This window comes from Lactuca virosa, chromosome 2, assembly GCF_052849685.1.
Source record: "Lactuca virosa cultivar CGN04683 chromosome 2, Lactuca_virosa_CGN04683_v6, whole genome shotgun sequence".
NCBI lineage: Eukaryota > Viridiplantae > Streptophyta > Magnoliopsida > Asterales > Asteraceae > Lactuca > Lactuca virosa.
Genome location: NC_136427.1, coordinates 227,445,980 through 227,518,068, shown reverse-complemented (window position 1 = coordinate 227,518,068; position 72,089 = coordinate 227,445,980). Strand labels below are relative to the sequence as shown.

Sequence of the window (72,089 nt, the reverse complement as noted above, 5' to 3'; positions counted from 1 at the left end):
TAAGAATTTATGTCTAGATTAGAAACTTTTATGCAAGAAGGATGTTCAAAGGAATGTACTTTGAATGTGAGACTTCACATCTATGGAATTGTCTTGTAACAGTCTCCAATAGAGCATTTTGTAATTTCATTGGCCGAGTCTTGGTGACTTTTGTGCCGTGACATTACGAAAGGACCGTTGCATAAAGTGTAAGAATCTAACATATTCTAGTAGTGGCGAGAATTTTGTAATCTTACACTAATTGATAAGGATTGGGAATTCTGAAATGAGTGTGATTGAAAATGTTATTCAATTATACTATTTCACAAAGTAAGGACCATAAGTAAACATAGTGTGCATGCTAAGAGCATGGGACAATTGTCGTTATAATTCAAGTAAGAAGTTGATTACCCGAAACAACAAATAATGAGTAATCAATATGGTGATTAAATAAAAGTGTTTTATTTATACTCAAAAGTTTGGGGCCATATAAGATTAGTATTATTCTTATGTTTCAATTTGTATGTTTTGACTTCCTAAATAATAAGATTATTCGAACGTTCCACAGCCGCTCATACTTTGGGAGTAGGTATGAAAGAAGCTTGTCATGAATTGGTGTGTAGATTGTCTAAAGTGTATTAGACATAGCAAAAGTTTGCTACAACGTTCATGAGTGCTTATGAATATGATTTGTGCATTGGATTAAACCCACGCTCACTTGGATCGCTTCATGGATTTTATCACGAGTGATTGGTGAGACGATAATATCTTATATTCTTGAAACCGAGATGTGTAAGTTGTATCTTGCGAGTCGGTTGCACATTGATAATATGTAAACGCACCAGTAACTTCGTGTCATAAAACATATTGTTGTGCGTGATTCAGTGAGTAAGTACAAGCGAGCATTGAGTCGAAGTTTATCCGTTCCTTTTACCCAATGTAGGATAAAAGCGATATCTGTGGGCCCCTCGATGATTTAGTGATGACAAAGGAAAGTGCTCGGCCGGGCCAGGACTGATTTGATTTGTTCAATTGGTCAGTCGTCATAAATCGAAAATCGGGAAACAACACATAGACTGAGAGAATGATTTAAATCCATGTCTCATGTCTATACGATACCTAGAATGGAGGAATATATGATCCCTTATCTAAAGGACGCGTATCTGATAAGATCAGAGTTGAAAGCGGCTTTTGAAAGCTACGATTGCTGATCAGGATCTGAAGTCATACGCAGAATAGTTATTAGACTTATCCAAGTGGGAGACTGTTGGATTAGTGTCTAAGCCCATAACTATTTTGGTATGTACTTGACCCGATTGCGAGCATGGTCCTTTTGGGTTGCCTTCACCAAAGCAACTTGATAGGATGATTTGTGGAGAAAGAGATTAATTATGATTTATAAATATATTATATGAATAATATATTAAGAGAGAAATCATATTATTTAATTAATAATAGTCAAGAATTAATCAGAATTAATTTTGTGGCTAAAAGACATTAAATAAACTTAGGGGACTGGAATTGTAATTATAAGATAATTGCATTTGGGCTATGGATCACCTTGGAACATAGGTTGGACGAATTATATGGGTAGTCCATAAGGAATTCGTCCAAGGGGTGTTCTAAAGGGAGTCCATGGGCTGCTTAGGGCCTAAGCAGTCATATTAGGGTTTCCTAGTTCAAAACCCTAATAGCCTCACATATATAATGACCCCTAGAGCACCAAAAACGTGTGGAACTGATTCCTTAGGGTTCCTAGATGTTTTTGGTGTCTTCTCTCTCCTCCTTCTTCATCCTTATTGCTTATGGTGTTTGTGACTCCATTAGAGGTGTGACATTTGTGACACTAAGCTTTCAGAATCCAATTACAAGAAGGAATTGAGATTGTTATTGCTACATAACAATCAAAGTAAGATCCAAACCCTAATTCATATGTTATTTGATTATCACATGCTAGATCTAGGGTTTATGGCTTTGGATGATTATTGCATGTTCATTAGACAAACTAGATCCAAAGCTTTAGGGTTTGCATGTACACCATAGGAATGTTGTAGTGCTCAAAACCCATCAATGGTATCAGAGCCTAGGCTGTTTGTTTGATGTATTTGATGCTTAATTGTTCATTGCTTGCTTGAAAATCGTTTTTTTTTTGGGTTCTGACTGGCAGACTCGCCGAGTCCATGAATGGACTCAACGAGTAGGTCCTACTCGACGAGTTCCATTGTGGACTTGACGAGTCTAGGGCTCTGGTGCGGGGATTTTCGAATTTTCTGCCAGATTTTGTTGAGGATAATTGTCAAATCTCGTTTTTCTTGCCAAAATCCGAATTTTTAAGTTTGGAATGATTATCCTCATCAAAATTGATGGATTTGGTTAAATATGGATAATATAGGATTATTAATAGTCAAATATTTGACCTAGTAAGTTTGAAAAGTTTCAATTTACACCCCTTAGGTTTTATAGTTTAAATTTGAACTTTAAAAGTTTTAGTTTTGAAATTAAAATAGTTAAACCCTAACATTGGAATTTAAAATTTTTCATTAAAAGTTTAATTTTGAAATATTTAAATTCTAAACCCAAATGTTTTGAAATGTTTCAAAACTTGCTCTCAAGTTTTGGAATTTAAATTTTGATTAAAAGTTTAATTTTTGAAATTTTAAATTCTAAAACCCTAGTTTTGAAAAAGTTCAAATTACATCCTTATGGTTTTATTAATTTAATTAAAAGTATAATTAAAAGAGAGTTAATGAATCCATAATGACATGGTTTATGTTTAATTAAAAGGTATAATTTATTAAATTAACCCACATAGTATTTTAAAAGTATAAAATACACCCTTATACTATATATAACATTAAAAGTCTAATATTATATATATGTATAACTTAAACTACTAGTCTTACCGTTAGTGTAACGCCCCGATTCTCAGGTATTGTTTAAATAAGATTTATTGAGTTAAGCTCTACTCGACGAGTTGGTTGACCTACTCGTCGAGTAGCAGCGGGGTGGGATCGCGTGTCAAGTGACCTACTCGACGAGTCCATAATGGGACTCGGCGAGTAGGAGCTGGCAGATGAAAACCTAATTCCCGAGGTTTTCACCTCTATTTAAAGGAACCTCAGCCTCCTTTGGCCTCTTTGCAGTCTTTGAGAGCCCCTTAAAACCCTAATACGTGTGTGTGTGCCCATTGTGTGTGTGAAGCTTGAAGAGAGGATCCTTGGAGGGGGAAAGCCTCATTCACGAAGCCGATCTATAAGGGGGTATAAGGTTATGGCCTATAAAATGGCCGTTTAATGGGTGTCCACTCTCACCCACCGCTTCCTTGATTGGTGAAGGATCGTTAGCCGAACGGGTAGGATAGGGCAAACCCTCTCCTCATTAAAAGTATAATGAATGTTAAAGTAACTAAATGTTTTACTAAATTCCCAAATCTTAGTTACTTTAGGAAAAAGTGAAATCGATGCAATTCCATGGAATTACACTTTGTACCCTTGTCGAGACAATTAGTGGAGCGTGTGTGGTTAACCAGCACACTAAGTTGGGTTTGGCATTGGTAGCGAAGGGTGACTCGATGTTTGTCATAGATCGATGGAGCGTGTGTGGTTAACCGGCACGTCGATTAGGTGACTGTAACATTGAGGGCACCACGTACATTCGCATGGTTATTCACACCTTATTTGTGATCCTCGGCATCCCAGTCACAAATGAAGGGCATAATGGAGATTAAACATGACATTGAAAAGTTCAATGAATCTCAAAAGATCTAGGAGTTTCAATTCATTTAGAACTTAAACCTTAAATTTTCGTTTTTCATGGTGGAAATTGGTAAATCGTCATTTACCTACCTTCAAATGTTCTGCGAGTTGGATTACGACATCCCTCTTCCAATTTGTAGGATATTGTGTTAGGTCCTAGCCTTAATATCTCATTTGGGTGTTTTATTAAGGATTCAATCAACTAAACTTGAATTTTCTCCCGTTTCATAGATGTCAAAGTTTGACAACTATGGTCTTCCTAAATCCGTTGGAAAAAGTTTTCCACGTGAAGATGATGTTCCACGATTGTATTGTGGAAATGGAAATCATGTTTCATTTCCTCTACCTCCTCCAATAATTCTCCCTAACCCACGTGTTCAAAGATTTGAAAAGTTCAAAGTCACTCAAGCCCTATTGGCAAAAAGACATAAAGATGGAAAGTCTGTGTGTGCACACATCTTAAAGATGATTTCACACATTGACAGGTTAAGGATGTTGGGTGTCGATGTCTCAAGGAAGTTGGTTGTTGACTTGGTTTTTCAATCATTCCCCAAATCATATGGTATGTTCAGTACTATATGATGGACCACGACATGACCCTTATTGATTTGACTTATTTGCTTATTGCTGCTGAATCAGAAATGATTTTGCGCACTGGTCAACAAATTTGTCTGGTTAATCAATATCCCAACCCACTATGGGCAATAGTAACATTGGAAGTCCATAAAAGTTTTCTCTACGCAAGAGAAAGGCCGAGTCTGAGATAGTCCCGTGTACTATTCCATAAGAATCCATGTGTTTCTGTTGCCAAAAGAAGGGGCATTGGTTACGAAGTTGCCCTGACTACCTGAGAGATCTAAGAGATGGGAGAGTCAAGATGTATGACTCTGCTTCAGGAAATATCCACTATCTAACTCTATTAAGTTCCTATTTGGAGATTCTTAATACATGATGTGATAAGATTACATTTCGATGTTTTGAAGGATCAAAGAAAGGAAAGGAAGCTTAAAGGAAGGAGCAAGCTGAGTCTGATCGCGAAGTATCAACTATCTTCAACTGTGATCACTTCTAAAGGCCTAAAAAACGTAAGTATCTCATCCATCTTTGTGTTGTCCCTTTGAAACACTTGATTCCACCTTTGATACAACACTTCCTTGCAAGATCTTCAAGAGTTCACGACCGTGAACCCTTCATAGGGCCGTGAACCCTTCTTAGATGCAAGCTTGGGCCGTGAACACATCATGCGTTCTTTGGCCGTGAACCCTCCAAAGGCCGTGAACACCCCTTATTAGTTATTATAGGCCCTAATTCCATACATATATGTGTTGTTATATGCTAAATATGATCCATTTGTGCTCGTGACTTCACTTGGCATACTTAGCATCCTATATCGATCTTTCATTCGAATCAGTCACAACAGGTGAGTTCATACCCCTACAACTACTCTTTTAAATTCTTTTTAAATGCTTTTAGGGGGGAATACAAGTAGAACACAATGAAATTGTGTTAACCATTTACATGTGAAAACAACATCCAAAGGGATTTCTTATACTCAAAACTTGTTAAAACTCTTTTAAATCTTTTATAAACTTCTTTTATATCAAATCATATTCGTCTATCTATTTACGTATAAGTATGCTTTAACAGACTTAGGACTATTGCTAGATACCTTGACTCCTGTTCCTTGTTTGGTTGTGGGCTTGGGGTAGGATCACTAGTCCGAATGTCGGTGAAATCATAATTATACTTATTAAATACATATATGAATATTAAACCCATTTTTAAGGATTATAATTAACTTAGTTACTTATGTGAGTAATTGAGTCTTTTCTACAATCAGTAACAGTTCAAACAATCATTTTAGTAAACTATAATAGGTATAGTTTAGAGGATTTCTACTTACTACTTCTAGATCAGTGAAACTTACATGAGTCAGTTCATACATACTATAACAAGAACAGGAAGGAACTGATGGGTTTTGAGCACTACATCATTCCTATGGTGTACATGCAAACCCTAAAGCTTTGGATCTAGTTTGTCTAATGAACATGCAATAATCATCCAAAGCCATAAACCCTAGATCTAGCATAGAATAATCAAATTAACATATAAATTAGGGTTTAGATCTCACCTTGATTGTTATGTAGCAATAACAATATCAATTCCTCCTTGTAATTGACTTCTGAAAGCTTAGTGTCACAAGTGTCACACCTCTAATGGCTTACAAACACCAAGAGCAAGAGGATGACTTAGGAGAAGAGAAGGAGGCACCAAAAAAACGTCCAAGAACCCTTAGGGATCCATTCATCATGTTTTTGGGGCCTTAGGGGTTCCTTATATAGTGAGGCTATTAGGGTTTTGAACTAGGAAACCCTAATCTGACTGCTTAGGCTCTAAGCAGCCCATGGAATCCCTCCTTAGAGGCCTTGGACGAATTCTCATGGGTTTCCCCATAGATTTCGTCCACTCCAACCTCTATGGAGTCCATTAGCCCAATATCCAACTATCACACAATTGACAGTTCTAGTCCCCTTTATTTAATTAATGTCTTTTAGCCACAAAATTAATTCTTATTTATTCTTGACTAATATTAATTTAACAATATGATTTCTCTTTTAATATATTATTCATATAATATATTAATAAATCATAATTAATCTCCTTCTCCAAAAATCATCCTATCAAGTTGCTTTGGTGAAGGCAACCCAAAATGACCATGCTCACAATCGGGTCAAGTACATACCAAAATAGTTATGGACTTAGACACTAATCCAACAGTCTCCCACTTGGATAAGTCTAATAACTATTTTGCGTATAACTTCAAACCTGATAAGCAATCGTAGCTTTCAAAAGCCGCTGTCAACTCTGATCTTATCAGATACGCATCCTTTAGATAAGGGATCATATATTCCTCCATTGTAGATATCGTATGAACTGAGACATGGATTTCAATCATACTCTCTGTTCATGTGTTGTTTCCCGATTTCTGATTTACGACGACTGACAACAGACTACAATTGAACACATCAACTTAGTCCCGGCTTGGCCAAGCGCTTAGGGTGTCATCACTAAATCATCGAGGGGCCCACATATATCACTTTTATCCCATTTTGGGTAAAAGGAACGGATAAACTTCGACTCAATGCTCGCTTGTACTCACTCACCGAATCACACACAACAATATATTTTATAACACCAAGTTACTAGTGTGTTTACATATTATCAATGTGTAACCGACTCGCAAGATACAATTCAGACATTTCGGTTTCAAGAATATAAGATATTATCGTATCACCAATCACTCGTGATAAAATCCATGAAGCGATCCAAGTGAGCGTGGGTTTAATCCAATACTGTAATCTTATAGGAGCACTCATGAACCCTGCATCAAACTTTTGCTATGTCTAAAACACTTCAAACAATCTACAGTCAGATTCATGACAGTCTTCTTTCATACCTACTTCCAAAGTATGATCGACTGTGGATGGTTTGAATAATCTTATTATTCGGGAAGTCAAAACATGCAAAGCGAAACACAAGAATAATACTAATACTATATGGCCTCAAACCTTTGAGTATAAATAAAAAAACTCTTATTTAATCACCATATTGATTGATCATTATTTGTTGTTTCGGGTAATCAACTTCGTACTTGAATTATAACAACAGTTGTCCCATGCTCTAAGCATGCACACTATGTTTACCTATGGTCCTTACTTTGTGAAATAGATCAATTGAACACATTTCCAATGATGCTCATTTCACAATTCCTAATCATTAGTGTAAGAATACAAAATTCTCGCCACTACTAGAACATGTTAGATTCTAACATTTTATGTAACGGTCCTTTCGTAATGTCACGACACAAAAGTCACCAAGACTCGGCCAATGAAATTACAAAATGCTCTATTGGAGATTGTTACAAGACAATTCCATAGATGTGAAGTCTCACATTCAAAGTACATTCTTTTGAACATCCTTCTTGCATAAAAGTTTCTAATCTAGACATAAATATTTAACGTCCAACTCCCAATATGGAAACATTTCCATATTTTCCATATGACAACTCATTCTAAATAGAGTCTTATCTATTCATAATAAAGTCAATATGGTCCATCCATTAGTATACTTTCAACTGTCCACAAGCGACCAATCTTTGGCGAACCTTAGATTGTCCTTGACAATTGTTTAATTATTTTAGTCAAATCCAGTTCTAGTCCTTTTTCCTTCTTAATGCCCTATGCATTTGGAAAATTTTAGAACGGTCAAATATTACAAAATATGCAATCGATCCTATACCAGAAGCGTATAGGACACGATTCATAATGTCTTACATAAAAGCATGATACTTTATCATCCATTTGCCATAACATTACTATTTGCCACGTTCTTACAATTCGAACTATGAAGAGGGATGTCGTAATCATAATCGGATTTTAAGAACGCAATTTATATATCCTTGACTAAATTTGATTAAAATTTCTCGATCTAAGCTTTTAGATTTCGAAACAAAGTATAACATTCTCTCCCTTAATTATAGCAAAACAACTTTTCAACCCCTACAACTTTGCGAAGTGAAACCTTTTGTTTTCTATAATTAATATTGTTAACTTGCAACACTTAAAATAATAATCTTGCTCCCACTAACATGATGATTATATCTATTCCAGCATAACATTTATGCTCCCACTAGCTTTGACACGTATTCAGAAATCAGCTAAACTTCTTAGAAACAACACTTATTGACTTTATTTACAAAAGTTCAGATTTCTGAAACCGAGACGCTTCGATAAACCTTTATCTAAGCTTCTTGAACTCATACACCTTTCCTTAGATAACCTATATGTGTGTTTAAATAATTTTAGAACTTATAACAATAAGTCTAAAATGTTTAGACCTATTTGCCATTTCCCACAATTCGAACTATGAAGAGGGATGCCATAATCATAATCGAATTTGAGAAATGCAAATTACATAATGCTATCTTTAAAATCTCTCTTAGCGAAAGCGTTTCCTCACAATCATTTTCATGAAGGAGAGAAACCTTATGACACTCAGATTTTGTGGTGTATGTGTTCCTATCCATGTGAATTTGTCATAACCATAATCATATGTCAATAATTGCGACAAATTCAAACTCTTATGGATCGAACTTGTCCATTCTTAATTTCTTGCCATCAAGAGTCCCACCATTGCTTCCAAGTTATTGAGCAGCTCACCCCTACCTTTCAATATACTTTCCATTGATTAAGGTGCCTTGCCCCTATGCAACCTATTGAGAACTCATAGAACTCACATGCGTAGTTGACCAAACTGGAATGGCACAGAAACAAGAATATGTCAACACAATAGGTTAGAAACCTCAAGTCGTGTGCTAGTAATTAATAGCATGTTTACTCTCGATCGGTTCTTGAAACTTTTCAAGATCTTTAGATTCTCACTGACCTCTTGACATATTAGATTCTCTTATCAAGAAACATTTCTTGACAAAACAAATATTCAAGAGTTAGTGTGTGTCTATATCAAGACAAAACCTACACGTAATTTGGTACTAGTTGGTCTTTGTCTTATTCAAGACATCACAACTTACCAAAATGTGCAAGTGTAAGAACATTCCTACTTAAGATTATGTCACTCAAGTCACAATCTTGGAGTATGACTCTAAGACTTGATTTTGGAACGAAGTACGATACATCTTATTGACTTAACCACTAAAACAATTCTCGATTCCTCTTCTTAGCCAAACTAGTGCACTAAGGTGTCCTTAGAGGATGAATTGTAATATGGTTCCTACAATTACCAAGACGATCATAAAACACGATACAAAAGTACTCTCCCTTCTTCTTAGATTGGAGAAACTTTTTATCTTTCTGCCTTCATTTATTCTACTTATTTGTTCTGCCATTCATTGAAACTTTTCAATGATTCAGAATTACACTTAATCTTTTAAGTATAACCACATTTACTAGACTTTTAGTAAATCATGACGAATAATGTTATTGTTATTTATGGTGGACTTGACCAGTGCACAACATTGTGAACTCGATCTCCTAGTCCTTCACTTGACTCTTTGTCAAGGAATTAGCCTAAAAATTTCTAAGTACCAAGATTTCCATACATCACATGATTCAAATCATATAATTCCAAGCTTCTGTCCAATTGAAATTTGGGCGATGAGAATCTTTCCTTACTTAGAAAATTACAACATTACCATAAATAACATAACTAAGAATCACATCCATTTAATATTGCTTATAATAGAAACACAGACATCAATTTTTCACAATTGCCATTGCAAGGAAATATAAATAAGACAAAATCAAAATTTATTTTATTGCGGAAAAATATATCCTTACAATGCAAATGAAAACTATGCTATTACGTATTCCTATGTAATTTATCATAACTCTAAGCAACAGCTCAAAAATCCGATCATCGAATCCATGTGATCGTAACCCATTTCTTCACGATCAGACTCAACTCGCTCCTTCCTTTAAGCTTCCTTTCTTTTCTTCAAAATGTAATCTTATCACATCATGTATTAAGAATCTCTAAATAGGAACTTAATGGAGTTAGATAGTGGATTTTACCTGAAGTAGAGTCATACATCTTGACTCTCCCATCTCTTAGATCTCTCAGGTAGTCAGGGCAGCTTCGTAACCAATGCCCCTTCTTTTGGCAGTAAACATATGGACTCTTCTGGAATGGTACACGAGACTATCTCAGACTCAGCCTTTCTCTTACGTAGCGAAAACTTTTCTGGACTTCCAATGTTGCCATTTCCCGTAGAAGGTTGGGATATTGATTTATCAGACCAATTTGCTCGACTAGTGCGCCAAATCATTTCTGATTCAGCAGCAATAAGCAAATAAGTCAAATCAATAAGGGTCATGTTGTGGTCCATCATATAGTACTCTCTAACGAACTTACCATATGATTCGGGAAGTGATTGAAGAACCAAGTCAACAACCAACTTCCTTGAGACATCGACACCCAACATCCTTAACCTGTCAATGTGTGACTTCATCTTTAAGACGTGTGCACACACAGACTTTCCATCTTTGTGTCTTATTGCCAATAGGTCTTGAGAGACCTTGAACTTTTCAAGTCTTCGAACACGTGGGTCAGAGAGAATTATTACTTATTGGAGGAGGTGGAGAAAGTGAAGCATGATTTCGATTTCCACAATCCAATTGTGGAACATCATCTTCACGTGGAAAACTTTTTCCAACAGATTCAAGAAGACCATAGTTGTCAGACTTTGACATCTATAAAACGGGAGAAGATTCAAGTTAGTTGATTGAGTCCTTAATAAAACACCCAAATGAGATATTAAGGCTAGGACCCAACACAATATTCTACAAACTTGAAGAGGGATGTCGTAATCCAATTTGCAGAATATTTGAAGGTAGGTAAATGACGATTTACCAATTTCCACAATGAAAAACAAAAAAGATGGTTAAGTTTTAAATGTATTGGAAACTCCTAGATCTTTTGAGATTCATTGAACTTTTCAATGGCATGTTTAAATCTCGATATGCCCCTCGATTTGTGACTGAGATGCCGAGGATCACAAAACAGGGTATGAATAACCATGCAAATATACATGGTGCCCCCAATGTTACAGTCACCTATTCAATGTGCCGGTTAACCACACACGCTCCACCGAACTATGACAAACATCGAGTCACCCTTTGCCACCTTTGCTTAGAACCCAATTAGTGTGCCGGTTAACCACACACGCTCCACTAACGTCTTAGCAAGGGTACAAAGTGTAATTTCACGGAATTGCATCAATTCACTTTTGCCTAAAATAACTAAGATTGGGAATTTTGTAAAGCATTTAGTTACTTTAACATTCATTATAGTTTTAATGAGGAGAGGGCTTGCCCTATCCTACCCGTTCGGTTAACGACCCTCCACCAATCAAGGAAGCGGTGGGTGAGAGTGGACACCCATTAAACAGCCATTTTATAGGCCATAGCCTTATACCCCCCCCCCCCTTATAGATTGGCTTCGTGAATAAGGCCTACTAACGGTAAGACTAGCAGTTTAAGTTATACATATTAGACTTTTAATGTTATATATAGTATAAGGGTGTATTTTACACTTTTAAAATACTAGGTGGTTTAATTTTATAAATTACACTTTTAATTTAATTAAATATAAACCATATCATTATGGATTAATTAACTCTCTTTTAATTTTACTTTTAATTAACTTAATAAAACCATAAGGGTGTAATTTGAACTTTTCAAAACTAGGGTTTTAGAATTTAAAATTTCAAAAAAAAATAATAAACTTTTAATAAAAAATTTAAATTCCAAAACTTGAGGACAAGTTTTGAAATTTTTCAAAACTATCTAGATCAAATTACAAATAATTAAAATTAATCAAATAATTGGTAATTATCTAAATTTGACCTAATTCAATTTCTTACTAGATAATTCAAAACAAAATTACAAATAATTAATATTTATCTTATATAACAAGTAATTATCTAAAATTTGACAATTATCTTCTATTTTGGTAAGGATAATCACCACATATTGATAAAATTCGGATTTTATTAATGAAAAACGTTTTTGGTAATTATCCCACAGCAAAATAGGTCAAAATCCTGAAATATCCTCTGTCTGACCCCGAGACTCGCCAAGTCAGGGACTGCACTCGCCGAGTCAGCCTGACTCGCCGAGTTCATTAACTGACTCGCCGGGTCAGTCAGGAAGAGGACCAAAAACTTCGATTTTCAGGCAATGAATGATTAAACAAGCATCAAATACATCAAACAAACAACCTAGGCTCTGATACCACTGATGGGTTTTGAGTACTACATCATTCCTATGGTGTACATGGAAACCCTAAAACTTTGGATCTAGTTTGTCTAATGAACATGCAATAATCATCCAAAGCCATAAACCCTAGATCTAGCATAGAATAATCAAATTAACATATAAATTAGGGTTTAGATCTCACCTTGATTGTTATGTAGCAATAACAATATCAATTCCTCCTTGTAATTGACTTCTAAAAGCTTAGTGTCACAAGTGTCACACCTCTAATGGCTCACAAACACCAAGAGCAAGAGGATGACTTAGGAGAAGAGAAGGAGGCACCAAAAAAACGTCCAAGAACCCTTAGGGATTCATTCATCACGTTTTTGGGGCCTTAGGGGTTCCTTATATAGTGAGGCTATTAGGGTTTTGAACTAGGAAACCCTAATCCGACTGCTTAGGCTCTAACCAGCCCATGTACTCCCTCCTTAGAGGCCTTGGACGAATTCTCATGGGGGTCCCCATAGATTTCGTCAACTCCAACCTCTATGGAGTCCATTAGCCCAATATCCAACTATCACACAATTGACAGTTCTAGTCCCCTTTATTTAATTAATGTCTTTTAGCTACAAAATTAATTCTTATTTATTCTTGACTAATATTAATTTAACAATATGATTTCTCTTTTAATATATTATTCATATAATATATTAATAAATCATAATTAATCTCCTTCTCCACAAATCATCCTATCAAATTGCTTTGGTGAAGGCAACCCAAAAGGACCATGCTCACAATCGGGTCAAGTACATACCAAAATAGTTATGGACTTAGACACTAATCCAACAGGAACATACATACTATAACTAGAACAGGAAGGAGCATACATGCTATAACTAGAACATGAAGGAACATATATAGTTATATACTATAAGAAGAACAAGATAACAATAATGTGAGCCACTACTTCATGGCATATCAATATACTTGTTGTTTCATGTTTTGTAACCAGAGTCTCCTGGAGGGAGAGCGTGAGTTTGTGTATAGATCTATACGGGATTGACCATCCTACACCTTGCTGCTAGCTACAGTGGGACCTGCAGGTCTACGGGTGACAAATGTCATACCATTTCGACGTCTTTTGATCGTCATGTTTTATACTAGTCAATCAAGCATGGTTATAACCTCATCACATTTTACCTTAATTTAACTTATTGGTTTTAAGGCAGTTAGTACTTCAGTATTTATTTTATTCAATACTACTGTACATCTTCATTTTTCCCATTACATTCATATAGTGATATTCTCACATCGAGTAATGCAAACTATTTTCTAGTAAAGATAGTCATAAACTTGGGAAAACATACATTCTTACGAAAGAACAAACATGCAAAACAGTCTAGTCTTGGTAGAAGACTACTTTTCATTTTAGTAGAAAATATAGGATTTTCTGGAAAGATACAAACCTTTTTACTACATATACAAACATATTCATCAAAACTAATACAAACAATTGACATAAAAATACTTATGAACTCACCAGCTTTAATGCTGATATACTCTTTCAAAATAACTTGTATTCTCAGGTCACTAGTAGACAGGTACCGATGGCCAGCTTTTGAGAAGACGAAGCATATTCAAGACTCGTCTTTATTTTGATTACATATTTTTGGTGTCTTACAAACTTTATACAGAACACACTTGTATTAACTATATTATTAATGCAATGGATGATGTTGTTGCTTGTTTTACTATTGTGCATTGTTATGATACTGTACATGACGTTCTCCGCCCGCCGAACGTTTCCGTTGTTCCGGTTTGGGGGTGTGACATGTACAACTATGATGCATACACCAAGCCACTACAATAATGATGTCAATTTCATATAAGAAAGAACCCTAGGCTATCAAGCATCATATAATCAGACAATTATATCATGGAATTCCTGAAGATCCGTAACCTATCACTAGCATGCTATTCTAACATCTCATAATATCAAATAACAATGTGTTAATTTGGGGTCTACTTACTGGCTCCGACTGATCGTACACATCACATCCTTTCTTGATTTTTTTTGGAAACAATTGTGAAAATCATTTTTAAAACCTTTTCATTTCCTTAGTTTGAGACTGGATTCACATGAGTGTTCCTCCAATTCACTCAAACCAAGGCTCTGATACCAACTTATAACATCCCAAAAATTTCAACAAATTTAAACCTTTCAAAACAACCCATTTACTAATAAAAGTGTTTATATAATTATTGTTTCCAAAACATTATTTAAAATCAGAGTCTCCCAAGATCCAATCAGTAGTAAAACCAAGGATGTGTACAGTCATACCTTCGCCTCAACACTTTCCTCTGAAGAACCTGAAACCATAAACTAAATCTATATGCCCGAAGCTTAGTGAGTTCCCCCAAAGTCCCAACACACAAACAGATAACATATATAAATAATAGCACGTCGGGTCCAATCAACCATCGAGTTGGAATACCCCCAGGCCCAATCAACCATCTGGTTGGAATGCCAATATACTATGGGTCCAGTCAACCATCGGGTTGGAATACCCTAGGCCTAATCAACCATCGGGTTGGAATGCCAATATACTATGCGTCTAGTCAACCATTAGGTTGGCATACCCCACACCCAATCTACCATTGGGTTGGAATGCCAATATACAACGGGTCCTGTCATCCTCAGGATGGAATACCCTCGGGCCCATTCTACCATCGGGTTAGAATGCCCCCGACCTGTTGGCTCACGCACAAAGCAGTAAAGCCTCAACCACCATCCAGATATGTGCACATATACATAACATATAACATATAATCAACCAACAGACGAACATGCAGATCTACAGATCGCTAAGCATAGCAACATCCTATATACCAGAATACCGATCAAACAGATCACTACAACATGATAACATACTATCACATAACAGAATATCATATCCAAAGGGCCGGTCTTGGTGCCTTCGACCCACAAGTACAGTGAGGAAAACTTACCTCAAACCGCTGATAATCAAATAACTTCTCTGACCGCTGAATTGAATAACCTCGTGCCAACTAACAATAAATATAATCTTAATCAATAATTAACCCGATAACCCAAAATCCGATGCCCACTCCATAAACCAACATCCTAAAGGGTAAAAGACCATTTTACCCTTTTCTTACTTGTTACATATGTTGGATTAGTGTCTAAGTCCATAACTATAATTGGTATGTACTTGACCCGACTCGGCATGGTCCATTTGGGTTGCATGGCATCGGAACATTTGGATAGACCGTTTATGAGGAAAAGACATTTTGTGACATATTAATATATTATAAGTTCTAATATATTAATATGAAATCATGTTATTTAATTAGTACTGATCAAGAATTAATTTGGACATAATTTAGTGATAAAAAAGAGACTAATTAAATATATGGGGATTGATTGTGTAAATCATTCATTCTTATATATGTGGGCTTATGATCCAAGATTCCTTTATGTTGGGTTTAACCCATGTGGTGATCCATGGATACTCCATGGAGGTTAAAACCCATGGAGCATAAGGAATGGGTAAAGTCATGAGTTACATGGTGTAACCCTAATAGCCACACTATATAAGAACCCCTTTAGTTCAAGAAATTGGCACTAGTGATACATATTTTGAGGGCTAGCCGATTTGAACATGTATGTCTTCTTCTCATGGTTATTCCAAGAGTTCATGATGTTGTGTGAACCATTTGAGGTGTCACACTTGGGGCACTAGGCTCTCAAGCTTCATGGAGTCAAGCAACAACAACAAGGTATGTATTCTATCTATTTTATTATCCTAGTATCAATGTTTTGGTATGCTAGTTAGGATAATACCTTGGATAATCATATTTGCATGTATTATAGAGAAAACATAGATCCAAGGTATTTAGGGTTGCATGTACACTTAGGAGTGTTAGAATGCTCAAAACCCATCAGTGGTATCAGAGCCTAGGCTTGTTTTCAATTATACTTGATGCAAATTGCTGAAAAATGCTGAAAAAGTCGAATTTCGGGCATTCTGGGCATTAGACTCGCCGAGTCCACTGATGAACTCGCCGAGTCCATGAAGAAAATCATCCTACTCGGCGAGTAGGTTGATACACTCGACGAGTAGGAGCCCCTGACAGCATATCTTCGAGTTTTTTGGCTAGAAATGGACTAGGAACATTACCATAAGATGTTTTTGAACTTATAAACTTGTTTTTGATGTGGTAATGTTCATACTAATCCAATTTCAAAGATAATTGTCAATAGATTCATGTTTTGTATTAGTTTAATGATTAGGCTAATTACATGAAAAAGTTTGATTTGAATTATCTTGTTCTTATGAGTTGCTTAGATTAATAGAAAAGTTAATTGATTATGTGTTTTCAATCCATTTTAATCTAAGATTTGATTCTAAAATGTGTTTTTGTAACTTGTCCTCAAATTATATGAAAAGTCACATTTAAGTTTCATAAAACTCATAAAAGTTGGCAATGGTTACAAAAATGAAGAGTCTTGTCCTCAAGTTATGGAGGTTCAAGAGTCACTTCATTAAGTAATAAAATGTGTAACCTTAATTAATTGCATAAGTTACAAAATAAAGAAAAGTTACATTCTTTTATTAGTTTAAAGTCTTCCATAACTTGTCCTCAAGTTATGGAACTTGAAGAGTTTTTTAATTAAAACTAATTTAAACACATAAGTTATGGAATTAATTAGTTTTGAATAGTTTCAAAACTTGCCCTCAAGTTTTGGAATTTGAAAAGTTTCACTTATGAATACTTTAATTCCAAGTTAGCCCTTAGAATTTTAAAAGTTAAAATTCAAACCCTTATACTATTATTATAATTTTAATTATATAGATATGTATAAGATAAAGTCAATCTTACCGTTAGTAGACCTCATTCACGAAGCCGGTCTATAAGGGGGGTATAAGGTTACTGCCTATAAAATGGCAGTTTAATGGGTGTCCACTCTCACCCACCGTTTCCTTGACTGGTGGAGGGTCGTTAGCCGAACGGGTAGGAAAGGACTATAATTCTCCCTTCATTAAAAGTATTAATGATAAATACTAAGTAACTAAACACTTATACATTCCCAATCTTAGTTACTTAGGAAAATGTGAAAAGGTGCTAACCCATGAAATTACACTTTGTACCTTACCAAGTCATTAGTGGAGCGTGTGTGGTTAACCGGCACACTAATAAGGACTAGTAAGAGTGGCAAAGGGTAACTTGACTCTATTATAGATCGGTGGAGCGTGTGTGGTTAACCGGCACATCGATTAGGTGATAAAGTTAAGGGTACCAAGTCAATTTGCATGGTTATTCACACCTTGTTTGTGATCCTCGGCATCCCAGTCACAAACTTGAGAGGGCACAATCGAGATTCAAACATGCCATTGAAAGTTCAATGTATCTCAAAAGATCTAGGAGTTTCAAATCCAATTAAAACTTAATTATATTTCGTTTTTCATGGTGGAAATTGGTAAATCGTCATTTACCTACCTTCAACTATTTTATAACTTGGATTACGGCATCCCTCTTCCAGTTATAAATAGGTTGTTGGGTCCTAGCCTTAATATTTCATATTGGGTGTTATATTAAGGACTTTAAATCAACTCTCTTGAATATCTCCCAAAAGATGATCTTCCCAAATCTCTTGAAACAAGCTTTCCTAAATGAAGATGATGTCCCATGGAAATCATACTTCTTTCACCTCCTCCAATTATTCTCCCTAACCCACAAGTTCCTGAAAAGTTTAAGGTCACTCAAGCCCTATTGGCAAGCAAAGGTCTATGTGTGATCACATCTTGGAGATGTAGTCACATATTGACAAGCCGGGAGAGTTGGGTGTCATAGTCTAGAGGAAGCTGATGATCAATCACTTTCTAAGTCACATAGTGAGTTCCTTTGGGACTCCTATGAAACAGACTATGACAAGACCCTTAATGATCTTATCTATTTGCTAAGATCAACTTCCTAAAACTTTATGGACATTGACAATGATGACATTGTATATCCAGTAAAGCTCTCTCTTCCCAATGGAAAGGGATCGGCCATAGTCAACTCGGTTGACCAAATGGTAAAGAGAACGGCTAAGTCTAAGATAGTCCCATTATCAACGGTCTATTGCCAAAGAAAGGGGCATTGGTTGCGAAGCTGCCAAATTTACCTAAGGATATTAAAGTCAATAAGTTTGACTCTACTTCGGGTAAAGTCCATTATCTAACTCTGCTAAGTTTCTATTCTGAGATTCTTGATACATGATGTGACTGGGTCACATGTTGATGTTTTAAGAATCAAAGAAAAAGTGAAGAAACTTAAAGAAAGAATATGATGAATCTGATGGCATAGATGGATTTCTATCGCATAGTTTGAAGATCGGATTCTTGAGCTACTTCTTAAGAGTTATGATATATTGCTTAGGAATAAATAACAACAAAGTTTTCATGTGCTTTTGCATATAGTTTTTCCGCAAAGTTTTAAAATAAAAGAAATTTTTTTTTTGATTTTATTTATTTTAAAATATCCTTACAATGGCATTTGTGAAAACTTTTGTTGCTTATAAGATTCTATTAAGAGCAAGAGTGGACATATGAATTTGATTCTTTCATTTGTGGTAGTGTCTAAATTTACCAAATAAGGAAAGATTCTCATCACCTAAGTTTCAGTTGGATAGAAACTTGGAATCATGCAAGTTGTATAGCATGATGAATAAGAACTTTCAAGCATTGGAAAAATTAAGACTAACTACTTGTTCACATGGATGTGTGAGTCAAGTAAAGGATCGAGTACACTTTCTTGTGCACTGATCAAGCCCACCACAAATAATCGTTAAAACTATTCATCATTATTTACTAAAATTCAGTAAATATGGTTATACTTACAAGCTTAAGTGTAATTCTGAGACATTGGAAAAGGTTTCAATGTATGGCAGAGCGAATAAGAAGAATCAACTTAGGCAGAAAGATAAAAGTTTCTCAAATCTGAAAAGATGGGAGAGTACTTTAGTATCATGTTAGATAATCATCTTAATGATTAAGAGACCTTATCACAATTCATCCTCTAAGTGCATTCTGGTAGCTAAGAAGAGGAGCTATGAATTGTTGAAGTGGTTAAATCAAGAAGATGATTTATACTTCGTTCCAAAAACAATTCTTAGAGTTATACTCTAAGATTGTAACTTGAGTGACATGTCTTAAAGAAGGTTTAAAACACTTGTCAAATGTAAGAGTAAAAGTTTTATACTCTTGTACATTTGAAATTGGTAAGTTGTGATGTTTTGGATAAAACAAAGACCAACTAAGGCCAATTGTGTGAAGTGTTTGTCTTGATTAGAATCCACACTATCTCTTGAATATCTGACAAGAAAGTCTTATATGTCAAGAGGACAGTGGGAGTCTTAAAAGGTCTTGAAAGTCTCAAGAACTAATCAAGAGTAAAACCTAAAGTTCTTCACTAGCACACGACTTGAGGTTTATAACCTATCGTGTTGACTTTTTCTGTGTCCATTCCAATTATAGTTGGCTTTGCATATGAGTTCTTAGAGTTCTCAATTGGTTGCACAGCAACTTGGAAGCAATGTCAGACCCTTGAGCTGCCACATGGGAAGAAATTAAGATTGAGTTCAGTCCATATGAGTTTGAATTTGTCATTATCCTTGTCTTGTGACTATGGTTTTGACAATTCACATGGATAAGAACACATACACCATTAAATCTAAGTGTCATAAGGTTTCTCTCCAATTCATGAAAATGATGGTGAGGAAACACTTTCACTAAGTAGATTTTAGCTAGATAGCAATTATGATATTTGCATTCTCAAAGTCGTTAGTGGAGCGTGTATGGTTAACCAGCACACTAACATGGACTTGTGAGAAGAGGTAAAGGTCTAAACAATCGAGACTATGATTACGGCATCCCTTTTCATAGTTCTTAAAATTGTTTAGACACACCTGTGAGCTATCTAAGATAAGGTGTATGATATTGATAAAGTTTTATCAAAGCAATCTAGTATCAGAAATCTGAACTTTGGTAAGAAAGTCAATAAAGTATTGATTTCTAGAAGTCCAGCTGATTTCTGATTACATGTCAAAGCTAGTGGGAGCATGAGTGTTATGCTAATAATCATCATGTTAGTGGGAGCATGATAATTATGATAAAGATTGCAAGTTAGCAATGTTAATTATAGAAAACAAAAGTTTCAATTCGTAAGGCTGCAGGGGTTGAAAAAGTTGTTTTGCTATAATTAAGGGAGAGGAAATTATACTTCATTTCAATTCTAAAAGCTTAGATTGAGGTTTTAAGTCGTATTTAGTCAAGGATATATATATATATATATATATATATATATATATATATATATGAATTTCATGTTGGAATGACTCAACATAAGGAAATTCTATATATGGGTCCATTATTTGCGTTCTAAAATTCGATTATGATTACGGCATCCCTTTTCATAATCTGAATTATGAGAACTTGGCAAATAGAAATGGAAATGTTATAGCAAAAGACTGGTTTAGTCTTTATGTGAGACATCATGACTCGAGTCCCATATGCTTCAGATATAGGATCGATTACATGTGCTATATTTATCCTTTCTAAAATTTTCCAAATGCCTGGGGCATTAAGAAGGGAAAAGGTCTAGAACTGGATATGACTAAAAGGATTAAGCAATTGTCGAGGACAATCTAAGGTTTACCAAAGATTGGTTGCTCAAGGACAGTTGGAAGTATAGTGATAATTCTGGAAGGACCATATTGACATAATCTGTAAGGAGGCAACTCTTGTGCAGAAGTGATAGTCAAAATGGAATATGGAAATGTTTCAAAGTTGGAAATTATTCAATCTGTGTAAGATTAGGAAACTTAATGCAAGAAGGATATTTCCAAGGAGCTGATCTCCTTTGGAATGCTCTGTAATGGTTGTTGTCAAGTCTTTCTGACTCTCTGCATAATCATTACAGGAGGATCAATGCATATAAGTTTAGAATCTAACAGATTTCAGTAAATGGCATGAATTTGGAATTCTTGCATTTGCAGTAAGGATTTGGGACTGTGAAAGAGGATCATTGGAGTTATGTTCAATTGATCTAATTCACAAAGTGAAGATCATAGACAAACATAGTATGCATACTTGGTGTATGGCATGACTAGTGTTTAGAAAACATAGTGTACATGCTTGGAGCATGGGACAACTATTGTTTTAAATTCAAGAATAAAGTTGATAGCTGAAACAGTATACAATGAATAATGTGTAATCATATGGTGATAAATAAAAGGTGTTTTATTTATGTTCATAGGTTTTGATACCATATTAGATTCTATTATTATTGTGTTTCATTTTGCATGTTTTGACTTCCAGAATAACTAGGTCGTTCTTCCTGATTGACTAAGTTATTCAAACTATCCACAGTCGGTCATATGTTGGAAGTAGATATGAATCAAGACTGTCATGGGTTGGCTTGTAGAGGTCTAAGATGTTGGACAAGGGGCTACAACATTCATGAGTGCTCATAAGTTCTGAGTATTGGATTCAACCTGCGCTCATTGGAATCACTTCATGGATTTTATCACGAGTGATCATGAGACGATAATATCTTATATTCTTCAAACTTAGAGATATGAGTTGTTACTATGAGTTGTTACTATGAGTTGGTTGTACATTGATTGCACGAAAACGCATTCGGTAACTCGGTGTTATAAACGTGCCTTTGTGTATGATTCAACAAGTAGTAGAACAAGCCATATGAGTCGAAGTTTATCCATTCCTTTTACCTTCGGGATAAAAGTGATATCTGTGGGCCCCTCGATGATTTGATGATGACAAATGGAAGTGCTCGGCCGAGCCAGGACTGATTTGATTTGTTCAATTAGTCAGTCGTCATAAATCGGAAATCGGGAAACAACAAATGGACAGAGAGAATGATTATAATCCATGTCTCAGTCCATATGATATCTAGAATGGAGGAATATATGATCCCTTATCTAATGGACAAGTCATTGACAAAGGTCAGAGTTCATCTACAAGGTCAGAGTTCGACAACGGCTTTTGAGAGCTACGATTGCCAGTTGGTTCCTGAAGTCATACACAATAATAGTTTTAGACTTATCCAAGTGGGAGACTGTTGGATTAGTGTCTAAGTCCATAACTATAATTGGTATGTACTTGACCCGACTCGGCATGGTCCATTTGGGTTGCATGGCATCAGAACATTTGGATAGACCGTTTATGAGGAAAAGACATTTTGTGACATATTAATATATTATAAGTTCTAATATATTAATATGAAATCATGTTATTTAATTAGTACTGATCAAGAATTAATTTGGACTTAATTTAGTGATCAAAAAGAGACTAATTAAATATATAGGGATTGATTGTGTAAATCATTCATTCTTATATATGTGGGCTTATGGTCCAAGATTCCTTTATGTTGGGTTTAACCCATGTGCTGATCCATGGATACTCCATGGAGGTTAAAACCCATGGAGCATAAGGAATGGGTAAAGTCATGAGTTACATGGTGTAACCCTAATAGCCACACTATATAAGAACCCCTTTAGTTCAAGAAATTGGCACTAGTGATACATATTTTGAGGGCTAGCCGATTTGAACATGTATGTCTTCTTCTCATGGTTATTCCAAGAGTTCATGATGTTGTGTGAACCATTTGAGGTGTCACACTTGGGGCACTAGGCTCTCAAGCTTCATGGAGTCAAGCAACAACAACAAGGTATGTATTCTATCTATTTTATTATCCTAGTATCAATGTTTTGGTATGCTAGTTAGGATAATACCTTGGATAATCATATTTGCATGTATTATAGAGAAAACATAGATCCAAGGTATTTAGGGTTGCATGTACACTTAGGAGTGTTAGAATGCTCAAAACCCATCAACATAACCAAAGCCCATCCCAAAATGCATAAAAATCCCAAAACCCAAAATGGCAATCCAAAACCCATATCAAAAGCAACAAAAGCCCATTTTGCCCCAATAACCCAATTGGGGCCCAAAACCATCATGGACCTACTTCCAAGAAAACCCTAAGTCCATCCATGGCCCAAAGTCAGAAGTCCAATGGCCCAACAAGACTCAAATCTCAAAAAGCCCAAAATGGCAAACTGGGGAGTACGATCCGCACACCAGAATGGTACGCCCAACGTACTCACCCTCGAAGCACATAGTACAAACGACTGATCCATAAAACCTTCATTACGCTGAGCGTACTTCCTGTGTACGCCCAACGTACTCACTAGGGACGAAAATATATATTAAGCTCTTAATGGTTAAGCGAATGACTTCCAAACTCAGATATGACCCTAATGAGATGTCTTAACATGTAAAATTGGCAACTTTACTCCTTTGCATGGCTTAATGGGACCGAAATCCTTAATAACATCCATAATAAACATCCAACTCATGCATGGTCCAAGATAAATCACCAAGATGACATTTTTAATGAATAAGGGACCTCCCAAAAGCCAAGATCCATCATTCTAAGCTCTTGGTGTAACATCCCATTTAAAATATAATAATTTAATAATAAACCCGGAACCCCGAGAAGCGATTTTTTTTATTATTATTATATGTAATTATAGTCCAAAATCAGATAATAATTAGTGGAGGGTTGGTTTCGGGGTGCCAAATAATATACTTCTGATTTCCGAGGGTTAAAATGTGAGTTTGAGACTAGTTTCGTAAATGATTGTGAAGGCAGGGTCTATGGGGTAATTATTAGGACTTCATTTGAAGAGATTATGGAAGATAGGGGCTGTTTGGTAATTTCCATACCTAAGTGTAATGGATTTTAATATTCAGGGTTTAAATTGTAAATATTGGATTAAATTTGATAAGATCTCTTATGGAGAGGGACTGAATGTGTGGTTGAAGAAGGATACGGGTGAACCCGTCACCCATGTTAACCTTCATATATATTCATCATAACCCACTAAACCCTAACCCTAAGGATACTACAGCCGTCACCTTCACTAAGTGGCCTCCCTCCGGCCGCCACCACCCCCCTCCTTTGACTCCCGTTCCGATCAACAGGCGACAACAGCGACCACCGGACATTCGCCATCCTCTTTCTTCTCCACCATTGTCCAGCCAACGTTTGAGTCGCTGCCATGGGCCTTTGGCCATCGCTGTCCAGCCGCCGACGAGAGCCATCAACATACATCTTCTTCTTTTTCCTTTCTGTCGCCGTCGCTTCCAACAACCGGTCGAACCGCATCATTCCTCCCTGTCTTCTTCTACTGCTTCTCAGTCGCCAATGTCGCCATTCCACCGGCTGTTGCGGCTGGTGTTCTTTCCCGACTACCTTGCGCCACCACGAGTGTGGCTAAGATCGGAGTGCATATCAGTGTCATGCTCGCGACATTGGGTGCTCGTGTGGATGTGTGTTGCTTGGCAGGGAAGAAAACTCGCCACCACCGTGGCTGTCATCGCAAATAACCGATACATTGCCGACCGACCGCCGATGTTGTTGCCTCAAGATGTCCGTTTAGGTATGTGTTTTAGTAGAGAGATGTCGTATGCGTGTGATGCTAGCCGGAGATCGAGGAAAGTAACCACCATGGAAGCCAGCCATGGTGGCCGCCGCTTGTTGCCATCGTTCTGTCACCACCAGCTACCGTGGAAGGTGGCTGTGTGTGTTTTTGCTATGTATTTAGGTATGTGTACTGCTATTGGATTGCATTAAGTGTGTGTTGTGTATTATGGGATAAAAGTGAGCCATCACCACCACCGTGAGGTGGTGGCTGCCACCATCTACCACCACCTGCCGCCAAAATGCGGTTGTGTGTGTGTTTTTTATTAGATTAGTGTGTGAGTGTGTTTTAGATTGGGTTGTAAATTGTAATCGGTATAAGAATAATAATAGAAAAATCCATAACCACCACCGTGAGGTGGTGGCTGCCGCCTCCTGCCGCCACCGACCGTCGTGTCGGGTGGCGGTGTGCTTCGCCTTGGTGTGTTTGATTCGTCTGGGATGCATGAAACCCTAGTGGGCCCAATGAAGCCCTAATGGGCCCAATGAGGCCCAAAGTGACCTAAAAACCCAACCAATTGACTAATGGGCTAGTATTGGGTAGGAAACCCTAATTAGGGTTTGGAAAACCCTAATTGCATAAAACCCTAATTCTTGAGAACTAATCGGCACACACACGAAATTATTTAATAACTTGAAATATTAAATAATAATTATTGGCAAATTAACCTAAGACAATATTGGACTTAATGAATTAAGTCCTTAGGGGATTAAGTCCTTAATGGGTTAAGTAGGACACTTAACCCTAGCTGTCATTTCATGTGAAAACTCTAATTTCACTTGGGCTTTGGGTTGGGCCTTTCTAGTGGGCTTTGGTTATTGGACTATTGATGGGTTGTCCAAGAACAAGTTAATGGACCAAAATAAGTAGATGGGCTTTAGGATAAGGCCCATATGAGGACTTGGGTCCAATTTGGAAAATTGGGCCATAATTGAGCCTTTATGACTAAGTGATAATGGGGCATGGGAATTGGATTGGAATAATCGAATGCGCCTTAAGGAAAGACCGTGTAGAGGTCTGGGCCCAATTTGGAAAATTGGGCCATATGTTGGGCCGTGGCCATTATTTTACTTTTGGGCTTTTGTGGTGTGAGTTGGACCTTGGGCTTGGAACCGAATTATTAATTGGGTATTGTTTGATGTTGACAGTTCGGGAATCTGTCAATCAGCAGCTGGAGTGTACCTGCGGGACTTCAGCAGTGCCAGGTGAGTTATCCTCACTATATCAACAGGGTCTACGGCACCAAGGCCGACCCTTTATGATTTACATCCTGGGTTAGGATGGTCGTTATGTTACTACTATGTTAGATTTCATCCTGGTTTAGGATGGTTGCTATGTTAGATTACATCCTGGTTTAGGATGGTTCCTATGTTATTGCTATGCTAGATTACATCCTGGTTTAGGATGGTTGCTATGTTATTGCTATGCTAGATTTCATCCTGGTTTAGGATGGTTGCTATGTTAGATTTCATCCTGGTTTAGGATGGTTGCTATGCTAGAGATCGGTATCCTGGTTATAGGATGGTTGCCATGTTAATGATCTGTTAGATCTGCATGTTTACTTGTTTATATGTATGTGCACATGTTTGTTGGTTTGGGGAAAGGGTTGAGGCAGGTTCTGCTGTGTGCAGTAGGCCAAGACACCCTGGACGGACCGGACAAATCTAGTCAGGCCGAAGGCCCAACGAGCGGTCCGGATATGCTGAAGGCCCCGAGGTGGGCGGTCCAGACGTGCCGAAGGCTCGAAGAGCGGTCCAGATAGACTGAGGATCGGGATTCGGTCCATTCAGACTGATGGCTCATTATGCATGTTGTTGCTGTTTGCTTATATGTTTATATGATATGGTTATATCTGTATGGCGTTGGTATTTTGGGGGTAACTCACTAAGCCTTCGAGCTTACATTTATCGATTATTGTTTCAGGTATTCTGATGATCGCGGGAAGGCGAAGGCGTGATCGTGCATCTCCTTACATTTTCATGATTGATTATGGGGATACTCTGATGTTTAAATTATTTCGAAAGTAAACTGTAATAACTTTATGGTTTTAAATGTTTTAAAAAGTTTTAAATTGACTTAAATTTTATGCTAGATTCATCAAGATAAAACTTTATACCTCAAAAGGGTAGATCAAGATGCAACAAGCGTGGATCTAAAAGCTTCAAGCAATCCCACACTTCTCCAAAAAGTTCCTTTTTCTTCTATGAACACCAAAAAGCGTGAAGTACCACCAAAAGCTTAAAAACCACTCAAATGGGGGCTAGTGTTTCGTTTTTAGGGTTTAGAGGGATGGAGGCTAAAGCTAATAGGGTTTGGTAGTGAGTTAAAGAGCTTAAATAGGGTCCAAGATCCTAAATTAGGGTTTGGATCTGACTGGAGTACGCCTAACGTACTTCTGGTACGCCCAACGTACTCCATAAGGCATGCACGATCAAATTGCTTAGTACGCCCATCATACACCAATGTACGCCCCGCGTACTGGCCTCAATACTAGTATGCCATGCGTACACATATGTATGCCCCACAGACTTCATGCATTTTCGTTTCGAAAAAAGATTCGACACTATAGATGATCTTGTAACCACTATTTAAATACTGTAAGAACATAAATGATAAAGCAGAAAAACTAAGTGATATACATGAGTTTTTATTTTTATTTTCGGCAGCACTAAGCAATATTCATAATAGAGGGGTACATTTGGTCCGATTGAATTGACATTTAGTGGTATGTTCCTAACTGATGGATCAATAACCTAGACGGTGGTGAATATTGGACTTTGGTGCACTTCTTTCGTTCTCATAAACAGACAACAACTCTGTCCAAAATAAAAAAAGTAACCCAAAAGTGATAATTAGATGGGCCGAAGTAACAGCCCATGTAATTTAATAAAAAATTTAAAGCCCCAAAATCTGATTTTTTTTTTCTTAAGTCTACGTATACGCACACAACATGAATTAAAAATAAGCATAGGCCCACAATCAAATGAGTTTTTAAACAACAATAAAGGGACATGTATCAATTTATTTGGAGGGTTACACACTTTTTTTTTATAGGGAGGACCGGAGGGATGAGAAAAGAAGGATATGAGAAGGATTTGAAAAGGAGGATATACAAAGATACAAGTATAAAAAAAGTATGTACCCCTCCACATGTCTATATTGGTTTATTTATGAATTAAAAAAAGTCTAAAGATCGATTCTTTCGCTGATATTACTTTTTAATCATACAAGTGCAAATATGATTTAAAATTTTATTGATTCTAACACCTATCTTAGTATCATTGTGGTTCTAACTTGTAAACTAATTTTTGATTATTGTATTGGATTTTTTTTTTCTAAAATTTGGGGAAAAAAATCTAGATTTTATTTTATTTTTCTTTTGTTTTTGAACTGCATTTATTAAAGGAAAAACAACTAAAAACCGTCACTAAATGATTTTGTTGGAAACATTCGAAAGTGACATACATTGGTAAAAATATGTCGGTAATTTGTTGGAAACAGTTAGGCTGATGGGTGTGGGCAACATGTTAAGACATGTTATCATACCCAAATTTTGCCAACTCATATGCCATGTCATATTTAACACCATTTGATTTATGTAGGAAATGGTGTGCAAATGTTATAACATGTTAAGAGATACAAAGAGAGTTAGAGAGAGAGTGAGATAATGACTTTTGATTGGTTGATTCTCACGTTACTTCCCGTGGCCATGGTAACATTTCTTAACATAACACCAAATAACATGAGAGGGGGGCGGTGTTCCGGTGTTATGGCGCCGTTATGGGAGCTGCCAAATCAGCATAACGCCTTATGGCGTTGCCCATACCGAGTAGACTTAAGATTGAAATCCATCGGTCTCCGTTGAAAATGTCCCATAAATGTTTATGTCGAAATTGCGTTGATAATTACTTACTGATGGAATTTTCTATTGGTAATTAAGTTGTTAAAGGACCTGTCAGATATATTTATGTATGTTAGAATTCTACCAGTAATAAACGTTTTCAACACATTATTTGGCCATCGAAATTCCACCATTTTCTTAGTAGTGTATAGTTTGTTCTAAAAATCTAAATATTTGAAGCAAATAACTAAATCCCATCTATTCCGTTAAACAATTCAGATTAATATGACGATTGACAATCCCTAAGTATAATTAACTGAAATACAAACAAAAACAATTTCAACCCACTTCAATCATTGTTTGAGTTAAGATGGTCAAACTTTGAGTTTGGCTTGCTTTTGTCAATTAAGGGAAATAATAGGGAACTATTTCCCTTAAAAATGAAATAAAAAAAGGTGGATAGTAGTTCAAAATAATCTGAATCAAAATTAAAAAAACATGACCACTAAAGTCTTTTATATAAGAAAAAGGTCTTCAATGCATCCATGCATGGACCAAATATATTATGCAGAAACTACTTGTATATTAAAAGTCATTTTCCTATAAATCAGTGACATTAATATGGTATTCATAACTGAAGTGTTCTCTATGATGGTACTTATATTACTTATATTAGTAAAAAGTTAAAAATACTAAAAATATGAATTCAAACTAAATTTGTATTATACTATTAATTAGTATTTTGAAAGACGTTTGAGAAAAAAATAGTTTCCATAACCAGAGTATCTATTATACTTCTACTTCATTTTTCATCGCCACATCAATCACTCTATTCCTCGATTGTTAGAATCATGTTATATCTATCTTTTAATGCGCAATGAAAAAGGCTTTGATGCACCATATCTCCAAGAGAAAAAAAGAAAATGGCAGTAGGGGAAAAAAAATGAAGGGCAATATTTATATAAATTGGTATATAAATTTATTATAAAAAATAAAATTAAAATAAAACAAGTGGGTTTTACCAACTCTTGGTTTCCACAATGGTTGGCGAAGTCCACATCAGCAACGAAAGCTCAAGTCTCACCAACCCCACCAACAAGACCACAACCGCACCACTCCACCACCTTCCGATACTCCATCCCCACTCCCTATATAATCTCATAAGCCCCATCCTTCCATTTCAACTTCACTTCTACCCACCATTAATAATCACTCTCCATTTCATACTCACACACCAGAGATTCCTCATAATGGCAGCTACAGGAGAATCTCAGCCTGCAAAACACCAAGAAGTTGGCCACAAGAGTCTCCTTCAAAGCGATGCACTTTACCAATACATTCTTGAAACCAGTGTTTACCCGAGAGAGCCAGAATCCATGAAAGAGCTTCGTGAGGTCACTGCTAAACATCCTTGGTTAGTCATAATTAAGTGCATGCATTTCCTAATTTTATAACATATTAATCATAGCCCAAAAGGCATTTCTGATTCCTTTTACTTGTAATATAAATGCAGGAATCTCATGACGACGTCTGCTGATGAAGGACAGTTCTTGAACTTACTTCTCAAGCTCATAAATGCTAAGAACACAATGGAGATTGGTGTTTACACCGGTTATTCTCTTCTTTCTACTGCCCTTGCTCTACCAGAAGATGGGAAGATATTGGCCTTGGATATAAATCGTGAAAATTACGAAATTGGACTTCCGATTATTGAGAAAGCCGGTGTTGCTCACAAGATTGACTTTAGAGAAGGCCCTGCTCTTCCTCTTCTTGACCAAATGGTAGAAGACGTAAGTACTTACAAGCTTGATTTACGAGACATTTATATTGTTATTTTCTACTTCTGCAAATATAATTTAACAATTATTTGTAATTTATTTTCTACAGGTAAAATTCCATGGATCGTTTGACTTCATTTTTGTGGATGCCGATAAAGACAACTACCTTAACTACCACAAAAGGTTAATCGATCTTGTTAAAATTGGGGGAGTGATTGGCTACGATAATACCCTTTGGAATGGGTCATTGGTGGCACCGGCAGATGCCCCACTTCGGAAGTATGTTAGGTATTACAGAGACTTCGTGTTAGAGCTCAACAAAGCCCTGGCTGCTGATCCAAGAGTAGAGATCTGTCAGCTTCCAGTGGGTGACGGAATCACTATTTGTCGTCGTATAAGCTAATCACACATCACAGATCATCCGAAATAAACATATTTTTTAATTATGTTTCTTGACGTCAAAACTTGTAAATGAATCATATGTTTTACTGAATTAATTCCTTATTGTAATGCGACAATTTGCATTGTTTTCAATTGCATATATAATCATGTTTTCAGAAAAACATTTTAATTGTATAATCTAAATGTTATTGTATATACTTATGTCATATATATGTTATACATTTTAATTGTACAAAAGTTCATTACGTAAAAGATATTTTTATTTTTTATTTGTAAATGGAGTTAGTGGGCCTTTAAACATTATGAAAATCTCTAGAAAATTTAAAATAAAAATAAAAGTCATGATTTTATTTTATCAATTTAAACACTCCTTACACTTTTGACATAGTGACACACACGATAAAAAGCTATTTTTTACACAAAATCCCTACATGGCGGCAACATCTTCGATTCCGACTAACTTCTTCCTCGGGGGATGGGGGGTCAATCTGATTGTTATGAACTGGACTGAAGGCTGCAATTCATAGAATGGTTCACGTTGGGGGGCTGATGAAGACTGGACAGATGTACGATACAAGAGGAAGGAAAGTGTTACTCGAGAATTAAAGTTGGGTCCGCAAGGAGGATCATCAGGACCGGTTCATTTAAGTTCTAATATTCACTCGATTTATATTACAAATTTACCATTTCAGTTAAATCCAATGACATGGATGGTGTGTGGTAGGATTGGAAAGACATTTGACATTTTTATTGCAAAAAGATGTCAAGGATATGCAAACAATTTGGTTTTGTTCGTTAGACTGGGGTGCATGAGTTGGTTAAGGAATTTTTTGACACACTGTTTGGGTTTCACAAATTGTTTGCATCTATTCCTTGATTTTCTAGGTCATAAATGAGTGGAAAACAAAACCTAATGAAGTGAGGATGTCATATCTATGCATACAATGGAATTGACAAGCATTCATTGTGGTTCCTATGCTAATGTTGTCAAAGGACTAAATGGTAATGCTAAGCAAAAGGTTGAAGAGGGCTCGAGTGTTGTGGTTGATCTAAAGGTTGGTGATTTTATGGTGGAAGAGAGAGACTTTAATCGGGTATGTTTAGGGAAAGGAAGTAATTATTTGACTCTCCAGAATCTTAGAAAGATTTGCATGGTTGAAGGTTTGGATGATGTGGTCATATACTCTGTTCGTGGGCTGTAGGTTACTTTTGAGTTCAAGAAGACAATAACATGTCTAAATTTCTTAAAGAACAGTGCGATAGATCATTAGTTATTGGCAAAAGGCCTTTGGATATGTATTTCATGTCTACAGATAGATTGATATTGGTTGATGTTAGGGGGTTTCACTACGTTCATGTAGCAAGGATAGTTTTCGTAAAATCATTGCTAAATGGGGTAATGTGGTACATATCGTATGCTATCGAATTTCTAAGATAACATCTCTGAGGTGGTAGTTACCAAGATTGATGGGAAATCTTTTCATGTTCGTGTGAAAGAGGCTCTCATGTAGGTTTCGATGTTTTCTTTGGGGAGTAACATCCCAAATGATGGGAAGAATGGAAGAGAGGTACATGGTTTCTTTCATATGGAAGATGATTTTAGTGTTCACTCCTTGATTGATTATGAAGATAATTTAATGAAACCAGAGGCTTTTGATGATAAGAGTAAGGCATAATGCATCAGATAGGAATTCATCGGATCCCTTTGGGATTTTTAAAACCAAGGTAAACACATAGGTAGCCGAAAAGCACACCATCTTTAAAGCATCGATGGCGTTGTTAAGAATTATATGAAGGGTTGAGATTCTCCTTCAGCTTAATAACAAAACGAAAACAAGGTTGGTGGGTCTAAGGGGTTGCCAAATGATGAACCGATGTAGGTTTCTTTTCCAAGGAAAGCTATACTTTCAGAAGTTGTTCTTAGATATGCGTAACCGAAAGTAGGACTGAAAAATCATCCCTTTACACAACCCTATATAGTTGATGACTATCAAGAGATAAGATATACTCCATATATGTTATATATTTAGATTATTAATTAGTCAATCACAACTATATATTCTTCTATACTTTCCTATTCATTCTCATGTGTGTTAGCATACATTGGCTTTATATGCCATTCAAGTGTACGTGTACTACTTAAGCAATCAATATACAATTTCAATATCATTTGATTATATGGTATCAAATCTTATTGCTCTAATGAGTGTCTTCTGATCCTCTTCTCAATCCACCCTAATTTCCCTCTTTTTCTATTAGGGTTCATAGAAAAAGGTTTTAGGCTTCATTTTGGTTTTGGGGCTCATTTTGGTTGGTTTTAGCTCGTTGATGAAGAAGAAGGTTCTTTTGGTTTATTGTTTTGGCAAGCAAGTCTCATCCTCACCATTTTTTGTTGCTCTTGGTAAGGTCTAAAGCTCTTGCCTTTATCTCTTATGCATGCTAGATCTAAGATTTATGCTTCTATTTTCATGGTTGGGTTGGGCAGCATGCATGGGATCCATAAAGTTAGCAACTTTATTGATATCATTGATGCATTTTGGGTAGCATGTATGGGATCCCAAGACTGCAACTTGCCGTGAGAGCACTGGTGCTCGGCCTTGACCTTCCGGTAGGTCAAGCATCACTCTACAAACCAGGCCACATCCCTTTTCATCCACGGTCACTAATAACTATGCTTTAGGTCAAGATACATCTTTGTAGCCCCAAACGAATGGAGAATATCGACTTGTGAGCCTCCTCCATAATCCCGTCGAGCCCCACCCGCATACGACACCAAACCCGCCCGTGAAGAGTCAATAGCCCCTGCTGTCGATATCAAAGGCTGAAACCTGATCGATCACCCGTTCACTTTTCCGATTTTCTTCCTTTTTGGCCTCCGAATGCGCTTCTTTGATCGTTTCCAAAATTAGGGTCATCACATTCATCCTCAAACACACATCCTGAATCGGGGTACTGATCGCCCTCCAGCTTAAGGCGTCGGCCACCACATTGGCATTGCCTGGGTGGTACAGGATCTCACAGTCATAACCTTTCACTACATCCAACCACCTCCTCTTCCTCATGCTCACGTTAGGCTGATCCATAAGACCTCTCAGGCTCTTATGGTCCGTATAGATGGTACAATGAACTCCATAAAGATAGTGGCGCCAAATCTTGAGGGCGAAAACCACTGCCCCCGATTCCAAATCATGGGTAGGATACTTCGCTTCACGAGGCTTCAGCTGCCTCGAAGTATATGCAATCACATGCCCCCTCTGCATCAACACATCAACCATCCCTGAAATAGATGCATCGCAGTAGACCACAAAATCCTCAATTCACTCAGGGAGGGCAAGTAATGGAGCCTCACAAAGTCTCTGGCGAAGAGTCTCGAATGACGCCTGCTGCTTAGGCCCCCAACTAAACACAACATCTTTCCTCATCAACTTAGTGAGAGGAACTGCAATCTTGTAGAAATCTCGAATGAATCTCCGATAATATCTTGCCAAACCGAGGAAGCTCCGAATCTAAGATGGAGAATTCGACGCGTCCCACCGCATCACTGCCTCTATCTTGGCTGGGTAAACCAAAATACCATTCTGATTGACGAGGTGTCCTAGAAACTGAACCTCGCACAACCAAAAATCCCACTTGGAAAACTTGGCGTATAGCCTCTCCATCCTCAAAACCCCAAGAATCTCGCACAAATGTTCCTCATGCTGCTCTCTGGTCTTCGAATAGACCAAAATGTCATCGATGAAGATGATTACCGACCAATCCGAAAAGGCATGACCATGAACTCGTAATGCCCGTAACGAGTTCAGAAGGTCGTCTTCTGAATATCCTCCTCTCGCACTCTCATCTAATGGTAGCCAAACCTCAGATCAATCTTGGAAAACCAAGATGCCCCCCTGCAACTGATCAAAGAGATCATCGATCCTCGACAACGGATAACGGTTCTTCACCGTCAGCTTGTTCACTTCCCGATAATCAATACACATCCGGTATGAACCATCCTTCTTTTTGACAAAAAGGATTGGTGCTCCCCATGAAGAACTGCTCGGTCGAATAAACTCATTTCCTAACAACTCCTGAAGCTGAGAAGATAAATCCTACATCTCATGAGGTGCAAGACGATACGGTGCCTTGGAAATTGGCGCCGCACCATGGATCAGATCGATCCGAAACTCTACTTGTCTCTTAGGAGGCATACCAGGTAACTCCTCTGGAAAAACATCAGGTAGATCACGCACAACAAGAACATCAGAAATGGAAACCGATCTCTTCTCGCCAACCCGGGTATCCACTACATATGCTAGATAACCCAAACACCCATGCTGTAAACTCTTCCTTGCCCTGGCGACAGAACAGAAAGTTGATCCCGACCTAGTACCCTCGCCGTAAATGGTCAGCACTCCCGCGCTAGGATCTCGAACTGTCACCAACTGTCGCTCACAGTTAATCAGAGCCCCAAACCGGTTTAACCAATCCATACCCACAATAACACATACATCTCCCATCGTAATAGGGATAAGATCTATCGGATACCCAACACCAACAATCTCTAGCACATAACCCCAATAGATGTTAGTAGCGGAGACGGAATGCTCATCAGGTATAAAGACTCTCAATGGTCTGCACAAGGCCTCCCACGCAATACTAAAACCACAACAAAAAGATGATGACACAAAAGACCGACTCGCACCCGAGTCAAACAACACAAGTGCAGGTATAAAATTCACAAGGAAAGTACTATCATGGGCAATATCATAAGCAACATAGATAAATAAAGAAGACATACCAGCCACGATGTCTGGAGCGGCTCTGGCCTCTTCTGCTGTCAACTTAAATGCTCTCCCTCGAGCCCTCGGAGCCTTGGCCTTCCCCTGCCGGCCATAAGTAATACGCAGGGTCGCGGGGTCCGGAGTCTGAACCGCCCTAGATGCAATCTGTGGACACACAACCCTCAAATGACCCGTCTGGTTGCAATTGAAGCAAACCCGAAATCCATTGGGGCAATCCATCGCCATATGCAACTCCTTGCCACACATGTAGCAAATGGTCCCCGTCGGACAGGGTCCCTCATGTCCCTTGCCACACTTGTTGTAAGTGCTGACCTTCTGGTCTCCAGCTCTCGAGTCAGCGGGATTTGGCCACTTAGTCGCCGGCTGCAAAAGAACCCATTTGAAATATTTAGTCACAATTACATATGAATTTTTTTGTTGCTATATTGCTAAAAGGATGTGTGACAAATATTTAACCACACCTTAGTTTACGATAAAGTTCTTTTATTGGGCTTTGTTGAATTTTTTTTTGAAAGTGTTTTGAATAGATTACCGACATAACTGAATTTGGAAATTTAATCATAATTCTAATAGCACTACTAGAAAAAAATGATTTTAATGACAGAATAATTATGACGTACATTTGTTTGTCGTAAACAATATGTCATCTGTTATTGATATTTATGATTTACGATAGACATAATTGTTCGTCATAAAATTATGTCATCCCTTATGAAAATACAAGACATACTTATTTTAGTGAAAAATAAACAAGCCATGCATGTGACCCATTTTAATTTTGTCATTTTTCAATAACCAATCGTTTATATTTATGGCTATATATAACTACAAGAATAAACCTCTATAGAGACGAAAGCTACAGGGATGACAACTGTTGTCGCTATATAGGACACTATGGCGACAACATGTCATCGCTATAGGGTTGACAAATAAAGTTTAACTTCTGAAGCTAAAGCGACAATAAATCGTCTCTATTGGTTGAGCGGGAACGAAAAATGTTTCGCAGTATCCGAAAAGTTGTAGGGACGACATATTGTCCCAAAAATAAATAAATTTAAATATAAATTTTTTTAATGTATTTATCTAGAAAAGACCGCACAAAATCGTTTTGTAGAATGCTATAGGGACAACAAGTTGTCCATATAGGGTTTAGATGAAGTGAAAACAAGAGAAAACTCTCTTTTCCCCATTAGTCGACACAACAAGCAATCATTTCTCATTTCTTTCTTGCCTAAGCTCTCATGCAAATTCGTCGGCACCAACTTGTTGACCAGGTAACACTATCACTTCTTCCTCTGTCTACTCCTTCAACGTTTCACTCCGTCATTTTCCTTCCAGCTCCTATCGATTCAGTTTTCTAAATATGTCATCGTTAGTTGCAGGTTGTCGGTACCTTCCCACTTCCGGTGAACGGTGATTTTCTGCTTCCGACACTCTACACTTCTTCAACATGTATGAACGGTGGTTTGGTTTTGTTTCTGTATTGTGAAATTTGATCTATGAGTTTTTTTACTATGAAAGTTTATGAATCAAATTTTTGTGATTTGGTTGTGTTTTTTCATAAATATTTTGTCTAAATGTGTTTGAAACTTTGTGAAACTTTAGGGTTATGTTTAGGGTTATCGATTTCTGTACATAGAAGCTGTGAAGTTCTTGTTTGTGTATGATTTTGTTACTCTTGATAGTATCTATGCTATTTACTGGTTGATTTTGTTAAACTTGTATTGTGTTTCAAACATGTTAATGTAGATGTGTAAAACACTGAATTTAGAAGGTCGGAAAAGAGAAGAAAACCTCAAATGAGGAAGTGACTCGACGAGTAGATGGGTGACTCGACGAGTAGGAGCGCGATTTGGTCGCGGGTTTAGTGACCTACTCGACGAGTCAGAAGACTGACTCGGCGAGTTGGCCAGGTTTGGGGAAAACCCTAAATGTGGGCCTTGTACCCTATTTAAGGAACATTATAGCCTTCATCAGCCCCCTTGATACTCTCTCAAGTCCAGAACGAAAACCCTAGAGCATCCCTTGAGTTGTGAGTCATTTTGAGAGTTTTGGAGCATTCTTGAAGCTTGGAGGAACAAGAAGAAGGTTGGAGGTTCAAGGAGGAAGGAGTAGATCCAGAAGATTCACTCCATTTGCTGCTCATTTTGGTAATCAAGTTCCTTCCTTGACTTCTAGTTTGTTAGATCTCTTTATGTCCCTTTTTATGAAGTTTATGGACCAAGAACGATTTCTTGTGGGATTTGGACGTCCCCAAGCTAGATCCTTTCAGATCTGGGAGTATTTGGAGTAGTTAAGGCATAAAGGTGGAAGCTTTATGCCAATAGAACTCCCCATGCAAAGTTCAAGAGGTTGTTATGGCCTTTTGAGCAAAAAGGGCCATGCATGGACGCAAAGGTATTAGCTTTGCGTGTTATTCCGACCCTAGGAGGCTAGATCTGGGTCTTGGATGCCTTATACTTGGCTGAAATCCTCTGAATAGAGTTGGACATAGAGGGACTCGGCGAGTCACTTGTGGGACTCGACGATTCAGGCCAGTTATTGCCCCAAAACCCTTCTGTTAAAGGGTATGAGTTGAATGGTTAGGGACTCAGCCAGTCTGAGTCCATAGTGGTCATGAAGTTCATCGTACTCGACGAGTTCAAGGAAGAACTCGGAAAGTATAAGGCAATCCCCTTAGTTATGAAGATGGACTCGACGAGTTGTTCATACAACTCGGCGAGTCACAGCCTAGACACCTTCTTATGTGGATGATGAACTCGACGAGTTCAAGGTCGAACTCGGCGAGTCGGATGAAGATGGTCCTGATTGTATGGTTGAAGGAGAACCCGTCGAGTCCTCGCTAAACTCGACGAGTGGAGTCGGGGTTGGAGGAGTATAGACTCGATGAGTTGGTAGACCAACTCGGCGAGTCAAGTCAACTGGAGGTTGACTGTGACCGTTGACTTTGACCAAGTTGACCTGGGTTAAGTTTTGGGATTATTGTGGTCTAAATGTTATTTTGGGTATTGATAGTTCGAGAAGCCGAAGGGTCATCGGTTCAGGAGTTGCCGGTTAGCAGTCAAAAGTGTTCAGCGAGTTCCCAACAGTGCGAGGTGAGTCTCCTCACTGTTTGTTTGGGTCTATGGCCACCATGCCGACCCATTTAGTTTATATATGGTAGGAAGACCCGGGGGTTAGCCCTAGGCATTATGCATGAAAGACCAGGAGGAGGCTCCTGGCACACAGTATGTTATTATGTTTGGTAGGAAGACCCGGGGGTTAGCCCTAGGCAACATGTATGAAAGACCAGGAGGTGGCTCCTGGCACACTGTATGCTGAGTAGCCTAGTAGAGTAGTATGTATATGTCTTTGTGATGCTTGCATGGAAGACCAGGGGGTGACCTTTGGCACTTGTCTGTAAGACCCAGGGAGTGGCCCCGGGCTTGACAAGAAAAACCACGTGCGGCCCGTGGCAAAACAGCAAGACTATGTTTGGCACATAGCACCTCACTTGATTATGGAGATGTTTGTTATGTATGGATCATGGTTACGTACGGCATGTATGGATCAATTGATATGTATGGTATGTGGTATCTGGGGAACTCACTAAGCTTCGTGCTTACGGTTTTCAGCTATTTGTTTCAGGTACTAATGTTTTTTCCAAGGAAGGAGCTCGAGGTGATCGCAGCGCATCACACCATGTTTTCCGCACTAGATGGTCTTTGGGATTTAAAACTCTGATAATTGTTTTATTAAGAATGTTTTTAAATGATTGAGCAAAATTTATTAAGCGGTTTTAATTAATCAAAACGAAATTTTTGGTCTTGAATTTTGGGATGTTACAAGTTGGTATCAGAGCCTTGGTTTGAGGGATTCAGGCACATTCTCGTGTGTGTCTGGACTCAAACTGAGGACTTGATATGAAAATTTTCAAAAAGAACTTGAAAAGTATTTGAAAAGAGAAAATAACTTTGAAAAGAACAAGGTGTGTGATGCGTGCCATCGACCGAGCTCAAGTAAGTGGTTCCCAAAATACGAATACATGTTTGATATGTGATATGATATGATTACGTGATCCGCATGCTAGATTAGGGCTAGAGGATCTAGGAAGAATGCCTTATATGCCTACTGTATATTTATGAGAAATGCATGATCGATTAGGGCTAAGGATCTAGGAAGATGCCTGATATACCTGCTATAAGTGCTTTTGAGCTGCGAGATGTTACTGATTAGTCAGTTATATGATAACTTGGATAGAGTGCGACTGGATTGGGTTACTCAATGCCCGAATGCTGTTGCTTTGTGATTCGGGAGTCCTAGTTATCTTTAGCTAACTAGTAAACGAATACGTTAAGTTACATATTGCGAGGACGAAATAATTCCAGAAGGTTAGGTCTAGCCCTACTGCGCAGCTCTTGTTTGAGTCCAACCGTTGTGGGGTAGGACCTTTCATTCGAAGAATTATCTGGTCTTAGTAATATGTAATGGTATTCGCGAGCTAGTTAGGTAAAGATAGCAGGGGTTCCTTATGCAGCTGATGGCGGAGAGTAGGTCGGAGAGTTACCCTAGGGTAAGCCTAGGACAAGATTGGAAAAGAGTGCAACAGTAGTGGAAGGGACTTGGTGAAGTCGAAGCAATCCTTGAGGAAAGTACGGATAGATGTGGAAGGTAGTATGGGTCCGTACTACTGAAAGCAGAGGATCCGTACTCGAGGCAAGGAGGACCAAGATGGAACCAGGAAACATGTAGAGTGTATGAAACCTCCCGAGGTTTATGTATGATTCTGACGATTCTGTGTTATGTTTCAGAATGGTGATGATCACATGTCATGGAGGGGGAGGTTTAGGATCAGGATCCGGTTCAGGATCAGGTTCGGGTACAGGTTCCGAGCCATTGGATGAGGGATTAATCGAGTTAATTGCGTCTGAGATCACGAGAGGTATCCTTGAGTCGACCCCGGTGATTTTCGGGTCGATCAAGGAAGGGATTATTGAGCTGATGGAGGATCGCCTCAGAGTGTTCCGGAGTGATATGGCATCCAGCCAGTCATGATCGCACACACTGTCCTTCAAGGACTTCAGGGGGAGTGGCGCGCCAGACTTCCACGGGGTGAAGGACCCCATTGTTGCCTGGAGATGGATTGCAGACATTGAGTCTGCACAGTTGACGAGCTTCTGTCATGAGGGGTCGAAGGTGCGTATGCCGTAGGTTGTTTGAGAGACCGGGCCAGGGACTGGTGGGAGTCAGTTGGTGATTCCTTGGGAGCCTCAGCCATTGAGGCTATGACCTGGTCTGACTTTGTGACCGGGTTTAGGGCGGAGTTTGCGCCGGCTGTGGAGCTTCAGCAGCTGGCCAGGGAGTTCCTAGACATCAGACAGACGACGGAGTCGGTGGCGGAGATTACCGCCAAGTTCCGGGAGAGGGCCTTATTGGTGCCTCAGTATGCAGGGGATGAGGAGATGCGGAGGACCCGCTATCATGACATGTTGAGAGCTGATATTCGGGAGCATGTCAGCTTCTCGGCATGCCCGACCCTGGACTCTATGATTGCCAGGGCGCGGGAAAGGGAGATTGATTTGGAGCACATTGCGAAGAGTAGGTCGGATCAGATGCATACTTTGGAGGGTCCCAGGAAGAGACCCAAGACTTCAGATCAGCGATTAGTAGGTCGGCAGGGCCGAGGTCAGTGCAGCACGTGCTGGAAACTGCACGAGGGAGTTTGTCGTTCCAGGGGTTCAGGCTGCTACAAGTGTGGCAGTGATGGTCACGTCAGCAGGGACTGCCCACAGGGTGCAAGCCCATTATGTTTTCACTGCAATCAGGTGGACCACAAGAAGGTCGACTGCCCGACGATGAGGGGAGGAGCAGGGAGTGCGTCTGCCCCGACAACTTTGAGGATTACAGATAGGTGAGAGGGTAGGGCCTTGCAGTGACAGATGAGGGAGATCTGGATTACATCAGGGAATGTTGCAGGTATGTATCAATGGCTATTTTCGATTCCATATGTATTATGATTGTTCTTACCTCGGTCTCAGGTGATAGTATGTATGAGTTATCTCTCTGCTCGTATTCGGATTGTATTTTCGGAATTGTCATATGCCAATTGCATACCGGGAATAATTAGCAACTAGCGTAGGGTCAAATTCCCTTTCTGGTTTGGAAGCATTTAGTGTTATTTTGAGTACGGTTGAGATCGGTTCACGGGCATTACGTGACGGCCTGAGGTCAAACTTCAGCAGGGTAGTTATCCGCCATTGTCAGGATTCGGTGAAGAACAGTCTTTATGCCAGGAGTAGTTCGTGGGAGCATCAAGAGAAGCAGTCTATCGCTGAAAATGTTGCTCCGAACATTGGAAAACTAGACCTTAAGGTTGAGAGGGACGTCAGGCTAAGCTTATGGGATTATCAGTATTGGGGATGCAGAAAGTGTTCATCTAGTATTCGGTAATCGTACGGTATTTGGGGTGGGCTAGTGACGCATCGCTAGCAAGAGTAAGGCGATGGTAGTTATCATGCCTATTGTGTAAGGGAGGAAGGAATGGAAATCCTCGGATTTTCGCGTGCCGTAAAGACTTAGTCGAAGCTAAGTGGGGGAGAAACAATCATGCTACGAGAGCAGAAGCGGTTTTTGAAACTGGGATAAGTCTCGCTCTCCTATCAGGGAGAAAGACGGCCCAGGCGGCCGTATGATTTGAGGATAATGTGAATTGGAAGTTCGGAAAACTTTCCAATTGTGAGATCGCATTCTCGGGATGTCTAATAGCAGGTTTTAGAAGAATCGGTTGGGAGTTTCAGTTAGGATGTGAGTACAGCTTGGGGTACTAGATTGTGCTTGTATGCTCGATTATGGGTATGTACGAATTAGTAGTCAGCGTAAGACCATGGCCAACGGTCGAGTCAGTGTGGAAGGTGTCGTAAGACTACGGGTTAGCCGTAGCATCCCCTAGCAGCCAGTCGGTGTGGAAGGTGTTGTCAGACTACTGGATAGTCGTAGCATTCACCAGTGGTCAGGTAGTATGAGAAGTGTGGTAAGACTGCGGGGTGGTCCGTAGCAATGGTTAGCAGATAGTGTAGGAGTTTTGTAAGACTATGGGGTGGCCCGTAGCGTTCACTAGTTAACAGATAGAGTAAGGGAGTTGTAAGACTGCGGTGTGACCCGTAGCAATCGTATATTAGTATAGTTAGGTTGCGGTGTGGCACGTAGCATTAGTATAGTCAGACGGTGGTGTGGCCCATAGCATTAGTATAGTAAGACTGCGGGGTGGCCCGTAGCATTAGTCGGCGGATAGTGTAGAAGTGTGGTGAGACTGCGGGGTGACCCGTAGCATTAGTTGGTTGGTAGCGCAGAAGTGTGGTAAGACTATGGGGGTGGCCCGTAGCATTCACTAGTTGGAAGAACGAGTATAGTAAGACTATGGGGTGGCCCGTAGCATTCGTCGGTCCCTATTCGACAGTACGAATGTATCAGATGCGTGATTCGCTGGCAGGGTTTTCCAGATAGTTTAATATAGGGCGGGGCAGCCGCTCGGATGTGAGTAGGCCACATTATGATTAGATTCGGAAGGCGGTATGTCATTGGATACCAGGAGTGATGTAAGACTACAACTATTTTGGTAGCATTCACCTTTAGTAGTAGATTCGCTGGCAATGAGTAGTCAGACAATACGATCGGGAGGGTCAGCAGGAATGCTGGAGCCATGAGTAAGGGTGTGGATTGAGGGGTTTCGATAGCTGAAGTTATTCGGTGGTCGCTGGAAGCGACTGAGAGATTGTGCTTGGAATTAGTAGCCGGTGGGAGTCCGGTAATCCAAGTGATGTCAGATCAGTTGCCGATCAAGGTAGTATCAGTTCATCCGAATAGTGGTTAGGAAACAGCAGAATGCTCGGATAGAAGGGAGTACCGTGAGGAACCTTGTGCGCGGATTAGCTCACCAAACGAAGGCACTAAGGCACTTACAGGCGGAGTGAATAATCTCGGAGTAATGGGTTTGACCCTGTAGCGCAACTCTCGTATGAGTCTAACCGTTACAGGGATTAATCTGCTACTCGAATGATGGTCTGAATTCACGCGCTGGGTGGAGTTTTCAGGATTGGAGCATCGTATGAGGGGTTATTTCGTGAGTACTGGTGTGATTGCCGACACCGGGAGTGGCCAGAATTGTGGTTTCAGCAGAAGATTTGTTCTTGATGGGGATCGGAAAGACTGTTGCTTATAAAAAGTTGCCTTGGAAGGGCCAGTGTCAGTGCAAGGAAAAGGGGTGAACCCCGTGTGTATCAGTGTAAGTGCACTGGGAGTACCGGTAGGGCTACCAGTTGGGTAAAGGTGTTGTACTCGAAGGTAGTAGTGATCAGATTATTCTGAGGGTGACGTTTTCAAGGATTGGATCGGATAGACGAAGTGTGTACCTAGTGGTAAGTGGATGGTAAAGTAGTGGACCGTGGCGGACTTCGAGGACGAAGTCTAGTTTAAGTGGGAGAGAGTTGTAACACCCTGAATTTAGAAGGTCGGAAAAGAGAAGAAAACCTCAAATGAGGAAGTGACTCATCGAGTAGATGGGTGACTCGACGAGTAGGATCGCGATTTGGTCGCGGGTTTAGTGACCTACTCGACGAGTCAGAAGACTGACTCGGCGAGTTGGCCAGGTTTGGGGAAAACCCTAAATGCGGGCCTTGTACCCTATTTAAGAAACATTATAGCCTTCATCAGCCCCCTTGATACTCTCTCAAGTCCAGAACGAAAACCCTAGAGCATCCCTTGAGTTGTGCGTCATTTTGAGAGTTTTGGACCATTCTTGAAGCTTGGAGGAACAAGAAGAAGGTTGGAGGTTCAAGGAGGAAGGAGTAGATCCAGAAGATTCACTCCATTTGCTGCTCATTTTGGTAATCAAGTTCCTTCCTTGACTTCTAGTTTGTTAGATCTCTTTATGTCCCTTTTTATGAAGTTTATGGACCAAGAACGATTTCTTGTGGGATTTGGACGTCCCCAAGCTAGATCCTTTCAGATCTAGGAGTATTTGGAGTAGTTAAGGCATAAAGGTGGAAGCTTTATGCCAATAGAACTCCCCATGCAAAGTTCAAGAGGTTGTTATGGCCTTTTGAGCAAAAAGGACCATGCATGGACGCAAAGGTATCAACTTTGCGTGTTATTCCGACCCTAGGAGGCTAGATTTGGGTTTTGGATGCCTTGTGCTTGGCTGAAATCCTCTGAATAGAGTTGGACATAGAGGGACTCGGCGAGTCACTTGTGGGACTCGGCAATTCATGCCAGTTATTGCCCCAAAACCCTTCTGTTAAAGGGTATGAGTTGAATGGTTAGGGACTCAGCCAGTCTGAGTCCATAGTGGTCATGAAGTTCATCGTACTCGACGAGTTCAAGGAAGAACTCGGCAAGTCTAAGGCAATCCCCTTAGTTATGAAGATGGACTCGACGAGTTGTTCATACAACTCGGCGAGTCACAGCCTAGACACCTTCTTATGTGGATGATGAACTCGACGAGTTCAAGGTCGAACTCGGCGAGTCGGATGAAGATGATCCCGATTGTATGGTTGAAGGAGAACCTGTCGAGTCCTCACTAAACTCGACGAGTGGAGTCGGGGTTGTATGGGGTTGGAGGAGTATGGACTCGACGAGTTGGTAGACCAACTCGGCGAGTCAAGTCAACTGGAGGTTGACTTTGACCGTTGACTTTGACCAAGTTGACCTGGGTTGACTTTTGGGATTATTGTGGTCTAAATGTTATTTTGGGTATTGATAGTTCGAGAAGTCGAAGGGTCACCGGTTCAGGAGTTGCCGGTTAGCTGTCAGAAGTGTTCAGCGAGTTCCCAACAGTGCGAGGTGAGTCTCCTCACTGTTTGTATGGGTCTACGGCCAAAATGCCGACCCATTTAGTTTATATATGGTAGGAAGACCCGGGGGTTAGCCCTAGGCATTATGCATGAAAGACCAGGAGGAGGCTCCTGGCACACAGTATGTTATTATGTTTGGTAGGAAGACCCGGGGGTTAGCCCTAGGCAACATGTATGAAGGACCAGGAGGTGGCTCCTGACACACTGTTTGCTGAGTAGCCTAGTAGAGTAGTATGTATAGTTGTCTTTGTGATGCTTGCTTGGAAGACCAAGGGGTGGCCTTTGGCACTTGTCTGTAAGACCCAGGGAGTGGCCCCAGGCTTGACAAGAAAAACCACGTGCGGCCCGTGGCAAAACAGCATGACTATGTTTGGCACATAGCACCTCACTTGATTATGGAGATGTTTGTTATGCATGGATCATGGTTACGTACGACATGTGTGGATCAATTGATATGTATGGTATGTGGTATCTGGGGAACTCACTAAGCGTCGTGCTTATGGTTTTCAGCTATTTGTTTCAGGTACTAATGTTTTTTCCAAGGAAGGAGCTCGATGCGATCACAGCGCATCACACCATGTTTTCCGCACTAGATGATCTTTGGGATTTAAAACTCTGATAATTGTTTTATTAAGAATGTTATTAAATGATTGAGCAAAATTTATTAAACGGTTTTAATTAATCAAAACGAAATTTTTGGTCTTGAATTTTAGGATGTTACAGGATGTATAGGCTTCTACTTAATTTTGTACCTCTTTTGGCTAAAATTAAAGTAGAATGTTATAAAAAGTAAGGCAATACAAGTAGGCCATTTGATTTGTGTATATACAAGTTGTGAAATAGAAGTAGAATGTTTGAAACTTTGTGAAACTTTAGGGTTGTGTCATACAAGCTATGAAGTTTTTGGTTGGGTATGATTTTGTTAATTTGGATAACACTTATGCTATTAACAATATATTTTTGTTAAACTGGAAATTTTTTTTGTTTAAAACATGTTTGTGTGGATGTTCTAATTTTGTATAGTTTGAACATGTTGTTTTTTTGTTTCTTTTTATAGCCGTTATGGTGCCAAATTTTAGTAAAATTAAGTAATAAATGTTAATTGTACGGTAAAATTATGGAAGAGTATAGGAAAATGTTTGAAGAGGTTGGTGGTGATAATTCATTGGTTGATCAGACACAATGCCTCGAGCGTTTACTTGGAGAAAAAAGCAGTCATACAAGAGGTGTTGGAAGAAAAGTGAAATATATATTACCATATTACGTGCCAAGTATATCAACCAATGCCCAAGACTTCATTGCATTAGCGCAATAGTCGACTCAACAACTGAGTCAATAATTTACTAAGCAAATGCAACAAATGTTCATATCTCAAAATTTAAATGGCCAACCACCACAATTTCAATTTACTTTTGATTGTTCCCGACTGCAAGTTCCAAACAATCATATTGTTAATGAAGAAGATGACGAAAGTGGAGAATATGAAAATGCAAAAGGTTGTGAAGAATGGGAATGTAGTTCTAGTGGATTTGATAATTAGGTTGTTTGTTTTTGGTAAACCGAATATGTAAGATATTTTAAAACTTTGGATCGTATGGTATTTAGAATGTTTTAGATTTAAATTTACTGTTTTCGATTTTATTTTATATAAAAATTTTATTGTGTATAAAACTTTTGGGAATTTAATAATTCATTGGGGTATGGTAATTTTTTTTTGTAAAACCACAATACCTATATTGGCGACTTAATGTCGCTATAGGTTTACTTATGACGATAATATGTTGTCATTATATGGGTAACTATGACGATAATATGTCGTCGTTATATGGGAACTATGGCAACAATATATCGTCTCTATAGGTCGCTCTATAGCGACAATTTGTCATCTCCATAGGTTTGGCTATAGCGACGAAGGCTATGGCGACGACAATACGACCTAAAGCGACAAATCTATGACGACATGTCGCCGTCGAGCGACGACTTTACACTTTGTAGCGATGATTTTAGTCGTCCCCATAGACCATTAATCTTGTAGTGATACTGTGTTCATCGTTACAAAATACAAACATTAATAGACGATTGAATTACGAGTCCATTTCTCTCTCACGTTCCGAGTTCCGTCTTCCTTCTCCACCACCTACGTTGGTGACCAAACGTTTTCACCGCATGCTGCTCTAATGTCACCATGTGTGATTGATGGCTGATTCAAACCTATTGAAGTAAATAATTTAGTTCAATACTAATAATCAACAAATCATATATATATATATATATATATATATATATATATATATATATATATATATATATATATATATATATATATATATATATATATATATATGGGAAAAGTGAATATACATTACAGCCCCACCTAAACTTAGGTACTAAACCTCATGAAAATACGTTGTTTTACTATAAAAAGATCGCGGTTCGGGGGTTCATAATTAACACTTGAAGATGTAGATTCAAGATCGACGCAATAGTTTTGATAAGGAAGCAAAAATATTGATTATCTTAGATCTTTGTGACAGTGGAAAAAAGTAATGTTCACTGGGTGAAGTAATAAACGATAATGAAGGAAAGAAAACAGAGATGATAAAACGATAATGGAGGAAAGAAATGTTATCGAGGATGATATATTACCAAGTGAAAATCAAATCGGGTATATTTACTAAGTTAAAACCACATATTTTATAGGCTTAGTACCTAAGCTTAGGTGAGTCTGTAATGTATATTCCCTATCCACTATATATATATATATATATATATATATATATATATATATATATATATATATATATATATATATATTGAATTGAAATACAAAAAAAAAAAGCAACTTCAAAGTTCAAACCCACCTCAATCATTGTTTGAGTTGAGATGGTCAAACTTTCGAGTTTTGCATGCTTTTGTCAACTAAGGGAAATAATAGGGAAACTATTTCTTAAAAGGAAATAAAAAACGGGTCGACAATAGTTAAAATAATCTGAACCAACATTTATTAAAATTATAAAATAATAAAGCAAGTGGTTTTACCAACTCTTGGTTTCCACTATGGTTGGCCAAGTCCACATCTGCAACGGAAGCTCAAGTCTCAGCATTCACCAACCCTACCAACAAGACTACACCGGCACCACCCCTCCACCTTCCGATACTCCATGCCCACTCCCTATATATCCCCATACACTCTTTTCTTCCATTTCAACTTCACTTCTACCCACCATTAATAATCACTCGCCATTTCATACTCACACACCAGAGATTCCTCATAATGGCAGCTACAGGAGAATCTCAGCCTGCAAAACACCAAGAAGTTGGCCACAAGAGCCTCCTTCAAAGCGATGCTCTTTACCAATACATTCTTGAAACCAGTGTTTACCCGAGAGAGCCAGAACCCATGAAAGAGCTACGAGAGGTCACTGCTAAACACCCTTGGTACGTCATAATTTGTTCATGCATTTCCTAATTTTATAACATATTAATCATAGCCCAAAAGGCATTTCTGATTCCTTTTACTTGTAATATAAATGCAGGAATCTCATGACGACGTCTGCTGATGAAGGACAGTTCTTGAACTTACTTCTCAAGCTCATAAATGCTAAGAACACAATGGAGATTGGTGTTTACACCGGTTATTCTCTTCTTTCTACTGCCCTTGCTCTACCAGAAGATGGGAAGATATTGGCCTTGGATATAAATCGTGAAAATTACGAAATTGGACTTCCGATTATTGAGAAAGCCGGTGTTGCTCACAAGATTGACTTTAGAGAAGGCCCTGCTCTTCCTCTTCTTGACCAAATGGTAGAAGACGTAAGTACTTACAAGCTTGATTTACGAGACATTTATATTGTTATTTTCTACTTCTGCAAATATAATTTAACAATTATTTGTAATTTATTTTCTACAGGTAAAATTCCATGGATCGTTTGACTTCATTTTTGTGGATGCCGATAAAGACAACTACCTTAACTACCACAAAAGGTTAATCGATCTTGTTAAAATTGGGGGAGTGATTGGCTACGATAATACCCTTTGGAATGGGTCTTTGGTGGCACCCGCAGATGCCCCACTTCGGAAGTATGTTAGGTATTACAGAGACTTCGTGTTAGAGCTCAATAAAGCCTTGGCTGTTGATGCAAGAGTGGAGATCTGCCAGCTTCCCGTCGGTGACGGAATCACTATTTGTCGTCGTATAAGCTAATTAATCACACATCATGCACAGATCGATCATCCGAAATAAACATATTTTTTTAATTATGTTTCATAACGTCAAAACTTGTAAATGAATCATATGTTTTACTGAATTACTTCCTTATTGTAATGCGACAATTTGCATTGTTGTTTTTAATTGCATATATATTCTTCACAATATTTTAATTGTGTAATCACAATGCATAGATTTCTATATCATATGTTGATATATCTCTAGAATTAACAAAATTTCATTACGTAAAAGCTATTTTTTTTAAACGGAGTTGGTGGGTCTTTTAATAAAGGGTAAATGACACAAATGTCTTTCTAGGGTTAGTCCATTTAGTCCCTAAACTTTTTTTGTTGCTTTACAGGGGCATAAAGTGGATCTTAACCTGCTTATTTAATCCCTTGAACCTAGAATAGCCGGTTTTATATGCCACATAATCAATTGAATATGATGTGGTTCTTGGAGTCTTGCTACAGTAACATTAACATATTTACTCCTTCCCCTTTTATCTATTTCACCTTAAAGAAGCCCTTCAGAACCTGGACTTGGTGGTCTTTGGTAATCAGACAACTCGATTTCAAGGGGAACATTGTTGACAAATGTCAATAACGACTTTGAAATTCCAGATTAAGCCCAACTTAGTATTTGCGATTTTAGAGTTTTCTCCATTGATGACTTCTTAGTGTTCTTGTTTCATATTTCAGATTTCACTCAAATCTAAGCTTATAAAATCGATTGAATCGGTTTTATGCCCTAAAATTGTTTTCGATTGTTACAGTTGAATTAATTTTTGTATTTCCTATAGAAATTTTTTTGATAACCAAAATATCTGGGTCGATGATACATTTTGTTCTTCCCGTGATTGCTTTTCAAAAATCAAGTTCATATGTTTGTTTTGATAACGAAAGCAGACTCGTTTCAATTTATCGATTTTTGGGTTGTATGGATTGAGGTTCGGAATTCATATAACAACTTCATTAGCATCTCGATGGTTAATTGATGAAAATATTTATGGGTTCTTTCAATGGTTCTTGAACGGTGTTGTAATAATTCAGAATTGGGGACAAAATAGCCCAGGGGCATCTTAGGAAAGTTACATTTTTATGATGTTTTTGTGTTTATTTAGGATTCTGTTAGTATAAATAGGGATAATGTTTACGTTAATTTCATTCAGTTTTCAGACGTTAAAGCTAATATACTTGCAGCTTAAGTAAATTCCCAAAATTTCATTTTTCTTCTCCTGTTCTTGTTCTTGCCCTGTTCATCTTTCATTCGATTTTATCCCTTTTGTGATTCCTCTGTTCTGGTGCTTTGTTTGTATGATATTCTCAGAGAATCAAGAGAATTGATTCTCAAATAAAACTTCTGTCCGGTTAAAGTTTTTTCATTCTTTAGAATCAAGTGAATTAATTCTGCATAATATCATTCTTAAAGAACCAAGCAAGTTGGATTACAACAGAGGGACTTTCGAATTCTGTTGACTGGTTTTTCTTTGGTTTTGAGTTTCGATCAATTCGATGGAAGATGAAGATACGTCAAAATTATTTTTTGCAAAAGCTAAGGTCCCAGTAACAATAAAGTAGAAATTAGCGACAATGATTTTGGGAGAAATGTTACTGGTGTATACTTTGTTAACCTCACATAATTATCGGCCTAATCAGAACATGATGGCATGATTTTGATGTTTACTAATGTGTATCAGGTAACATGATTGAGGAATATCAGACGGGGAAGAAGATAAATAGTACTGGGTTAAGGAACAATTGGTCAACAAACATCTGATGTGGCAAAGGGGTAACCGGGTGACCCCTTCATTTTTCCCAAAAGGACCTAATCGACCCGACAAAATGTAATTCGTTCCCTTATAAAGCCACAAAATAAGTTAAGTGGCTAAATGGGTAAACCCTAGAAAGTTTATAGGGCATATATGTCATTTTCCCTTTAATAAACATGATGAAAATCTTAAAAAAAAAATAATCAAATGTCATGATTTTATTTATCAGTCAAGCATTTATTACAGTTTTGACAAACCGACAAACATGATAAAATAGACGGACTTGTATGTACCCTAACTGCTTAATATAATATAACATGTTTGACATTATAGTACGAGAGTATCTGTTTGACTTGGATAGTATCGGACCAGAACCGAAAAACTAGGAATCAATTTAGTGGGAAATGAAGAATTGAGAACATGATCGACTATCTTGGTCCCAGTTCCAACAAAGAATTGAATAATCGGGAACCGATTTAGTAGAAAATAGAAAATCGAAAATCAGACCGAATACCCCTGTTCCAATTCCTCCGGGTCAAATTCTCATCTCTACGTATCTAAACATCAAAATGAATATCCATCAAGATAATTGGCATTACCTTAGATAAAATTAAAAAAAATTAGGATGTAACAAACAAAATTTTAAATACACCATTGCATCATTCAGATTTAAATCGAATGTTACCACTTGTTATATCCTCATTAGGCATTGTAGAAGGATCAACACTAGTCCATAATATTGTTATTTACCAACCTTTGCATATAGACTAGAAAATGGCTAATCGATGGAGATTATCCCAACTGAGTGATACTTTGTATTTCTCAACAGTGGCTCACCGGAACCTAAATATACAAAAAGCAACACATGCTTTGTCATAGTGAAAAAGAGTAAACCGCATCCTCTGGATGGCGCACATCAAGCCTACCCCAATTCTCATCACGTGGGGCTAAACCGTAGAGCACCAGCGATAATTTGGACGCACAAAGTTTGAAATGAAATTGTAGCATTTTTTGTTTGAAATGACATCGCCGAAAAGGATTGAGTTCAGATGTTTGTGAGGGTTGTGGATATTGATTAGAGATGATAACCAAATACTTAGAGAGTTCTCTGTCAATAAAGGAGTCCTAAGTTAGTTTTCCAGAATTATTTAATGGTGTAGAGACTTTTACATCAAAGACCGACTGAAGATTAAAGGGTTTCCGATAAGTGTAAGATCCCCTGAAAATTTTATAAAGATTGGAGGAAGGTGGGGAGATGGGCTTATAACAAAACGTGGCCAGTTCGGTTCCAAGAACATGGTTGCATGGAAGGTGTGTGTGAAGACTAAAATATATTCTTGTATATTCTGGAGATCAATTAGAAAAGATGTAATCTCTAGCTGTTGACGAAGAAGTTAAAGAGTCTTCTCAAAAGATGGATGAGGAAGTTCAAGAGACATTACTTTTTATGCCTCCTCCTTGTGAACTAATAATGATCTATAAAGAATTCATAATAATATAGAGAGAAAACAGCTAGGGTTATATTGTTGATAGGAAACTGTAGAGAGAAAACAGCTAGGGTTACATTGTAGATGGAAAACTGATAATACAAAGAAAGATAAATAAGACTATAAATAAGAAATCTATCTAGGGCTCGCCAAGCTAAAGGGCCAAATATAAGGCCCAATACAAAAAGAGACCAAATTACTTATTATGTTAACATCCCCCCTAAAACTCATAATATGATGGAAACAAACATTGAGATTTTGTCTTCAAAGAAACAAAAACAAGAAGCTGTATTCGTCATCATAACCGGGTCACTACAATTGGTATTAGAGCGGGTGCTTGAAGTTTTCAAGAAATTGATCTATGATGACTTCATGATTTGGTGAATCGTAAATTGTTGTAAGTTCTTCGTGTTTTAGAATATTTTTGGTTCTAGAAATCGAATTATTCTTTGATCTTGATTCAAATTTGATTTTCTCTCTTTAGAATTCATGTCGAAATCACTTTATCTCTCTAGAATTTTGATCAGTTTTGCTTTCTCTCTCTAGAAGTTCATTCAAATTCACTTTCCTTTTCTAGAGGTTTCTTTAAAACTCACTTTCTCTCTAGAAATATCCAAGTTTTTGTGATCTTTTTGTTAATTGATCAAAGATGGTGTGTTTTGGTTATGATTCTTGGATCGTGATGATTGAAGATGTCAAATACAAAGTCAATGAAGAACAATATTATGGATTATTGTTGAAAGGTGGATTGATTTCATGGAATACTTTGATTTCTTATGGGAATAAGAAAGATGATTCTGGAAAATTGATCTATCAACCTCTTTGTAAGATCAAAAATTTGATTGATATAACAATGGATATGTTAGTTTGGGATGGAAATAAAAAGGAGGGAAGAGAAAAAGAATTGTTTAGAAAGCAATATGTTTATCTAATTGAAGATCCAAGTGATCTTCATGATCTTGAATTTGTTGAAGGTGTTCTTGAAGAAGTTTATCTAGTTCATGTTGTTCAAGACAAGGGAATTCAATGCGATTCTCATGAAGTTGTGAAAGTTTTTTTGTTCAATTGGAGTTCAAACCGATGATTGTTTGTATTCTTGTGATTCGTTTGAAGGAATGATGTCATATAGAAAGCCTTCAATCCATGAAGTTCAATGTATCAAACTCCAAAACATTTGATTCTAAAATGCAAAGTTCAAGTTGTGAAGAATGGTGTTGTTCTTGAATTCAAATCTTCAAGATCCAAAAAGAAGAAGAAGAAGAAGAAGAAGAAGAAGATAAAAAACAAAAAAATTTGGGTTTCTAAACAAAATTCTTCAAATGTTGTTTTGATGCCGAAATGAAGAAAATTTGGGTTCCAAAACAAAAATCATCAAATTTTGTTATGAAATAGAAATCCAAAAACCCAAAATTGTTGAAGATTCTATAATTCAACATGATGATGAACTTAGATCTTGGAGAAATGAGAAGAAGTTCCATGGATGGTACAATGTGCATCATGGATGGTACAATGTGTAAATTGGAAATTTTCTAATTCCAACCAAGGAACCTAGATCTTCCATGTTTAATTCATGCATTGCAAATGAGATAAGTTTTTTCAAGGAGGTTTCACAAATTCTAAAATGGATTCCGAAATGATGATGTTAATTCCGATTCCTTATTAAAATCAAAAATTCTTTTGACTTTTAGTGTTCATCGATTTTTGTTGAGCTAAATGACATTTTATTTCAATAATCTATTCGATTTGAGCCCAAACTAAATTCAGTTACTATTCACTTGATCTGTTATTGAGCCCCAAATTCTCGATCTTTCATTATGTCAAACCCCGACCAAGGCGGCAGAACATGTAGGGCTGTGTGACTAAGTTCATGGATCACAGATAAACTGAATATATAGCACAAGTAAAACAATAAACAAAACAAAATTTGTAAGGTTATTACAAATAATAATATAATATATGAATTGCCTTAAACAGGTAAGCGGGCATAACAAAAGTAGTAAACTAAATTGCTTGAGATCCATGACTATCCGTCGCCTGACTTTGCTTGATTACTGATTCCCTGAGAATACATGTATTTTTGATGGTCAACACAAGGTTGGTAAGGGTCACATGTTTTTTGCTAGCAGCAATAATGATGCTTTTAAAAGCGTTCAAAAATTATTTTCTTTATAAGTAAACCATATTTAAATAAGCTTTGAAAAATCCAAAATGTGTCTTCATATAAATAAATTTATGCTTAAAACGGTTTTGAAAAAAATCAAGTTTATGAGTGGTAGTATGAGTGAGAGAGATTCGAGTTAATGTTTATGGTAAGTTCTATAACCGAGCTAAGTGACTGAATGTACCATGCTACAGCGCTTCATTGGACATCGTAGTAACGATTGTAGACACTTATCACCTGCTTCGATTGACCGGCCGAGCTTGTAGCTAGCAACCGCAGGTGGGGATGTCAACCCCGTATAGATCTATACATATGTATCTCGCTCCGAAGATTAACGGTTATAGGAGTGTGGGTATGCTAAGTGTTTAGACTCAGCTAATGCATATAGTCACACTAAAAAATCCCTTAACTAAAAAGTATGTGAATAACTCTCAACCCTAACTTAAAAGTGGATAAGTTCTAGGCATAAGGAATCGTATAGAGTTTATAAAATTCGAGCATAATTGGTATGCGTGTATAGTATAAGACACTAACTTTTATAACAAAGTATGTTTCTTGTATAAACTTTGTATATACAAATGTATAGTTTAAACCCTTAGAAAAACTACAAAATTTTATGACATAATATTTATGACATACAATGTCACATAAAAATCATAAAGTTTGGCGGTAAAAAGACATATGTTATTTTAATAGTTGTATCATTTTAATTTTAATAACGTAACATATGAAAATATTGAAGTTTAAAACTAGTTTATGTGTCTATAACATATAATTGTTAAACCGATATTTTATAAACTAGTTATAGTTTTTACATAAAATAATAATATTTTATGTGTATTTTTCTATAAATTAATACCATTTAGCACTTGTATTCTCCCCCAAAACATATGAAAATATAAAAGAAGGGCCGTAACACTCACCTTAAAGTGTGATTGTCGATTTGTTTTGAGAATCGATGCGAGAAAGCCAGGATATATTGCCGTGAACTCGAAATTATGGGATTAGCTTAATTTCCTAGAAAATTTCAATGTAAATTAATATTTGGAATGATATTTGGTATTTTAACTATATATAGAACTTATTTAATAATTTTCCAAAGTTTAGTTAATCCAAAGTTTATTTAAATAAATTTTATCTAAAAATTAAAATTAATATCTTCCAAAATTTTAATATAATCCAAAATATTATTTAAATTAAATTATTTTAATAATTTCTAATTTAAATAATTGAACTGGAACCACATTTGATAATTATTTCCTACTAAGGGGTTGTTTTGAATATTTGGAATAAAACTTTATGTCTTAGGACTTGTTTTGTAAACCATTTCCAGGAGAGGGGTGAGTTTTGGACATTTTAAAATGAGGTTTAATGGTTTAGGACTTGAATTGTAAAGATTTTTGAGTTGTGGGTTAAAAACATTTATTTGTAAATTAAGTTTTGGTTAACAGGAGGTTTGATACCTCCTATTCTTGTGGGGTTCATGCACATGCAAAAACAAAGAAATGGTCATGTGGTTTCTATGAATGGACGAAGGGAATAAGCATCAAAGTAACAAGGTGGTGGTGGAGGTTACTTACAGCAGCAACAGGTGACTGATGGTGGTGGCACAAGGTGGCAGTGGGAGGTGGCGAGTGGCTGCCCAATAGCCTCTTGGCTGCTTCCGTTTCCTTTTCTGCCCAGTAACAAAGACGAAGGAGGGGGCTGTAGGTGGTTGAAGGGATGGAGGAGGGCAGTGGTGGTTGGTTGCTGATCACCAAAGGTATAGTGGTTTGGTGGTGGTGTTGGGTGTTTGTTTACCAAGATAGATAGAGAGAGTATTAAGAGAGAGAGAGAGAGAGAGAGAGAGAGAGATTTTTGAGATAGAGAAGAGAGCTGATGATTTGAGTGAGTTAAGAGGCTCCCAGTGCACTCTATTTATAGTAGAGGAGTGTACACTCATGCCCAAGAAGGTCGTACCCTCAAATCAAATCAAGAGCCATGCTTTGTACCATTTGAGATGAAGTGTAAGAAAGAAGGAAGAGGGAAGGGGAGAGAGTACGTGGGAAAGATAGATGGGGCAAGGAGCTGATTTTTCCTTCTACTAGCAAAACCATGTGGGCCCCACATGAGGTTATACCCATTAAATGCCCTAAACAAGCACATAATCGGGTGCATCGGGATCCAAATGTCGAGAATTTTTTTCGAACGTGCCGATAGATGGAGTTTAATTCAAGGATTTCAAAAACTCAAACAGATTAATTTTTCAAGTTACGGAACTCCGGAAAATCGTGTTTAAAGTTTCGCGTCTAAATAGCCTGTAACGCTTGATTTTTCGATTTTCACAAATATTTTTGCTAAACATATTTTGGGTATGAAATTAAATATTAGGCTATAGTCTGAGTCCAAAAACGCACTCGGAATTTCCATCGGAGGTGTGTAAGTGCCTCAACGGATCGATTCGGTTTTACGTGATTAAAGAAAACTAGTTTTTTACTGTATGTTTTTTTAAAACTGTCGTATCTTTTGCATTCGAACTCCGTTTTAGACGTTCTTTATATTTTCGGAAATAGGGGAACATGTACTATAATGTTTTAATGTTTGCTTCGCTCATAAGTTCTTAATACACATTTTCAGTTTTTCAGACGCATTATATAGTGTTGCAGTTTGAGCTGTTTGATTCGTTTGACAGTTTACACATTTGGAAGTAAGGTATCGTTTGACATCTTTTAATATTTGAAATGAACTCATTTATTTTACATTAGATGCACTAAAACTGAATAAGTTAAATTACAAAAAGATTTGCTGTAATTTAGTTGTTCGTAGTTTATGACCTAAATTCCGGGATGTCACATTACCTCTCCGTTAAGGGAATTTCGTCCCGAAATTATTACGTTCTAGGCTACTTTGTGCTATTATTAAGTCGTTCCACTAGTGGAAGGAACATCACTGAACAAATGTGGATACTTTTGTTTCATTTGATCGTCGCGTACCCAAGTAAACTTCGGCCCTCTACAGGAGTTCCATCGGACTTTTTACTATAAGTATGCGGATTTTCTTGAGGTTATTGATTTCTCGATCCATGATCTCCACCGGTTCCTCCACAAACTGAAGCTTAGTGTTGACCTGGATCTCGTTGAGTGGAATGACGAGGTTCTCATCAGCTAGATACTTTTTGAGATTACATATGTAGAAGGTATCGTGAACTTTGCTGAGCTCTTGAGGTAATTTGAGCTTGTAAGCTACCAGACCAAATCTAGCCAGGATTTCAAAAGGTCCAATGTAACGGGGGTTTATTTTACCCCCTTTTTCCAAATGTGATGACAACCTTCCATGGAGCAACCTTTAGCAGGACACAGTCTCCTACTTTAAATTCCAATGGTTTGCGTCTGATGTCGGCATAGATCTTCTGTCGACTACGTGCATATTTTAATCGTTCCTTTATTTGAATGATTTTTTTCCGTCGTTTCACGAATGATCTCAGGACCAGTGAGTAGAGCGTCTCCGGTATGCTTTTTAGCTACTTGAGTATATCCAACTTTTGCCAAGCATATCAGAGAACAACGTCTGCGCCCGTACAAGGCCTCGAATGGAGTGGCCTTGATGCTAGCATGATAGCTATTGTTATATGGAAATTTGACTAACGGCATGTGAGTATCTCATGCATTACCGAAGTCTATCACACATGCAGGGTGCATGCTTTCTAGGGTTTGTATCGTCCTATTTGGATTAGGCTATCTGGACGCGTATGTAATGACTTTATTTCGTTGCATCAATACGCGTCCTAATCCTTGGTGAGGGGCGTCGCAGTATACCATAAAATCTTTTGTTCCCTCAGGAAGAGACAAAATCAGTGCACTACACAACAATTGCTTCAATTTCCGAAAGGCAAACTCTTGACTGTCTCCCCAATCAAACTTTTTGTCTTTCTGGGTTAGTGCGGTGAGAGGCTTGGCTATTTTGGAAAAGGTCTCGATGAATCTCCGATAGTAGTCTGCAAGCCTAATAATTGGCGTACTTCGGTTGGTGTTGTTGGTGCTTTCCAATTCTTAACTGCTTCAATCTTCGCAGGATCGACATGAATCCCTTTACTGTTGACCACATGTCCGAGGAAATGTACTTCGTTAATCCATAACTCACATTTTGAAAACTTTGAATAAAGTTTCTATTTTCTTAATAGTTCTAGAATTAAACGTAAGTGTTGACCATGTTCTTCCTTGGTTCGTGAATATATCAATATGTTGTCGATGAAGTCGATCACGAATTTATCCAAGTAGGGTTTACATACCCGATTCATAAGGTCCATGAATACGGCTGGTGCGTTGGTCAGTCCAAAAGACATAACTAGAAACTCGTAGTGACCATATCGAGTTCGGAATGTCGTCTTTGGAATATCTGTTTCTTGAACTCTGAGTTGATGGTAGTCGGATCATAGATCGATCTTTTAGTAGTAACATGATCCTTGCAGTTGGTCGAACAGGTCATCGATCCTCGAGAGTTGATACCGGTTTTTGATGATGAGTTTGTTCAACTCTCTATAGTCGATGCACATCCTGAACGATCCATCCTTCTTTTTGACAAATAATACCAGGGCTCCCCATGGAGAGAAGCTTGGCTGAATAAAACCTTTGTCAATAAGCTCTTGAAGTTGACTGGATAGTTCTTGCAATTTCGATGGAGCCAGACGAATAAGAGATCGTGCCACTGGTGATGCACCCGGAATTAGGTCGATTTGGAATTCAACCTGTCTGATTGGAGGTACTCCAGGCGGATCCTCTGGAGATACGTCCGGGTAATCGCACACTTGTGGTATGTCCTTGATTTCCTTACTCTTGTCTTGCATATCCACCACGTAGGCCAAGAAAGCGAAGCATCTCTTTTTCAAATACTTCCTAGCCTTCATGCAAGTGATGACTCTTAGGTTCTTCCCTAATTTATCTCCATCAATGACGAGAGCCTCGTTGTTGGGTAAATGTAGTCGGACTAATTTTTCGTATCATTAAACCTCCGTTTGATGAGGTGATGACCAATTCATTTTGATGATCACCTCGAACTTCCAATGGTCATACACATTAGTTTGACATGAAAGATGTGGGTATTTAGGGTAAGGAGGCAATTGGTGAGTATTTCTAAAGTGTTTTCTAATTGGGCTGATTGCCATTTCTATTCTGTATGTTTTGTTGAGTTTGCAAAATTTATGTTTCATCGTGTTTCTAAAACTATGGTCAATAAAGCTTATATCGTTATCAATATCAAATCATACGGAAGTATAAATATTGTTGATACGTACTAGTACCACAGCTGGAACCTGGCGAGCATCTCCTGCATCAATCACTATGTTCCTCCTTTTCATCCCCGATTCTTCAGCTTAGGGAAATCCTTCTTGAAGTGTCCCGGTTGGTTGCATTTGAAGCAGTTATGTATTTTTCCTGCAGTAGTGGTTGAGGTTGTAGTGGTTGGGGTTTTTCTACAAAACTTAGTGGTGTGACTTCTTAAGTTACAGTTGTTGCAGACCATGCAATTCCCAACATGGTGAAAATTACACTTGGTACAATGGGGTAAAGTCCCAGAGTAGGACTTAGATGGATTAGGAGTGTTTGTGTTTACATCGTAGTCAGTTATAGGTTTTGATTTGGGCTTGAGAATTTTGAAGCTTCCTTTAGAATCCTCATAGTACTTCCGTTTCGTACCCTTCCGATTTTGGTTTGTCTGTTGGGTCGTGGTATTCAGACGGAGATATTGTTCAGTTAAATGGTATGCCAATTGTTTAGCACTATCAAAGGTAGTGGGTCTGAATGCAACAACCAGAACTTGAACTGGGGGAGTTAGCCCCCAAATGTACCTTTCAATCTTTTTGTATTTCGAGTTTACTATACCCGGGCAGAGGTTGGAGAGGTAGTTAAATCGGGAGGTGTAAGCAGTCACCTCTGACTCTTTCATAGTAAGGTTCAACAATTTTTGTTCTAGAGTCTAAATTTCTTGTCGAGGACAATACTCCTCGATCAACATCTGTTTCAGGGATTCCCATGTAATGGCACAGGCTGCACGATTCCTATAGACTTGGTATGGTTATTCCACCAAGTCAGGGCGTAATCCGTTAGAGTACAAGTGGCATACTTAACACGACAACCATTAACACAAGAGCTAATGCGGAACACTACCTCCATCAATTCTATACAACCGGATAGACCAATGGCTCCTTCCGTACCGAAGAAGGATTGAGGTTGGTAGGATAAAAAATCCTTGTATGAACAGGATCTGGGGATGTTTTTGTTAAAGACTGGAATACAGCCACCATTTCCACTGTTAACGAAAGATTCTTTATGAGCGAACTCATACGTAGCTAAAGTTGTGGCAATCCCTTGTGCAATCAGGGTTTGCATTAGTGTTGAGTCCATTCGAAATGATAGTGGTGTGTGAACTTGCGGATTCCTTCGAGGGACCTTTATACTAAAAGTTTAGAAAAGAGACACTTAAGTTGTTTTATATTACTTAATCATAAACAAGTATGTATGAGTTGTATTGTATGATAGTGTGTTAGTATAATTTGTTCTTAGCTCCCATAGGTTTCGAAATTATAGAGTGAGATTGATTTCTGAAATCCTACCGATTTCCAAACGACAGGGGAAATGTGATTGATTCGGAAATTATCCAAATTTCCAAATGATAGGGAGGGGATTGAAATCCTTCCGATTTCAAATAATAGAGAGAATTGCAATCTTTGTCATCTTTGGAAGAGAGAATATTGGAGACTATTGAATGGTTGACTGGGAACTTATGGGTTTCACTGCTACGAAGGTAGCAGAGCTATGGGTTCTTCGGAATTAGGCGAACTACGAAAATATGAACGTTATCCTAGATTTTTAAGTATTTTTATGATTTAAAATGTATACGTTGTTTTGGTTTGATATAAGTTTTCTAAGGTACTAGGTATCTACAACAAATATTGAGAACATTCTTCAATCTCTAAAACTTTCAATAGTTGTAGTCTATCAAACTCCTTGCTCAAGGTTGGTCGTGCACCGACCCGACCATAAATAACATAGGCGCGTGTTTCAGGTTTATTTGTGGTATGGGTTATGTACGGTACTAACCTTAATTGAGGCATGTGACCTAAAGGGTTGAGTTGGTAGTTTTAGTTGAAGAGATGCTTAGCATTTTATTAAGTGATCTCATCGCGGGTCAAAGTATATATATATATATATATATATATATATATATATATATATATATATATATATATATATATATATATATATATATAACTCTTATATATTAGTGTTGGTGAGGCTTGTGGTATTATTAAAATTTTGTTTTGTACTCCAAGCCTAATATATACAGACGAGGGACAAACAGGTAACACCACAGGGCAGGAACATTTTGGCAGTTAAGTTGTTATGAAATCCATCAACCCTATGCGGCCCTTCAAACCAGATTCCCCATACCGTATGTAGCTAAGAAGTAGTGTAATTAATAATAATACTTTTATTAGGAGCTTGTTGTTATAGTTGTATTTACTCTTTCGAGGATACGAGTTCTCTATAGCCAATTTAGCTCTGATACTAATCTGTCACACCCTCGGCCGAGACAGAGGAACATGCCGGGCTGTGCGACTAAGTTCGTGGATCATAGATAAATTGAATATATAGCACACATACAACAATAAACAAAACAACATTTGTATTCCATCTTTAAGTTTGAATACAAGGTTCTTACAAATAATAATATAATATATGAATTGCCTTAAACAGGTGGGCGGACATAACAAAAGTAGTAAACTAAATTTCCTGAGATCCATGACTATCCGTCGTCTAAATTTGCTTGATTACTGATTCCTTGAGAATACATGTGGTTTTGAGGGCCAACACAATGTTGGTGAGGGTCACAAGTTTTCTGCTAGCAGCGGTAATGATGCTTTTAAAAGCGTTCAAAAAGCCTTTTATTTATAAGTAAACCATATTTAAATAAGCTTTGAAAAATCAAAAATGTGTCTTGGTATAAGTAAATTCATGCTTAAAACGGTTTTGAAAAAATCAAGTTTATGTGTGGTAGTATGAGTGAGAGAGATTCGAGTTAATGTTTATAGTGAGTTTTACAGCCGAGCTATGTGACTGAATGTACCCTGCTACAATGCTTCATTGGACGTCGTATTAACAATTGTAGACACTTATCACCCGCTTTGATTGATCGGTCGAGGTTGTAGCTAGAAATCGCGGGTGGGGATGTCAACCCCATATAGATCTATACATATGTATCTCGCTCCAAAGATTAACGATTATAGTAGTGTGGGTATGCTAAGTGTTTAGACTCAGCTAATGAATATAGTCTCACTAAAAACCCTTAACTAAAAAGTATGTGAATAGCTCTCAGCCGTAACTTAAAGTGGATAAGTTCTAGGCATAATGAATCGTATAGAGTTTTCAAAACTCAAGTGTAGTGATTACAGAACATGGTTTGGCATGCGGAATTAAAGTTTGCACAATGAACATGGTGATTTGGGTGTTCAAGAGATGTATTGAATATGTATGGTGTTACAAAAAGGGACATAGATCTACATCTAAATAAATAACACACACTTACACACTCACTTTTACACCTCTCAAGCACACCTCTACAAGTGGTATGAACCCACTATTTATAGAGGTGTTTACATGTCTCTCTCTCACTCTCACTAACACATGGGTCTAAAGGCTAATGCACCACATGCAAGTGGGTCTACAAGAGTCAAACCATTACAAAGTCATACATGAAGAACTTTGCACCCCAACATTCTCCCCCTCAAAGTTAGGCATGGATGACCCACTTCAAATCTTCCAAAATCGAGCAACTACGCGACCCGAGCCTCAAGCGTGACACATGTCGAAACGAACTTCAATCTTCAATTCTTCCATGATTCTTCAATTTGGGCTCTAGGATGTGAAACCATACAAACCGAGCAGCAACGAATGATTAACTCCAAATAATCACCCAAAAGTTGCGCATAAAAACACATCCCAAAAATCTTCAATAAAACCAAACCCATTTCGAATACATCATTTCCGAACTTCCAATTGCATCATTCCGTAAGCTTCAAAACTTCAAGATCACTTCGGTCTTCAAATCCGCGTAATATGAAAAATTCAAGTTCGAATTTCCATATAAATTTCTCCCCCTTTTTATAATCGAAATTTGATTATAAAACCTTCAAGGAAAGAGAACTTGCTCGATTCGGAATTTTTTGTGTCAAAACTCCCCCTTAACATGTGGCATAAACTTTGTGCTTCAATCCGGAAAATCCAAAAAATATTGAATTTTTAGCTTCGTTCACGGATCGCCTTTGACAAAATTTCTCAAAAATGGGTAGAAATTGTCAATTTCAAAATTCTGCAGTGACCCGGTGCGCCCAAAACAGCCAAATATGCAAAACTCTCCTCCTTTTCCAAAGCTGGGTAGAAAGCGTCAATTTGCACAAACTGCAGGGGCTTAAAATGTATTTTCTTCAATTTTCAGTAAAAACAGTCCTTTTTCGAATTTGGGTATGCACCGCCAAACATTCGAAGCCTCAGGGACTATTTTCGAAAATTCTGCCATTTGTGTTCCAAACATACGAAGAGTTGACCAAATATTCGAAATTTTAGAAAATATTCGAATTTGGGTGAAAAGTGTCAAACATTCGAAACTTCAATTAATTGATGAGGTTGCCAAATATTCGAAAGTTTAGGGGTGATTTTCGAAAATTTTCCATTTTTGATCAAAATATTCGAAATTTCAATCAATTCATACGAAGCCTTGCTTCGTACGAAATTATCAGGTGACAAACATGTGAATCTTCAAGGACCATTTTCGAAAATATTTCTTTCTTTTTCCTCAACTCACACGAAATCACAATCCAAACACACAAATTCGAAGCATTCAAAGCCACTTAATGCACAATAACCTCTTAATCCCTCTGAATCGTATTTTCCCAGTTCGTTCTTTATCCCCAAACTAACGAAATTACTTTCGTTAATACAAGCCTTCTTCCCAAAATTCCAACTGTGAAACCATTTTCGAAATATTGACTGCCGTTCCAATATCTTCGATTTACAAACAATCCAAAATTAACAATTTGCTTTTACAGATCATCGACTCCAATCATGCGAAATCCAGATTTCAAGTCTTCGTTAAAATCAAAGCTTTTGACCATTTGATTCATTCCCAAATCATCAATCAACGAAATCAAAATAATCGATTCTAGTCACTTCGCTTTTCAAACACGAACTAAATATTCGTTTTTACATTTCTTCCAAAATCATCAAAAACTTTGGTCTTTCAAACACTAACCCATCGATTCCAAACTAATGAATCCAAAACCAAAACCCATCTGTTCGATTTTTCGTCATCTGTTCTTCACTGACTTCAAATAACGATTTCCAGTGAACCACGAATTCGCTTTTTCATCACAGCAACTCGATCCTTTGATTCACAAATATAGATCCCAAATCATCGATTCCAGTTTAGATATTGACACATCAAAACAGAACTCCTCACCAAGTCGACCTTTTATCAGTTCGTCCTCAATCAATCGACATCCCAAAATCAAAACAAATTCGACTTTGCGACTCAAAATTAAGCAGATTTCGTCTTTTAATCAACATCTCAGCAATGAACTCAAAATCAAAAATCAATTCATTGATTCCAAAATCAAATTCGATTCCTAAACAGTCGATTTCCAGGAATCAACCCAAAACAAACTGATTTGGACACTCAAAGAGTAAAACGAAACCAACACCGATTTGAAATTGATTCCATCACCGTCTTCAAAACCCAAAAACGAAATCAAGTGGTTCACACTTTGAAATGGCAGTTAGCACATCGAACGATTAGTCAAATACGTGACCTCAAGAATGCGATCAATTTCGATTCATATGTCAAAATTATCAATCACATCTCGATATTCAAAACCTGATTGATTTCAAATCCTGGAATCATAAGAATCAAACTTTGACTTATCTTGTTTGACTCTTCATCCATCTTCAAGAACATCATTTGACCAGCCAAGAACAGATTCAACCATTGATTCAAAGTAAGAGTAGTCAAGATTGAAAGTCATACATAGAACACGAATTCAACACCATCAAAACTCGATTTCAATTTGTCATTGATTATTAGGAACAATGAAGTGAAATCAGAACTAAAGATCAAAATGATGATGATCCGATTGTACAACTCAGTAAAGCGTGTGGCTAGATGAATCAGGAACAACAATTTGGGCTTCAGCAAAGATATCGCAATATAACGTGATTTAAACGAGATTAAAACAAATGAACATTGAGTGGATCGAATATTTGCTTTGATTTGGGCTCAGTCATCGGATCTATGAACAGTAACAGTGAAATTGGGCTCAGGATACGTGAGTAGTAACAGATAATGGAATTTGGATCAATTGGGCTTATGAACAAGGAATAGTGACTTCGAAAAAAAATTAGAATTTGATTTTTATTTATGAACTTTTGATCTAAGCAATAATAAATGGATCAATCAATGAGGTAAAAACGAATTTCGATCCATTGAGACAAAACGATCAAACAATCAAGAACGCAACGCACGAATTAACAAAATTTAGAGAGATCATAGAGAGAGACTCACCAAAAACGCTCCAATTGTGACAGATTTTGCCAAACCGAGAATCGTTCTTCAAAAATCACCTTGATCTTGAAGACGCGCTCTGATACCAATCGTAGTGATTACAGAACATGGTTTGGCATGCGGAATTAAAGTTTGCACAATGAACATGGTGATTTGGGTGTTCAAGAGATGTATTGAATATGTATGGTGTTACAAAAAGGGACATAGATCTACATCTAAATAAATAACACACACTTACACACTCACTTTTACACCTCTCAAGCACACCTCTACAAGTGGTATGAACCCACTATTTATGGAGGTGTTTACATGTCTCTCTCTCACTCTCACTAACACATGGGTCTAAAGGCTAATGCACCACATGCAAGTGGGTCTACAAGAGTCAAACCATTACAAAGTCATACATGAAGAACTTTGCACCCCAACATAATATAACAAAGTATAAGGCACTAACTTTTATAACAAAGTATGTTTCTTGTATAAACTTTGTACATACACATGTATAGTTTAAACCCTTAGGAATACTACAAAATTTTATGACATAATATTTATGACATGCAATGTCACATAAAAATCATAGAGTTTGGCGGTAAAAAGGCATATGTTATTTTGGTAGTTGTATCATTTTAATAACGTAAAATATGAAAATATTGAAGTTTAAAACTAGTCTATGTGTCTACAACATATAATTGCAAAACCGATATTTTATAAACTAGTTATAGTTTTTACATAAAATAATAATATTTTATGTGTATTTTTCTATAAATTAATACCATTTAGCACATGTATTCTCCCCCGAAACATATAAAAATATAAAATAGGGGCCGTAACACTCACCTTAAAGTGTGATTGTCGATTTTTTTCGAGAATTGATGCGAGAAAGTCGGGGTGTATTGCCGTGAACTCGGAATTCTGAGATTAGTTTAATTTCCTAGAAAATTTCAATGTAAATTAATATTTGGAAGAATAATTGGTATTTTAACTAAGTATAGAACTTATTTAATAATTTTCCAAAGTTTAGTTAATCCCAAAGTTTAGTTTCATTTCCTAAAAAGTTTAATTAAATTAAAATTTACTTAATAATTTCTAATTTAAATAATTGAAATGGAACCATATTTGATAATTATTTCCAACTAAGGGGTTGTTTTGAATAATTGGAATAAAACTTTGGGTCTTAGGACATGTTTTGTAAACCATTTCTAGGAGAGGGGTGAGTTTTTGGACATTTTAAAATGAGGTTTAATGGTTTAGGACTTGAATTGTAAAGATTTTTGAGTTGAGGGTTAAAAACATTAATTGGAAATCAAGTTTTGGTTAACAGGAGGTTTGATACCTCCTGTTCTCGTCGGGTTCATGCACACACAAAAATAAAGAAATGGTCCTGTGGTTTTCTGTGAATCGACGAAGGGAATAAGAATCAAAGAAAGTAGGTGGTGGTGGAGGTTACTTACAGCGGTAGTAGGTGACTGATGGCGGTGGCACAAGGCGACAGTGGGAGGTGACGAGTGGTTGTCCAACAACCTCTTTGCTGCTTCCGTTTCCTTTTCTGCCCAACAATGAAGAGGAAGGAGGGGGGATATTGGTGGTTGAAGGGATGGAGGAGGGTAGTGGTGGTTGGTTGCTGATCACTAGAGGTATAAGGTGGTTATGTGGTGGTGTTGGGTGTTTGTTTACCGAGAGAGATATAAAGACTATTAAGAGAGAGAGAGAGAGAGAGTTTGATATTTTAGAGACAGAGAAGAGAGTTGATGATTTGAGTGAGTTAAGAGGCTCATAATGCACTCTATTTATAGTAGAGGAGTATACACTCATGCCCAAGAAGGCCATACCCTCAAATCAAATCAAAAGCCATGCTTTGTACCATTTGAGATGGAGTGTAAGCAAGAAGGATGAGGAAGGGGAAAGAGAACGTGGGAAAGATAGATGGGGCAAGGGGTTGATTATTCCTTCTACTAGCAAAACTATATGGGCCCCACATAAGGTTATACCCATTAAATGCCCAAAACACACACATAATCGGGTGCATCAGGATCCAAATGTCGAGAATTTTTTTCGAACGTGCCGATAGATAGAGTTTAATTCAAGGATTTCAGAACTCAAACGGATTAATTTTTTGAGTTACGAAACTCCGGGAAATTGCGTTTAAAGTTTACCGTCTAAATAGCCCGTAACGCTTGATTTTTCGATTTTCGCAAATATTTTTGCTAAAAATGTTTTGAGTATGAAATTAAATATTAGGCTATACCTGAGTCCAAAAACGCTCTCATAATTTCCATCAGAGGTGTGTAAGTGCCTCAACGGATCGTGTAACATCCCAAAATTCAAGACCAAAAATTTCGTTTTTAATATAAGAAAACACTTAATAACTTTGTCCCAAACATTGAAAACATTTCATTTACAACAAATATCAGAGTCTAATCCCAAAGATCACATAATGCGGAATAATATGGGTGAATGCGTTGCGATCGTCCCGAGCTCCTTATCTGTAAACTGAAGGTACCTGAAACCAAAACTGTAAGGTGCTATGTGAACCATACATACTGTGAACCATACATATCAATCATATATCAAATAAGGTGCTATGTGCCACACATAGTCTTGCTGTTATGCCACGGTCCGCCACGCGGTCTTTCTTGCCAAGCCGGGGGCCACCCCCTGGGTCTTACACACAAGTGCCAAGAGCCGCCTCCTGGTCTTCCATGCAAGTATCACAAAGTCAACTAGCATACATACTACTCTACTTAGCTATTGAGCATACAGTGTGCCATGAGCCACCTCCTGGTATTTCATACATATTGCCTAGGGCTAACCCCCGGGTCTTCCTATCATACATAATAGCATACTGTGTGCCAGGAGCCACCCCCTAGTCTTTCATACATAGTGCCTAGGGCTAACCCCCAGGTCTTCCTACCATACATAAACTAAATGGGCCGGCATTATGGTCGTAGACCCATACAAACAGTGGGGAGACTCACCTCACAAGCTGACTGCTGAATCCCGCGAATAAACCCCTCGCTGCTAGCTGGTAGATCCCCGAACTGTTGATCTCTCGACTCCCCGAGCTACCAATCATCATACAACTTAGATAAGTACGAGATTCTTTTAACTTAACCACAAGTCCTCACTGGGGTAGAAGACCATTCCACCCCTCACATACTCTTGTCCAAAAGTCTTCAAAAGTCAAACTAGATCAACCTTGGTCAAAGTCAAAGTCAACGGTCAAAGTCAACGCTCCGAGTTGACTCAACTCGTCGAGTCACCCCCTTGACTCGCCGAGTTCCTATGCTACTCATAGTCGCGAAACCACGAACCGACTCGTCGAGTCCCTTCACAGACTCGTCGAGTTCCTTCTGTACATAATCGGGACATTACCAACTTAACTTGTCGAGTCCTTCCCTGGACTCGGCGAGTTCTTCAGTCTGTTAATCCTTTTTTAATGGATTAAGCCACTATTCTTCATATCTAGGCTCCAAACTTCGAATACACTCTGGAAATGACCTTAGAAGGGTAAAGTTTCCAACTTTACTTGTTAATACCCTCACTTAATGGATATAACTCAAACCCTAACTCTTAAGGGCCTAGATCTTGGTCCACAAGCCAACCATACACCAAACTAATGCATCCAAACATAAATCTGGACCCAAACATCTCATAACCATGCAAAGCTCCTGCCTTTTTCCTTCCATACATGGCCTTCTTAGCTAAAGAGGCCAAAAAAACACTCTATTCCTTGCATGGGGACTCCTATGGCATAAAGTGTCCACCTTTATGCCATAATAGCCCTTAATGGTTCTAGATCTGAAAGTATAAGCCTTTGAGACGTCCATTCTTCACATGCTAGGATACTTGGACCAAAAACCCTCATAATGTGACAAAGAAGAGATCTAAGTGCATAATGATCAAGGTTGGAACTTTCTTACTAGGAAATGATGAGAAGTGCAAGGGGTTTCTGGATCTACTAGCCTCTTCTTGTATCCCCAAGGCTTCTCCTTCTTCTTCATGCTTCCAAGCACTTAAGAACACTCATAAATGGCTCACAAGCTCATGGGAGGCACTAGGGTTTCGTGGATTAGGGTTTGGGCAAAGTAGACTGGAAATGGGGCTGATGGGAGGAGAATAAGATGCTTAAATAGGGGACAAAAGCCCGAATTTAGGGTTTCCCAAACCCAGACCAACTCGCCGAGTTGGTATTCCAACTCGTCGAGTAGGTCACTTAACCCGCATGCCAAAACTCGCTCCTACTCGTCGAGCCATCCCCCGGACTCGACGAGTAGACCTCTTGACTTGGGGTTTTTCTTTCCTTAATTGGCCTTCTGGAAACCGGGTGTTACAACTCTCCCCCGCTTAATTGGCCTTCTGGATCTACTAGTCCGCTACGACTAACAACCCCGCAACCTCTCATAGCATTCCTATAAGATGCATACTTTGTCTGCTTAGTCCAATCCTCGGAGGATCGCTTCTATTAGCCTTCTGCCCTACCTTCCTGAGCGAAATGCTAATCCTCGAAGGTATCGTCCTGAGAACAATCCAATCACTATAACCTTGAGCACATCGCTCTTACTCAATCAGCAATCCTTCCGGTACTCCCCGAGTACTGACGCTGGATATCCAAGGGGTTCACCCCTTCACCCTGTGCAGTTGCTGGCCTTCCCAAGGCAACTTTCCATAAGTAACAAACCCTTCGCTACAACTAAATCCCCAGTCACTCCCAGTGCTGGTCCCTTCGCTGTTACCTACTGAATGCTTCCACTTACTATGTCCAGATGTTGAACGCTCAACTCGGCGTGTAAACTAGAGAATCCTTCGAGTAAAAGATTCGTCCCTGCAACGGTTAGACTCAAACGAGAGCTGCGCAACAGAGTCAAACCCCTTACTCTGAGATTATGTAATCCTGCTGTGAACGACTTTGCATCTCCTGATCAACTAGTTGTTCCACATCAGAGTTCTTTTATAACCACCTGCCAAGGATCCTGCTGTCTCTTATCCGCTTTCCGGATGAACCGAGGCCACCCTGGTCCCTTCTGATATGTTATTATCTGGAATACCGGACTCTCACCGGCTACTGAACTAAAGAATACTTTCTCAGTCGCTTCCAGTGACTTCCGAAGAAACTTCGGCTATTGAAAACTACTCTATCTACTTTGCCACTCATGGCTCCATTAT

General features: G+C 38.0%; 3 protein-coding genes across 3 annotated transcripts; 2 read left to right on the top strand and 1 right to left on the bottom strand.

The window, feature by feature from the left end:
* The first annotated feature begins 30,092 nt into the window (after window positions 1-30,092).
* LOC145160335 (caffeoyl-CoA O-methyltransferase-like) lies at window positions 30,093-31,280 on the top strand. The gene is made up of 3 exons (XM_079079482.1): window positions 30,093-30,337; window positions 30,437-30,713; window positions 30,811-31,280. Exons 1-3 carry the CDS (start codon window positions 30,174-30,176, stop codon window positions 31,102-31,104), a joined length of 735 nt encoding a protein of 244 aa, XP_078935608.1. The 5' UTR covers window positions 30,093-30,173; the 3' UTR covers window positions 31,105-31,280.
* Window positions 31,281-35,194: 3,914 nt separating this feature from the next.
* LOC145158262 (uncharacterized) lies at window positions 35,195-36,112 on the bottom strand. The gene has a single exon (XM_079077183.1). The coding sequence runs from the start codon at window positions 36,110-36,112 to the stop codon at window positions 35,195-35,197; it is 918 nt and encodes a 305-aa protein (XP_078933309.1).
* Window positions 36,113-48,906: 12,794 nt separating this feature from the next.
* Window positions 48,907-50,124, top strand: LOC145160334 (caffeoyl-CoA O-methyltransferase-like). The gene is made up of 3 exons (XM_079079481.1): window positions 48,907-49,152; window positions 49,251-49,527; window positions 49,625-50,124. Exons 1-3 carry the CDS (start codon window positions 48,989-48,991, stop codon window positions 49,916-49,918), a joined length of 735 nt encoding a protein of 244 aa, XP_078935607.1. The 5' UTR covers window positions 48,907-48,988; the 3' UTR covers window positions 49,919-50,124.
* Window positions 50,125-72,089: the final 21,965 nt, after the last annotated feature.

Excerpts from the sequence above, each read along its gene's own strand:
- LOC145160335 (XM_079079482.1), top strand. The coding sequence starts at position 30,174 with ATGGCAGCTACAGGAGAATCTCAGCCTGCAAAACACCAAGAAGTTGGC. Across the intron at positions 30,338-30,436 it reads GTCACTGCTAAACATCCTTG|GAATCTCATGACGACGTCTG; the intron begins GTTAGTCATAAT and ends ATATAAATGCAG. Across the intron at positions 30,714-30,810 it reads TTGACCAAATGGTAGAAGAC|GTAAAATTCCATGGATCGTT; the intron begins GTAAGTACTTAC and ends TATTTTCTACAG.
- LOC145158262 (XM_079077183.1), bottom strand. The coding sequence starts at position 36,112 with ATGGCGATGGATTGCCCCAATGGATTTCGGGTTTGCTTCAATTGCAAC.
- LOC145160334 (XM_079079481.1), top strand. The coding sequence starts at position 48,989 with ATGGCAGCTACAGGAGAATCTCAGCCTGCAAAACACCAAGAAGTTGGC. Across the intron at positions 49,153-49,250 it reads GTCACTGCTAAACACCCTTG|GAATCTCATGACGACGTCTG; the intron begins GTACGTCATAAT and ends ATATAAATGCAG. Across the intron at positions 49,528-49,624 it reads TTGACCAAATGGTAGAAGAC|GTAAAATTCCATGGATCGTT; the intron begins GTAAGTACTTAC and ends TATTTTCTACAG.